Source organism: Nanorana parkeri, unplaced genomic scaffold (genome assembly GCF_000935625.1).
Source record: "Nanorana parkeri isolate BGI_ZX_2015 unplaced genomic scaffold, ASM93562v1 scaffold187, whole genome shotgun sequence".
In the NCBI taxonomy this organism is placed as follows: Eukaryota; Metazoa; Chordata; class Amphibia; order Anura; family Dicroglossidae; genus Nanorana; species Nanorana parkeri.
The window spans coordinates 1,461,010-1,515,792 of record NW_017306455.1 but is presented as its reverse complement, the minus strand read 5'-3'; the positions used below and the strand labels follow the sequence as shown (position 1 = coordinate 1,515,792).

The 54,783-nt window shown below is 44.8% G+C and overlaps 2 protein-coding genes across 2 annotated transcripts; one reads left to right on the top strand and one right to left on the bottom strand.

Annotated features, from left to right (window-relative positions):
* Window positions 1-16,505: 16,505 nt before the first annotated feature.
* GJC1 (gap junction protein gamma 1) lies at window positions 16,506-36,774 on the bottom strand. The gene is made up of 3 exons (XM_018555183.1): window positions 36,760-36,774; window positions 19,141-19,214; window positions 16,506-18,044 (listed from the first exon to the last, which is right to left on the bottom strand). Exon 3 carries the CDS (start codon window positions 18,028-18,030, stop codon window positions 16,858-16,860), a length of 1,173 nt encoding a protein of 390 aa, XP_018410685.1. The 5' UTR covers window positions 18,031-18,044; window positions 19,141-19,214; window positions 36,760-36,774; the 3' UTR covers window positions 16,506-16,857.
* Window positions 36,775-48,057: 11,283 nt separating this feature from the next.
* HIGD1B (HIG1 hypoxia inducible domain family member 1B) lies at window positions 48,058-53,334 on the top strand. The gene is made up of 3 exons (XM_018555193.1): window positions 48,058-48,193; window positions 50,406-50,540; window positions 53,203-53,334. The coding sequence occupies exons 1-3, from the start codon at window positions 48,073-48,075 to the stop codon at window positions 53,295-53,297; spliced, it is 351 nt and encodes a 116-aa protein (XP_018410695.1). The 5' UTR covers window positions 48,058-48,072; the 3' UTR covers window positions 53,298-53,334.
* The last annotated feature ends 1,449 nt before the right edge of the window (window positions 53,335-54,783 follow it).

Sequence of the window (54,783 nt, the reverse complement as noted above, 5' to 3'; positions counted from 1 at the left end):
GAAGGTCTGGGACATAGTTCTCATTGTTCCATATACAGACTTCAAGCCATCACATCCGTGTCCATTGGGTATTTGGATTCTGGATGGAGAGAACAGGCTACCAAGACTACCTTACAAAGTTACACTGAATGTCTTCTCTTCTGTTAGGAGTTCAGGCGAGTTTGATTAGGGAACAGGCTTTAAACTTAATTCCTACAGATTGGTTATGCAGACAGGGTTGGGGGTCTTAAGAAATTGATTTTTTATATTATGAAAACTAATAAAATGAATGTTCTCATGGTGACGGGTCTTGGAGAGTACATTGTTTCTTGATTCTGCATTTAATACTGCATAACATTTGGAGACGATTATTTTAAACACTTCTGCAATCTAGGGTTATGAAGGTCTTTTATAACCAGAGGTCATTGAAACCTAGATGTCCCATAAATCTCAGACTTATTTCCATATCAAAATCATTTTTACATATTTTTAAAGTATATTAACCCCTTCATGACTGAGGCCTTTTTTTCATTTTTTGTACCCATGTTTATTTGGTGTGCTGATTTAACTAAAACAAAATGTTAAAAAAATTATTTAATACTGTAACTGTATATGCCAATTAGAGCAGTTGGCACACCGCCAACTCCAGCTTTCATGTGATCACCATGTCATATCTTATATAGTGTGCACATGATCAGGAACTGTACTGATGGGCTCCCAATTGTTAGTGGGGACCCAAACTGTCAGTGACAGTTCTACACGACAGAAAGCAGCAGCTGCTAGCTGTCAAAGGCAGAACACAGATTACCATAGCTTCAGCATGGGCCACGGTGCAGAGGAAATAAATCTGCACACTGCAGGTGGGAAAGTGTGAGAAAAAGGGAGGTTGGGGGGTTCTGCAAGACTCTCCTGTTTGTGCAGTTGTGGGAGAAAATAAAAAGGACAAAATGTATGGATTGCCACTGTGAAGCTGCTTACGGTACAGGCCAGTTCTATGCAGGCACCAAAAGGGGTGACTGAGGGGTGCTCCCAATGCCTACTGAGCACTCCCCTCGGATGCTGGGCCAAAAGAGTATATTGAGCAAAAAGTTGATACACCTGACCCATTACTGATGCATTCACTGTGCATTCAAAGGAAACCTCAGCATTTGACAAGTATTAATGCTGTGACATCCGTTTTGTACCAGCGGCTCCCCTGAGAGCCAACCCCAGGGGATGAACTAACCAGCGGAACTCGAGCAGTAGATCTGAAAGACAAGTGGTAGGAAGGAAGAAACTGAGCAAATGCCAAATCTCATATCCATAACAGGGCTACATACACTACACATTTAGGGTGCTTCCAGTCCGCATACAGCAGGGGTAGGCAACCTCGGCACCCCAGATATGGTGAAACTGAGTCCCATGAGGCATTGCAAGACACCGACAGCCACAGGCATGGCTCCCAGAGGCAAAGGCATGAAGGAATTTAAAGTTTCTCCACAGCTGTACTGCCAAGGTTGCCTACCTCTGGCACAGAAGAATCAATCACAAACAACCAAAAGCTACTGAATGGACATTAGGGAGGACTCTGCCTCACCGGAGGGAACTGCCTGAAGGTTACATTCCTTGGCTAGCCTCACATGTCTGGTCCAGTGGGAGCATGGCTGAGGAAACACCAACCTGGATATATAGAGACAAGCTCAAGCAGCATAATGAGGAATCTTGACTGAAGTCACAGAAGAAAAATCCATAAGGAAATGAAGGCTAGCATGAAATAGACTTTTTTCAGACCAACCTCCTAGAACACAAGCAAAATACTGAGCCATGCTAGGTAGGGGAGGACATTATACAGGGGGCTGGATTACAATTTTCTCTAAGTCAGTGTCCAAACCTCCTGCAGGCGGCAGTATAACCCGATTGTATCTGAATTCCTGTGTCCCTCAATGGATGAGGAAAAAAAGCGACTGCTGTGAAGTCTTGCCAGAGTTCCCATGATGAAAAGTGAGCAGGTTAGAGTCAGCCCACTAGCAATAGCCTAAAACTAATATAACACTATTGGGTGAAGCTGGCTAACCGATAGAAAGTATGTACCAAAAAATATGTTGGTGCTTTAGCAAAGGCTGAATACACAACCGTGCTCATGAGAGTTGTAGTTCTACAAACACTGCCTATAGTGCAAATCAGCGTTTTCCCGACTGGACTTCCGGTACCACTAGAAGAGATGTGTTCTGCCACATAGCTAGACAATGTATTACCTTTTGCCATCTACCAAATTAACCAGCGATTATTTCTTGTGCGTCTCTGCAAAGAGCAAAGGAAAGCAACTGTAGTTCCTTAGGGCCAAAGATGGAAATAACAGTTCTGTGGAGCGTGCATCATGTAAAGTCTGTCATCTTACCACAAGGGGGCACCAGTGTCATATCTATAAGCAGAGATGTCTAACTTCAGAATGTCACATTCCTATAGCACAAGTGAGCAATCATGCTAGCCGCCCAGACTGAAAGAGTTTGAGGGGCCAGTGCTTGTAGCGGGTTTACAAATTAAAGAGACCCTGTCACCAACTGAAAAAACTGCAGGTATAAGCACAGAAAGCAAAAATCATGTCATTGAAATGCTTTCTTGCAGTGGGACAGCGACTTGCTAAATAAGAAAACTTGGTCATGCAGCAGTTCAGCTATAAAAGCATCATGTTTCCACCAATTGTGTTAGGGTACAGCTGGTCATAAACCAATCGAATCTCATTAGAAAATCGTTTTTTCAGAATGTTCCTTCAATTTTCTAACAGTCAATGGGGTCAAATGGGTTCTCTCCTCCTTCCTTCCTTCTCCAAGTTATTAGATGGTTGGCTGCTGGAGTCTCTGCTCGAGAAATATGAAATTTGCTTTAAAACAAATCCTCCGTGACCTCTGCAGCCACCGAGGAGAAATTCAGCCTCAAAATTCACAACAGAGACACAGAAGTTGTTCAAGTTGGACTCTGCATTCTTCCCTCTATTCTCTTCCTGTGCACCTGCTCTGTGTTTATTATACCACAGATGAGAAGGCCGACAGGCTGCCAAATCACTGCTGGGAGAGGGGAGCGGCTGCTTAAATGAAATTAGTGCTGCTGTAAATCAGCAGCAAAGCTGTCCTGATGGGGAACTAGTCCCACAGCATCTGCATCAGGCTCTGCCTACTTAGCCACGTCATTAGATGCTAAAAGGCAACCGATGGCTCATCCCTGGCACCATTCAGCTGCCAGCTGGGAGACTGTCCAGCAAATAGCTGAATGCAAACAAAGGGGTGGTGGATGCTGGCTGACATTACTCCAGCCCCTCTGTTTACATTCAGATGCCAGCTTGGGAATCCCCCAGCTGGCAGCTGAATGGGGCCAGGGATGCGTCATTTTTTTTGCTAGGGAGCTGGCGGCCCAGTGTCCTAGCAACCAATGACCGCGAACCTGTCACATTCATGACAGCTTCCCACTATGGCATCTCTCTGTATGCCAGATCAGAGTTGGACTTAATTACCAATAGTTTTCTTATAGGTAGCAGTATTAAGAACTACCTGGATCTGTCACAAGTGTCAGTAAAGCTACCAAAAATGGTGACTTTTTTCCTTATTTGGTCCATACCACCAGGATAGTGGCGCCAAGCCGTTAATGAATCCTACATTAGGTTTTGTGTCAAAATCTCAAGCTTATGTACGTAAAGCCCTCATCCTGCTAATGCAGTAGAAATGAGGTTGGTGGCTGAGTCGGTATACGTTTTGGGTAGAATGAGTCTAAATTTGCGGATCGGCACAATAACATAATCAGTTGATTTCTACCCTGCTATGAAGATTTTTATACAAGGTCTTCCCTTATCCAAGTCATACTGTGAGCTTTAGGAAAAGACATACAGTGGGGCAAAAAAGTATTTAGTCAGCCACCATTTGTGCAAGTTCTCCCACTTAAAAAGATGAGGCCTGTAATTAATTGGCATCATAGGTGAGAGACAAAATGAGAAAACAAATCTGCTAAGATATGTCTAGAGGTCATTGGACAATTCACGTACAAAAAACCCTCTAGCACCTGCCGTACTTTCCATACATGCCGGGGAATCCACCTCCCAAGCTGGGGAGATCCAAAGTCATTTGCCGCTGGAATTTTTTTTACTGTGTGATTACATGCCAGGCTATGGTAACAAGGGCTCAGTGGAGCGAGAGGATGAATAGGAACCGACAGTGAAGAGGGGGAACAGGATGACTGCAGGGGGGAGGAACATCAGTGGCTCAGACTAAACGCTGGTGGCTATTGCAGACGTTAGCCTCTGCTCATGCCATAGTGGGTGGTCATTGTAGGCAGCCAAACCAGTCACAGCGTGCAGACAGCGATGATAGAGTAAGTGGGGCATGAACAATGTCTGATCAGCTATCTCCTGGAAAAAAAATTTTCTCAACTCCAGCCTGTGTGCTTTATTAACCTTTTCAATATGCACACGCAACTAAATGCCATCGTAAGAAGTAAAAATGTTTTGCTTCCGGCCGAGTTCAACTAATGAAGATGGGGCGCAAAACATGCCAACATCGAGGCACTAATTCCAATTCCTCACCGCAATACAGAGCAGATTCGAGAAAGAAAACCAACAAGTATAGGGTATACTGCTCAGAAGTACAGACTATATTAACACATTCATAAAAAGTCAGCATTGCCCCATTCTCCTCCTCACGCTGCCACTTGAAGATCTACCCAGAAAAATACCTCAACTTAATGTTCTGGAAATGAACACACACTGTACCTGCATGAATGTGTGAGTTTTTTCATCTGCTTGGTGTTCAACTTCAAGACCATCGCGGGAAGCGAGAGTTTCCAACACAGCCAACATCATTGTTCAGTGATCCAGCAGAAGCACAATGCCACCAGTATTTTTGCTGCCTCTATGCAGGGCCAAATGGGCAACTGCCCTGGGCCCCATCATTTACAGGGGCCCACAGCAGCTGTCCCTTTCGCCTGGAGCGGCAGGCAGGAGAGCAGCGGCACCACTGGTGGCAGGGGCGGCCTGGACCGGGGGGACTCAGCAGCGAACTTACCCGAGGCTGTGAGGGCCCGGTGAGATTCGGTCCTGCCATGCCTCCTCATTGGAGGAGGCATGGCACTTTAAATGTTGTAAAAGATTCAGCTGCCGTAAGGTTCCGTGCTTGTTTGGGACCTCGGGGCACCTGTTTATAGCACCAGCCCACACATCACACAGCTGGTCACATCTCACTGCTCTTCTGCCACCCCCACCGCATCTGCCCCTGCTGCGATACGCCGCATCTGCCCCTGCAGAATCGACTATTCTGCATTGCTGTATAATGTATCGCTGAGCTTTGTAGCCCTCTATAGTTGGGGGTATTTTGCATTTCTGTATAATGTATTGCTTGGATTTGTAGTCCCTCTGCAGCTTGGAGTCAGTGGCAAAACTACCAGGATCACAGAGGTTGCAGCTGGGACCGGGCCCTGGCACTTCACCACGGTCCTGAAATCAGTCTGTATTGTTTTAGAAAAACATGACACACAAAAGAAAATTGGTATCGGGGAGTACTTAAGGAAATGTATCAGTACTCGTACTCAGCCAGAAAGAATGAGTATTGCTGCATCACTCACACAGTATGGGCAAATGTTCCTTTTGTCTATTGCAGGAATGGGCAACGTCAGTACTCCAGCTGTGGTGCAACTACAAGTCCCATGAGAAATTGCAAGACTCTGACAGCCGCAGGCATGACTCCCAAAGGCAGAGGCATGATTTGTAATTTCACCACAGCTGGAATACCCCTGGGGAGTAGTGAATAAGGTGAAACAGTTACTTTATTCCTCTTTACCCATCAGCTTCTGCTGCTGCTAGCTCTCCGACATTCTCAGGATGCCCTCTAAGTTCTCTAGTACAATACAGGACTGCTGGTCCTTCATTGTATGTGATGGAGGTCTCTCTTCAGGAGAGCCCCCAACCTAGTAGTCGGTTGATCATGAGGAATAAGTCCGCCAGGTGGACACGAGTGCTTTGCCCCTCTCAGGAGCCTTGTGTCCCAAGGGGGTCAGGGAAGGGCCCTATCTCTTCAGGAGATTAATTAGTGTACTTAAGTGCACTTTTTTTGTGTGTTCGCATTTACTTTTTTTGTTAAGCTTAAAAAAAACAAAAACGAAGGAGAAGAGAATTTTGAAAAGCTGGTCGTACAGCACAGAGGAAGGCTGCGGGGCTGGAGAACAATGTAAGCAGATTACCTTATCCATCATCCCCTAGACAATACAAGCATTTTACCCATGTAATGGGGAGGCGGGGGTGAGGCTGGTGCACTGCATGGGTACATTTACAGATTTAACCCCTTCATGACTGAGGCCTTTTTTTAATTTTTTGTACCCATGTTATATTTCAAGATGACTTTTGAAATTACATTTACACGCGAAAGCTCATATGATATTTTAGGGATTGTGTTCACATAGACTTTAACCTTTCAGCCAGCAGCCTATTTTCCACGGTGTCCTTTGTTTCCATCATGAACATGTGCATTTACATAAAGCCCAGGATGAACTCCCCAATATTGCTCCAAGCTGCCGTTGGTCTCTGCTTCACAGATTAATCTTCAGTGTCTGCGCTGCCTTTCAGCCGGTTACCAAATAAGGAGAACGGAGAACATTCTTCTTCTGCAGAGGTCTCGGCTTTGGTGGAAGCCTAAGAGAAAATGCCAGGCAGCCGTTAGAAGACAAAAAAAAAATAAAAAAACATTCTGGAAATCTAAGCAAAAAACATTCTGGAAATCTAAGCAAAAAACATTCTGGAAATCTAAGCAAAAAACATTCTGGAAATCTAAGCAATCACACCGGACTCTCCGTATGTGTAAACCTCTCTCCTAATACTATTTATTGTCACTTGCTTTAAGGATGGAAGTAATAAATCACTGACCAGTCACAACACAGATGGTTCTTACGTTTTCTTCCACAAGTCCTCTGTTTATAGACGGCAAAGCAGTCTACAAAAAAAAAAATGACGTCATGGGAACAGAGAAAAGCTGCGACAGTTCAACAATTGTTACTGCTTAAATTAAAGTGGTCATCGGACAATCTAACACCTTGGGGGTGGTATTTATTTTATTTTTCAAGCAATCTGATGCACATTTTTTATAAAGCTCCAGGTAGGTGACTTAGAGAGATCATTACTATCCTTTGCAGTATGGATTGATCAAAAACACACCCTCAGCCTGCTGGTAGTATATTGAAGGAGCAGCAGCACACTGATGAGGTCATCTTTCTGCTCTTTACTTCTGTCAGCACATGAACACTGCAGCAGAGCCTGATTGGATCCTTGTTTCTCTACCTCCCTCTCCCAGTTTCTGTAATACAGAAGAAAACTGGAGGCAACAAAATCCGTGAATTATTTCTATTCAAAAATGTATTTAATTTTTGATGATATACCTGCATTTGTGTTTATATAGATGACTGACCACTTAAGATCTAACACAGCATCCTTGGAGGGGTCACATGCTCCCCCATTCCTGGAAGCACTGGGTATGTGCTAAGAAGGAGCGGAAGTGAAACACACAGGAGACTATAACTGAGTTGAGTGGACGGACTTTTTAAGAGGCTCCCTCGTTTGTTCTAACAATCTAAAAGGAACAGAGAAGGAGATTTATCAAAACTGGAGAAAACAAAATCTGGAACAGCTGTGCATGGCAACCAATCAGCTTCTCTCTTCCATTTTCAAATCGTAACTGAACAGACTGAAGAGAGAAGCTGAATGGTTGCCCTGCACATCTGCTCCAGATTTTGTCTGCTCCAGTTGTGATAAATCTCCTTCCAGTGTGTCTTTCAAGAAGAAAAATAAAACTCCCCTATGAAGTCATTCAGGGACTCGCTCTCATATACCCCAATATCCCTCATAGCCATCAAAACCAGCATTTTGCCTTCCCATGTGTTCAGAAGACCTAATTCTGGTAAACAATGGCAATCATAGAGGTGCATTCTGTCTAATCAGGAGACCAGGCTTCAGCTGCAGGTGATATTAAAAGGAAAAAGGTGAGACTGCATTTCTAATCCCAGCTAAATATAATGTCAGCGAAGAGGTTCCCAATATGAAGAAATGAGCATACACAGGCGTACTGTCCCTTCTGATTACTTGGATTTGATTAGTAGGCTGTAATACATTTAGGAGGAACCATTCTTCTTCATCATGATGTCCCAATATTACAATGGCATGCTGGAATACTGCTGTATGCACATTTGGATTTCTTACCTTTTTGTCCACGTTGGCTTAACCGGCACTGAGAAAAGAGAAGCACTGTGCAAGGGTGAGAACATAAATAGGTTTAATAGTACATTGCAAACATGAAAACCTTACATCTAAACTTACCTGAAAAGCCTGCTAAATGGAAGTTTCATTCTCCTTTACCCAGCTGCCTCTGCCAACGAAATCCCTACAGTTGCAGTATCCTCTTGGTTTTCAAATGGCTTTGAATATATGAGGTCAGGCCAAGTGTGTTCCCTGGTTCAAGCTTCTCTCTCTCTGGGTCAGCAGGAACCTTTCCCCCACATTTTGGAACATGAGATGGATGTTGCACAGTAGGAATTGTGTAATAAGAGGAGTCATTCCAACACAGCAGCCTGTGGGATCTGTACCTTCTAAAATGAATCCTTACATTGAAAAGACTTTGTTATAAAGGACTTGCACATCACAGTGCTTCACTTGTATTAGCGGTTCTCTAAAAAGCAAACAAATAGCAGTATAGATGCATGTGTGCTGCATCTGATGGATGCATGTGTGCTGCATCTGATGGATGCATTAGGGGTAATTAAGTGTATGTAAAGCTAAATGAAGTCAAACTAAACTAAAAAAATGTTTGGGCCAGAGATGAACAGAAATACACGCAGGTACTTCTGCTGACATACAACAAAACACATTTCAAACATTGCAAGCAAAGGAGGAAAATGCATTTCAAAGCATCTAAACTTGGCATTCCAATGCATCCCAAAGCTCATCAATAGGGTTGAGGTCATGGCTCCGTGCAGGCCACCCAAGTTCCTCAAATCAATGCTGGGAAAGGGGGAGCAGTGCAGTGTGGCCTGAGCTGGTGAAATGAAAGTGAGAGTGTTTTCTGCTGTAAATTTTGTGGACTCCTCAAACCCAGGCCTTTATAGATCCCACTTTGTAGACAGAGACACAGTCATGCTAGAACAGGGAAGGGCCTTTTCATAAGGACCAGTGATCCAGACAGTGCAAAATGTCTTTGTATGCTGTAGTATTAGCAGAACCCTTTACTGGAAACGTACTTTTAGCCATATGCGCAGACCTCATCTAAGCTCTCTGGCTGTTATGCTGATCCAATATTTTCAATAACTTAAGTCACTTACCTGGAACTAGCATGCAGATAATATCCATTATAACCATAAAATTCATTAATCCATGTTACCACCTGCTTTTAAACTTGCCACTCATAACTAAATGGTAAAATTAATAGTTGTTAGTTTTTAGTCTTCTATATGTAATACATTTCCTACCAAAAATATATCTCTAGATCTCCAACATGCCAAAAACTCGGTCTACTGAAACAGTAAGAAAAAAGCATAATGGAACTGTGGCCATTTGCAGAGCTGTCTTGGCACCTTAGAGGCAACCAGTGATATCCAGTCTTCCCAGCTTTGCCAAAAGGAAGTGGCACTTAATGATGGACGAAGGGTGCAGAAACCCCCCACTGGGTTACAAAAATGTATGTTAGTTGTGTATCACTCGGCTGTAGATCCTCTGAATTGGTGCTGACACTGTCCTTTCTTCTGGACGGGGGCTACTTTTGTTCTCCATGGTCCCCGTGTGTGATGGACTGCAATCTCACATCTGGTTTACTAATTTGTATAGAGATTGTAGTCCATCACGGGAGTGAGCTTGGGGTGGTGGCTGCTTTACAAGACACACAGGGACCATGGGGAACAAAAGTAGCCCCCCTCCAGAAGGAAGGACAGTGTCAGCACCAATTCAGAGATGATTTGAGGATCTACAGCTGAGTGATACACAAATACAATAAGCTATATTTTTCCTAATAGTTAAAAGGTACTTGAATGTATTTTTAAGATTTAGCTGTTGTGTTTAGTGTCACTCTAAAGGTCTCAGGGAATATGGAAAGAAAACGTTCAATGCCCACTGCAGAGGGTCAAACAAATACAAAACAAAAATGGGTTGAGTTCTCTTTAAAGTGGAGACATTGCTCTTGTGTTTAGCCATAAGAGGCCCTCCAATTATCCTATGCTATTCTTAGACTTCCAGCATTTTAGGATGATAAATGTTAAAGCTTTCACCAGTCAGAACTAGAAAGAGCACGGTTCTTTCCATTCTTTTTCAGATTTAACAAAATGCACTTTAATTGATCTTTGTTTCAAGCCATTTCACAGTAATTAGATTCATATGCAACATAATCTATATAAACAAAACACACAGAGCTTTACCATATAAATGAAATAAAAGCCAGTACAGGGAGGAAATAGTTGTTTAGTAAACTGACATTCCAGTGCGTCATACCACACTGTAAACCAGAAATTATTTCCCTGGGGACCATTTCATTTTTCACGGGTTTGCTTGGCCAGAACCTTTGGGACAATTTAAAAAAAAAAGAAGAAACCCCAGGTGATCTGTTCCAATCTGCAGAGGCCCATGCACAGATCCTCTCCTGATCGGACCGTGTGAAAGGGGCCTAACTCAAGGAGGGTACATAAATAGCAAACCCATAATAAGGTTTCAATTAAAAAAACAAATTTGACTATGCTCGGACATTACCACATTTAACTATTTCCTGTTTCTACCCAAAGCTCAGCCACGGATGCGCTTAAAAATTCCATTGGTCTTTCATTATTAGCTATACCATATGGCCAAAATGGGCACCCATCCAGATTATGGAATTCAAGCATTTGCAGTGAAGGCCATCAGTAATATTACAGCAAATACAAAAAATTTGATACAACTGTGCACTTCCAGCCTTGTGACAACAGTTTGGGGAAGGTCCTTTTCTGTTTCGGCATCATTGTGTACCCATGCACAAAGCTAGCTCCACATAGACATGGTTTGTTATGTTTGGGGTGGTCTTCAGAGAGCCCTGACATTTTGGATACCTTTAGGGTGACATAAAAAACCAATAGGGAGCCAGCTCTTCTTATCCAACATCAGTACCTGACCTCACAAATGTTCTTTTGCCTAAATGGGCACAAATTTCTAGACACACTCCAAAACCTTTTAGAAAGCTGGCCCAGAAGAGTAAGAGGGAGGCTGTTCTAGCCACAAAAGGGCCCAACTCCATATTAATGGACATGGATTTATGTCCAACAAGCCCATATAGGCGTGACGGTCAGATCCCAATAAGCATTTGATCATATAGTGTACCTATGCAGGCTTCTAGGCTGAATCACATCTACTGTAATATGGAGTCTCTAAAACTGGTTGTCCAGAAAAGTGAATGGTGGGATATATTCCAGCAGATATTTGCATACATCAGTTATTTTGACCCTTTGTATTTTTCCATGTTGCGTTGCATTTAACAAGGTTCGAAGGCTAAAGTTTACCTTTCTGACCAGGTTTCATGTTAAAGAAATTTTTAGGTCAGAGCTTTAGTCAGTATGCATTTATTATTTTTTCAAATGAAACATCTTTTTAAGAAATACCTACATGCAGATTCAAGGAAGGCCACCCTTTCACTCTATATTGTTTTCAAAGTCACACCCTTCCCTGAACATTCATACACACATACACAAGCAACAAATGGAATTGAAATAATTAAAATCCTTGAAAACAGACTCCGATCTTTGAACAATTCAAGTTTGTGTCATTGGAATTTTTATTACTTATAAAAGCAAAAAAATCAGATCCAGTGTTTGACCTGACCCAATAATACTTAATGGCAATGAACAGCAGGACAAGAAGAATACATAGCAATACAATAAACATGGAAGATGCGTATCTGTAGAGCTTTAGAGAAAAAAAAAAAAAGAAGTGGTAAGGTTGGGTTAGACGTTCCACCACCATACTTTACACATGCAAACAACCATAGTCATTTTTCTAATTTTTTAGTGCTCAGAGAAGAAAAAATAAGAAAGCAATGCATATCAAATGGGAGCTTGGTGTAGTTTTGTATGGGGCTGAATGTTGTATGTATATTGTTTTGGGACAAATTCAACATTTATCTCAGTATAAACATTTAGTTGAGGTGATGGTAGAACACTGGGGCAGGGGCTCAGACCTGCTTGCCAAGTACCTTGTAGCCACCACTCTTACAAGAAGTCCTAAAAGTTATTTTCAGAGCCACTGGTAGTGAGAGCTCTGCACTTCCAAGGTCTACATAGTTGATGAAGCCATCACAAGAGGCTTCCCTTCCCTAATGGATACAGGTTTTTTTATGTATATTCGGGTTAATACAGCTGAAAGCTTTGGAACAGATCTCCCCACTGGAATCCCCAGGAGACCTAAAACATCAAAGGCTTATCCAAGCCAATAAACTGCACATAAGTAACGGAAATATCCCTTTTAGGGAACTGACTCTAAATGAAATGTTGCTACTCATACCTGGTTGGATCAACGTCATCAGCCATTTTTATAACGTGAAGAACCTGGAAACATGTACAAGCAAATGTGCTAAAATAAGGAGTGAAATGCAGGAAATGTTTTCCAGAACTATATGAAAGAACATCCCTTTAGATTTACACCTCGTCTCCTCCAGCCAATGGCACGATAGCCTAGCAAGCATTCACATGTTAGAAGATGCTTCCCTTACCATAACTCAATATGGAGAAATTCCTCAGTTCAATCAACTAACGTCCTGCTTAATGAAACAATGTCCCATTGGCCATTCAGGCCATATAGCCCAACCCCCCAAAACATGTATACTGACCTAGCAAGCTCCACCACCACCTTTCTGCTGCAGCATCCCCGCCTAAGCTCTGTTGGTAACTGGCGTCGGAGCTTAGATGGAGGGAAGACATCTTGTACCCCTCCCATAAAAAAAACAGACCCACACGTAACAGTGTTTGGAAACGGTGGCCAGGAGAGGTCACATGCTTCCCCATACCTGGAAGCTCTATTCCATTAGTGAGGAGTGGGTTTTTTTATACAGCACCATGTTTAAAACATTGACATATATTGATTAAAAAGCCCACTACAGCCATAAGTCATACTTATACCCACGGTGCAGGAGAAAAAGGAATGTAACAATTAGAAAATTGGAATGTTCAACAAGTATAAAAAAGTGCAGTAGAGAATATTTAGCTTCAGAGTAGATAATTACACAAGCAGAGCGCAATGCCTGACATGTAGGATAACCATTATACATACAGTATGTTAAAGCGTAATAAAAACACAAATGGATATCCATCCATAGAGGCCTTTATCTAGACAGGTTTCTGAAGTATAAAGGGTGTACAAATTCAGCATATGGAAGGAAAGGGTGCAGCCCACAGATTCCCAGAAAGAATACTGGGATAGCAACGGTAACAGATGAAACAAATGTCTGCAAGCAGACCTTAGTCACTGATCCAGGAACTGTAGACAAAGCTCCTGACTGACATTTGTTCCCCGCTTGGTGGCTTACAAATACCGAAGCCAGAGAATCAGATATACAGTACAGAATGTAGCATTTTCAGAAGATTAGCAATGGCAGCCTACATAATTATCTCATGACAGGCTCCCTTCAAAGCAAAAACTCTCTTTACCTTCTTCCCATACCTCAGTCATGCATTCTGTGGTCATCTGGAATTGTAACAGTTGATGAATGTGTCGCGGAAAGGGAAGTAGGAGGTCTGGTTTCCATCTACCGTATATGCCTTTCTTTCCCCTCTCACGCAGACATATTAGTTTGAGAACAAGACAATGGGAAGGTCCACTGCAGTTTGTCATTAACAAATTTTACCATAACATTAACTTAGAAGAAGACGTAAATATACATATACAGTACTTGAAAAAAGCACCTGTGCAAGGCACGTGTACTCAAAGGGTCACAGCTTAGTCCTGAGACAGTGTCCACCATTGGTGGGTTTAAGGCGACTACTGCAAGCTTAGAAACTCCAAAAATGATGTCATAGGTGTGTTCAGATTATGCCACCTACTAGTCTGGCAACTGGATGGCCTTGATAAATGCTGCTCTCCAAAATCCCTGCAAAAAGGTTTATAACATTTGCCAGCTGGCGAGCAACATTCTGATAAAATATGGTGGTCAGTCACAGTAAGCATTAGGAAATAAAAGTCAATAAGGGAGATATGAGGGCGGTTAGCTGGCTTCTATTCTTGCTTCTTAGAAACAGAGATCCAGAAAAAGAAAGGAAGTCAGTATCTGTGATCTAGATCTGGGAGTATGGAAGAAAGAGGGTCAACATGACAGTGATCTAAGTAACTTATTTCATGAATGGCAACCTCCGTGTATCGCTTATGACAAGTTTGCTTTTCTTTTAAATGTACATTTTAAAGTCCACCCCCAGACTGATGTTTTGGATTTGAATAGATGTCAGTGGGTTCAACCAGATGCCAACCTCTTACTGTCCTCAGGAACCTCAGCAATTAGAAGCCGATATAGTTCTTAGCTCTGCCACAACCACATTAAAGACAATATATGGGGTCCAGCTCACCCTACTGCATTCTACTGAAGGTATAGTTAAGCCCTCATAAAAAATAAGTTTTTATGCACAAGTTTTAATGTTCTAGTACCTTTTGCTAATCTGTAAAGTGGGCATGGCGGGCATAGCTAAGGGACCTCCTCTAAGTCACACCATCAGTGATCGGGCTGCACTGGCTGTTTTTTACAGCACAGTCTAAACGCAATTTGCCTTGTCATGGATGGTGACAATTCATACCACTGCGTTCCAGTGGTGTGCACCTAAAAAAGTGCGGCATGCAGTACGTTTTTTTAACCTATCACCTAACCATAGTGGGATGAGGTACAACCGCATCACACTGCGGTGAGCCCATAGAGCTTAATGAAATATTATTGTAGCATTTCAATAAAGTTCTAACCAAAAAAAAAGGAGAAAAACAGTCAGCACTGTACGGGCACACGCACACCAGCAGCCATGAGGTTCAGCGTGGCAGCTAGTGTGAAAAAGTCCTGAGGCTGTATGTGTCGACACGTCCAGTTGCGCACAGCCGGTGCATTCACAAAAGGTTGAGCACTTCCGTGGAATAAAGAACATCGAAAGGCAGCGTTGTCACCCTATTTCCAGAAGTGCCTGTGGCCAGAATTTTATAAATGTTTTGAGAGGAGAAGGTAGGTTAAAGATGAAAATAAGTGGCCATACTTTATCTAGCATGGGAAAAGGGAGATATATTTTTTGTGGTGAAGGTATAGATAAAGCTCAAAAAGGAGAAATATGAGGCGAGTGAAAATCACTCATCCTCATAGTTTGAGCCGACATGTGACAATTAAACAGTCACACATCAGTTCAATAGATCGGGAAGTGAGCGAACACATACTGTCACTCGCTCACTTCTCGATCGTCTCCCTGCAGAGAACCGTGACCGTCACTCACGACTCCCTGCAGGGATTCCCCCCCCCCCTCCCCGATCCTCCAGTACTGACTCTCGGAACGGACGGGGAGTGGGTGCCTAAATAGGCAGAGCCAGCTGTCACTCACGCAGCTGGGTGGATCTCGACAGTGATGTCGGGATCTGTCCCAGCGGTGACGGTCTCATTATACCGAGAGCTGAGCTTTGGGTGTCGGGAGGATGCTAGTTTGTGTCCTCCCGTGACCCTTAGGAGAACTATGGGGAAAAACGCTTACCCCATAGTTCTCCTTTAATGTAAAATAAATACATACGTTATAAATGAATAAATACATTGCTGGGAGCACTGGTTTGCATGTTAGCAGTTGATTCAACCCACGAACATTCAGCCAAAACCAAAATGCTAGTTGTGTGTGGACTGGCCCATTAGTGAACCAGATATATATTTGACAACCACAACGTGGCTTAAAATGTAACTCCAGCCAAAACTTTTCTTATAGTTTTGGATACTGTGGCCAAACATTATAATCCTAGTGAGTTTTTATTGCTATCTGTGGTCCTTTTTGACTCCGAGACAGGAAGTGAAAGGAAATGTCTCCAACAGGGACTCGACAACAATTAAAGCAACTTTTAGTAAAGTGGGGTAATGTCAGAAGCTCCATCAGACAGGTACTGTTGGTGGTAACCATTGCAGAATTGCCTTTACTTCCTCTCTGTGGAAATATTGTCACCAGGATGAGAAGTGAATGAAGACCTTACAGTGCTTGTGAAGGTTCTCATTTATCCAGGTCATAGTGTAGCTTGTAATAGTTAGCCACATTGATCTGGACTTGTTCTGTAAGGTTGAAGATGCTTTACTACTCATTCAATAGACATTAGAACCGAGGAAGCTGCTTGGATGAGTGGTGAAATGTGTTTAACATTACAAACGAGGTCCAGTCAAAAATTGGCCAGTTACGTCACTGATTTTATCGTACGGTGAGTGCTCAGATAGATAGCGACTGAGCAAATACTCAGCAACAGCCAAGGGCAACAATGGCTAACAAGTGACTGGTTTAGTGGATTCTGCTCTACAAATACAAAGAATCCAGACTGCAAGCAACTCTACACATTTCCTGAATGAAAAAACTCATAAAAATTAACTGTATAAAAAGTTTAGCATTTAACAAAACAGGATTGTCATAATAATTGCAATGTTTGAACATTAGATATAAAAGAACAGCCTGACATACTGCAGGTCACAGTAATAAAGTCTCATGATACAAGAGAAATAAAGGACCAGGCAGCAGAATCCATAGGATGTTTCTTTTTTTCTTCTTGTATCCAGGCTGTGCAGTCTGTGCTTCTACAACGTTAAGAGAACCAAAATATTTACACGAATGGAAGCCATCACTCTGCCTTATGTTCCTCCCGGAGACAAGGAGTCACAACTTTCTGCTACAGCAGGTTTAAATCCACACAGAGGTCTTTCCGTCTCCGGACCGGCTGCTGACGCTGCTCTTGTTAGACCCTTTTTTGGATCGCTTCTCTTTGGTGGAAGGTGGGTTGCTCTGAGTTGAGTAAGCGTGAATGGCAGTTTGCAAGCGTTCTTGTGCCATGCGCACTTCCTGATGAAGGTGTTCTAGGTCAGCGGGGAGAGTGTCCTCACTTGTCCTGTATTGTTGCTCCTGAGCTATGTTGGCCCTGTTCTGCTTGTAAGCCATTTTGGCATTGGTCAGTTCTGTATAATGGATTTGGTCTGGTTTCACAGCAATGTTGTATCCAGGTGGAGCTGAAGGAGTGTTCCATGAGAAAGGATAGGTAGAGGAAGAAGAATCGTCCACTTGCTTCCCCCTGTTGTTAAGTGCGTCCCGTATAGTCCCAAAGCCAAGGTGAAGCATCTCCCATATGTTCAGGAGAAGGCACAAGCAGCTGACGCCATACATTATTAACAGGAAGATGGTCTTTTCAGTAGGTCGGGATATAAAGCAGTCCACTGTGTGTGGACAAGGGTCTTTCTCACACTCGTATCTCCTGATAACTTCAAAGCCATAAAGGAAATACTGACCAGCCAAAAACCCTACCTCAAAAACCGTCCTGACAATCAGCTGCAGGACATAAATCCTCAACAATCCATCAGCCCGAATCCGCCTTCGACCATCATGCTTAATCTTGACATGGCCGTGGTTCCCTCTGTCACTACCCTGCTCAGTCCCTGGGTACATCATGGGGTCTTCTTCATGTTCTTCTTCTACCTCCTCTACAGCCCGATTCTGCTTCCAGCGCTTGGGCATGGCTCTGAACCTTGCCTTCTTATCGTACTCAAAGCGTTCCTCCATTTTGGCGATTTTGTGAATTGCATAACCCAAATACAAAAGTGGTGGGGTGGCCACCAAGATAATCTGAAATACCCAAAAACGTACATGGGAAAGGGGGGCGAAGGCATCGTAGCACACATTCTCGCAGCCTGGCTGATCTGTGTTGCACTCGAACTTTGACTGTTCATCGTAATAAATGGATTCCCCTCCGACGACAGTCAGAACAATTCGGAAGACTATGAGAACCGTCAGCCAGATTTTTCCAACAAATGTGGAGTGATTGTGGATTTCTTCTAACAGTCGTGTCAAGAAGCTCCAGCTCATGTTGCCAGTTCCTCCTTGAACGTAGAACAGAGAAATCCAGTGAATTGGCAGATATAAAAATAATAATGCTTTTCATCTAAAGCATTTCAGACAGAGGCCAATTAAAGACTAAATAAATATGGATTTCAAATAATTTAGCAATAATTTGCCCTGTTGCTAAGAAAGCTACATCCTAATTTCAGCAATATGGTCAGCTTCTATTTTGAGACATGCTGACTTACGTTGGAGAGAAAATTAGCCCTTCCAGTACCGTCTTTTGTGGCCAGCAAGATGTAAGGACGAGCGAGTGAGGGGACAACTATCTCCAGTAGATTTTGGTCATCTTGCTCTTTTCTACACAGCTACAGTGCTGCATAGAGGACACCTTTAAGGGCAACTTAATAAGAACCTGTCGGGATAGGAATATAAAAGCTGCCACTACTCAAATGATTTTAAGGTGCCAAGTGTGGGCCAATATCCTCATCCTTTTTTGGTACTTAGCAAGATGCTACCAATATGCAGGTCATGGGTTCCAATATGCAGGTCATGGGTTCCAACTTCAGCTTACTATGTAGTAAAGCAAGGATGGGGATAGCTCTGCAGATAAGGAAGCTGTATATGAGACCAAGCCAGGACAAGTTATTTCTTGTACAGACGGAGATGGTTATGGCGCACTATTCTTGCTGTAAATTATACAGTCAATTTTTGGTCACGCTACTAAGAATCAACTGATATTGATCACAGAAACCCTCACTTGACCTCTGAAAACTGTATAAATTGTATTACAGGAAATCTCTACCGGGAGAAATATATAGGCTACCATTAGGAACCTCCTCCTAAAAAGGGAGCCTCATGTTATGTTGCCACTTTGGCTCTTGTTATGCGGTCACTTCGGCTTCAACACTTTGAATCGCTGACCTTGAATAATTTTGCAGAGCAGGCGATCTGCTTCTCTCATTTTGTTTTTGAATAACATTTTTGTGTAAAATGACTGAAAGCCAGGCAATCCGTATCTTCAGAAGGACTTCAGTAATGGAAGTCTATGTGTTTCTCTATGTGTATAATGTTTCTCTCATTATAGGTTTCATTTAAAGGTGTAGAGACACAGAAAAACAACAACAAATACTATACCTGCAGTGCCGTGTTTTTGCTAGCTGGTGTTGCCGTGGACATGGGGGACTCATCTGCAACTTCCTGAAATCCCACTGGAAGAGGAGAAGAAAAAAAAGGTTATTACTTGATCACACTATTATCCATACAAACCAAACACAGATAAATACTGTAATCAAGCTACAACAACTTGAATACATGCTTCTTAGGAATAATTGATCCTGCTTAGGGAGGTTCTTCTTTAAAGTGGCCCCAAACCTAGAAAGTGAAGATTTGCTGTGTTGTAGGGAACATCTAGAAATATTAGTTTTGGCTAAACAGTACCCTCAAACATTTACATTTTGTCTTTAATTCCTGCCGAAAAATCCCAGAATACTTTCCATGCCTAGAGCCTCATAGTTGTATACGTGCAGTGGAAGATCATCCAATACAATGCGCGCCTGTGACTGCCAGTCTCACCAGATTTGTAGTGAGATTTAGTGACATTGCTGCTATGCGCTTCAATGTTCTCCTTGCTGGAGGGGAATCTGTATCTGTGGACCTGCAGTGCAAGAATATACTTGCTTCTGTTTTATCCATTCTATGGAGCTGTGCTTCTTCCACCTCTCTTAACTGGTTCCCCACCACTCAGACAACTATTTATCAGAGGGCCCTGACAAGGAGCAGCAAAGCCCTGCCTCTACAATGAGACACAATACAGAATAAGGCATGGTAAGCCAGTAATGGAGAAAACAACAGTTGAAGACAGCCTATAGGAAAATACTGGTGACTAGTCCTTTCCATTTAAAGAGCAACTGAATTGTGAAAACTGTGCCCCAAAAAAAAAGGCAAGCAGAGGGCAAACCTAAATGTAAACTGTAGTGATTGAACTTTATTTTACATACAGTCTACAACAAACCTGTCATAACAAGCACAATTGCAAGCTCCAAATCTCAGTGGCTTATAACTAGGTCAATAGGCAGCCAATACAATGGCATCAGCATGATGTGCAGCAACAAAAGCAGATTATTATACAGTCAATATACATTAAATAGCAACCAAACAGTAACAGTCCGGACGTCCACACTGAAATATTTTACCAGGTACAATGAGCATAAATCCTTGTAGGTTTTTTTTTTGGGGGGGGGGGGGGGGGGGGGGGGAGAGCGCGCACCTCGTTTTTTTTTGTGGTGGGGGGGGGGGGGGGGGGGCAGGGCTAGAACGATCACCTTGCTGTGAAATGGTGGCAGACCTAAAATTGTGATATATCTATACCACATACGATATATATATATGTATGGCATTCTATTAACTGAATATCCACACCTTGCTGGGGGACAGGTAAGTTGATAATGGTAAGTGAGGATCTGAAATATGGACTGACATGTTAAAGCCTATTGCTTCTTGCACATAAAAGAAAAATATGTATTACCTTATCCTCACTGATATCCCTTTTCCCCACTTTAGCATTCCTTCTGCAGCCGTGGCTGTGAAATCTTGAATCAAATATCTGGTTCCCCACACTTATGCTGATAAGATGACCATGCTGCCTTTGCATACACTGTATGAGCAGCTGCTCCCATAGGGACCAACAAATGGAATTATGCATGCCCTAAGAGTGCAAGGTAGGATACTAGGACCTATATCCCAGGTTGGTCTGGTCACACCACAACTAAGAGACGTGCACCTTCCTGAGATATGCGTGTCCGGTACCACTCACTTTTTAATAATAACATTCCAATCATATTTCCTCAAAGCCACAAAGCTCAGCAAAATGAGAAGCAAGGCACCTGGTATTACTTATGAATGATACATTAAATAGGAGGTGCCCGTCTATGTTCTCACACAGAGAAGTCTGAAGGAAGATCTGCTTTAGTGAAGCTCAGGCGTTAAATCTGGGTACTGTTCATAAGTCTTTTACCTAGCAGTGGAATGGAAGGCCTAAAAGTCTAAAAATTAGTTTTGCACTGGGGCCCATGGGTGACTGTCTGACACTGTATTTACTATGTTGCTGCAAAAGGTGGATGGTGAAACGGGGATGCCAGGACTTGTGTGAACTGTACACTTATTATTTAAAGAGGCACTGTCACTTTGCCATACAGGACATGGTTGGAATGTCTCTGATAAAGACCCCTATCGTCCCCCCTTTCCCAACCCCCCTAATATTGACCTTGCCCCATGCTATCTTACCAATCCCACCTCTGTTACAGGTGGGGACAATACCTGAAAAGTGCTTGGGTGTAGCAATCGCTAGGCCTAAACACTTTCAAATAGCAAAGGAGTGAAAGTGTTTAGCTCCCCCTAGCATCTGATCCCAGCAGACACAAGAGCAGGACAAATTAACATTGAATTCAGGAGCCAGTCTGTCCAATCAAGGAGCCAGCAGGAATTTTTATTGACAAAAACTAGAGAAAACCCCAAAGGTTAGGCACCAGTTTAAGGAGCATTGGCTACCTGTCTTCTGAGATTTGCCCAGTCCAGTCAAGATTTTAGATGGCGGAAGAAGCGATGGAGTGCTGGCAAGGTGAGTATCTGTGGCTGAGGAGGCCCCCTTTGCATAGACAAGGACATGGACAAGGTTACAATGTCTCTTAAAAGCACCCTATACCATAGAACAGTGGTTCCCAACCTGTGTAACCTCAGGACCCACATTTGTCCTTAAGTTGCGACCCAGGCTGCACTGCAATGGAGCGCACGGCATTATGGTACAGTACGTTCGTCCAACTGAACTGTGGGCGGGAGGTGCCTTTCAAATGAATGGCAACGTAATGCACCTACCACACCAGAGTGATTGCGTGGTACAGTGTGTTAATTGCCAGTATTCTTACCTTATGAGAACTGGAGTGGATCCTCAGCCTGGGGTCCAGTGTGGGCTGCTGTGCTGTGACGGAGCTTCATCCATATGTGCACTGCTTGTACAACCCCCCTTGCGCACCCTGTAGAGGTCCCGGGAGTCAGAATGTGACATCACTCTGCACTCCGGTCCAGGCATCTCTACAGGACATGCGAGGAAGCTGTAGGCAATGCACGTATAGATGGAGCTCCCTCGCGGCCATAGCTCCAGCCCACCACGCCTAAAGCCGACACTTGGCGCCGAGCAGCATATGAAGGGCTGCTTGGTGCGAGAACTGACAGTTCTGAGCTAGAGGGAGGCTGAGAAGCCTCTCACCTAGAAGTGGAAGGCACGCGGCGACCCCATGAACACGGGGTCACGGCTCACCAGTTAAGAACCAAGGCGATAGACAACTACTATGCAAGTGCCACACCATCCTATGGAGAATTTGGGGTCTCCAAGGACACTCTGGCACCACGAATACTGATGGCACAGTATCTACAATTGCCAAACTATTACACAATAACAATGCTTTACTTTTTCTTTTCTTTTTAAACAGACTTTGAGTTAAGACAACATTACCAAAGTAGGAAGGGTGATGGGAAACTAGTAACTTATTAACTGGAGTAAGAGGATGAGCTCTCTTTAAGATCTGAAAAGACTCAAAGTCAAGATTATTCTTGGCTCTATGATTTTATCAGCTCAGATAAAGAGCCCGAAACTCACAAGTTACATTTAATGAAACCATCACACAATCCTTTTAAAATGGAAGAATACGTAAAATTGTTTATATCCCAAACAGGGTTGAAAGACAAATCATATCACAAAGAGAAAAAACGAACAACAACAACAACCTTAGAAGGAAACGCGGCACAGAATTAGCATTACGTTAATTTAGCACATACTTGACAAGCTTCCAAGACTCCAAACTTTTCCCCTTAGGCTACAACAACAGAATATACAAACAACCGAAAATCTATGCCAGTCTAGCAAAAACGGGAACATCGGAGTGCGATATATTAAGATATCAAGGTCCTGCAAGCGACTGACATGGAAACCTCGAGTGCCTTCAGCATGATAAAATGTGGCACACTATTGACGTTGGGTCACGTTTAGGAGAGCGCTTGATACGAATATTAACTCAATATTTGCACAAAAGGAATATGAAATTATTTGCAGTGACACCTGTCAAAAACAAATACTGAGCAGACACCAGAATCCTTTTCTTTAATTAGGCCGTAGAAAACAGTGATGTCAACAACTGTCGCTGCTTAACATCTTTCTGAGCTGACGTGTTGTGAAGGGCGTGCTGACTCTGCAAAAAGAAAAGGCAGCATGCAGATTCTACAACCGGATCATCCGCGCACATATACAAGATCATCAGGTAGGCATCAAAAAATGTCTAGGATCAGTTCTGGTCAACACTGATGTGTAGAATTATACCAAATGAAGAACACCCTGTACTCAGCCCTTTAAAGAATCGCTGATAAAAGTCAGAATAATTATTTTTATTTTGAGGATTTTTTTAAGTCCAGATCTCCGAACCTCAAAGTGGGATTTCCATCCAAAATTTGGAATTTTAAAATAGTATCCACCTGATCAGCACCTAGATTTTGGGCAGTGTTATGATCTGGGGTTGCTTCTGTTGGTCAGGTCTAGGTTTAGCAACATCATGTCCCCAAAAAAATAAGGTTGGCTGTCTACCTGAATGACCAGGTTTTTTCATCAATGGATTTTTCTTCCCTGATGGCACATTGGGTATATTCAGAACACAGCGGCACAGCTGCTGAGCGCATTAGATTTCTTCAGCGTCACTCCGTCCACCGGCCTTTTTAAACCCGGCAAATCTCCCACCAATGTCACTCACTTTTCTTTTCGAGCTTGAGAAAGAGGATCTCATCGAAACGCTTTGCTCCCTCACCACCGTCCTGTGCACATCCTTCTCCAGCCCTCTGCCACCTTTACTCTACCACCTCCTAATATTCCATGGCTAAGATCAGAGGTAGCCGCTCCCCCGGCACACACAGCCCCAGGTTCACATCTGGTCTTCACTCAATTCTTCCACCCCTGGGTTCACTACACACACCCGATGACTCCCACTCCAGCTGTCACGGCCAAATCCTAGGACCTGTCCTGCTTTGCCCTCAAGTCCTCATCTGGAGACCATCATATATTGAACACTTCTTCACAACAGTCCTTGCATCGCCAGAATCCCATCAGGGCCCCCCTCGCCCGGATCTTTGACACCCAAAGTAAGTCCCCATTTTTAATCTTTTAACTTACGTAGAATTTATTTTTTATCCTCCATTTTCATCATTTTTACCAACTGTACTTCACAGACACGAGGTGGCCCCACACCATTCACACTTCCTGGATTTGTGCTCCTATTGCTCCATTTTTATGTCCACGGGTTTCTCCCCCTGTTTCCGGAGCAGCAATCCATATTGACTGCACCCACACACACCCCACATCCTTAAGAGAGCGCTGTGCTTTTTTCCTTTTTCGTTGTTTTTACCCTCCAGAAGGAAGGACAGTATCAGCACCAATTCAGAGGATCTACAGCCGAGTGATACACAAATAAGTTACATTTTTGTAATAGTTAAGGTACTTGAATGCTTTTTTAAGATTTAACTTCCGAGTTTAGCGTCACTTTAATAATACACAAAGCAGCACATACTTCATAATGCATTCTTCTAATCTTGGCATCCAGGTGATTGGCATTCATAAAGAACTGGCACTAGGTACTGCAATTTTTTATTTAAAGTTTATAAAGTCTTAAAGGCAGGTGTGGACAAAGTGATATGGAATTCAAGAGTCAGACTGTCCAATCTAGGAGCCAGCTTCATTAACTATAGAAAACTTCAAAAGTTAGGTTCCATCTGCAATTTTTAAGAAGAATCGGCTACCTGGCTCCTGGGATTTGTCCAACCCTGCTTCAACAGATATTTTAAAGCTGTTTCTTTTTAATATAAATCAACCTTTTGTAATAAAATGAATGCATGCCAATTGATTCCCAGAGCACCGTGGGTTAGCAAAAGAGTCATCCCATCAGGTGCTACCTTATTTTGTGCTCTGGTTTATCTGACTGAAGCCTCAGATGAAGCTGCCCTATAAGAGATGAGTTAGTCACTTTGAGTAAAATACAGCTTGAGCCATTGACCACTGTGAACAGGTTTTCCACAATGTGTGATAACAAGACACAAGCAAACAGGTAAAAAGGAGCCTGAAGTCCCGACCATAGCAAATCAAGAAAATGCATACTAAACCACCATACAATACTTTTACAACACAGAATCCTAATTCTAGATGTCACCAACCTGCTATTAAAATCTTGTGTTGTGGATTGTCTGGTAAGCTTTTACTATGTTGTATTTATTACATTGGATTCAAGTGAATTTTGTCAGGAGGTCCATGACGATAATCAGAAGTGTTTAAATCAGAATCACACTTATATATTACTACAGAAAGAGAAAAAAATAATAGGACTGCCTGTGTATACATTGGCATGTCTGGGAACTGCCATCTTTTTTTTTTCTCCCTAACAAACTATGTCTAGACCTCGGCTATTGTATACTTTCCCATAAACAAAATACCAAAATGCTTAAAAGTTAGGCTTCCCCAGTCCGGAGAACCCTTGGCCCCCTTCCTAACAGATGGTAGGTTGCATTGCAAATGGTAGCCTATTTATAGAAGCAGAGAGGCATATTAAAGAACACTTGTCATGGGAGTACTGTGCAGAGTGTCATTGCTGACCTGCAGATTTTTCTCATACCATGCGTCCTGTAAACCATCACCAGGCACAAACACTCAGTTAAAACGTGAGGCCTAATTAAAGCTCTTTTATTTGTTCCGCTTAAAGGGGAAAAAAAGAAAATTGAAATATATGTTACAGAGCGTAGACAGGTCGTAATGCTGACATGCGACTAGTTATGTTGTAAGCTTTTTTTGGAATCGTCATCCCATGTACGGTCCCTGGGGTGAAGGGTTCACATATACACCACGATTATGCTTCAACTATAATTTTGGCAGATCAGGGACAGGAAATGCCTCTTTTATCAGTTCATCTGACTAAGATTTTCCATTCATATTCATTAACGTAACACTGAGCTGTAAATCATCAACTGTGACTGAATACAGTGCAACTTCATGAATGTTTCCACGTACACAGATACAGTGGTACCTCGGTTCACAAACGTAATTAGTTCCACGATTCTGGTCGTGAACCGAATCAAACTGTGATCAGACCGCTATCTCGACTTGAGGAAGCCATGACCATGTGTCAGAGCAGGGAAGATGGCTACGGTTGTATTCGTCACCCGATGCGGAGTTCGCGAACGGAAGCAAAACATTGCTGAACTTCCCGTTTGCGAACAAAAGCGTTCATGAACCGAGGTACCGCTGTACTTGTAAACGCCGTGACTGTCACTATCACTGGGTGAAAGCTGTAACCTGTATATTCTTAGTGTATTAATCTCTTCAGGGAGATCATTCAGAAGAGGCTACAACAAAACCCCTCCTGAGAGAAATCTGTGGGCTGCTTGTGTGTATTTCCTTTTGAACATATACTAGTTGGTTGACTGTCATGCTTATCCTGAGGTATCAATACCTAGGAGGAAGTGACCAATGTGCTACAAGTGAGGTGATATCACTGCATTTGTATTCAATTGAAATCTACGAGTTCCTCTGTGACGGAAACAGATGGGACTTGTAGTCTCTCCATACACCGATACCTGTTAAAATATGGCACGGTTGTGCCGGCAGATCCCACACAGTTGGACCAAGTTCAAATAAATACAGAATTACTCGGGGAGAAGAACCCAGTGCCCGGGAGTGGGTAGGTGTTGGTGGTGGGGGGGTGCGATATGACCATATTTCACATTACATCCTATATATGGGATGGTGGGGGGAGGCACAGTCATCTGACACTCCCGGAAGTGTCGAATACTGAAGAGAGGCTGCTGCGGTGGAAAGGTGGCTCTTGCAGGCCTCTTTTGTCTAGAATAGTTTTGAATTTGACAGGGTCACATTAAAAGCATCTCCATCCTTCTGATCATGTTTTATGTAACATAAAACATGATCAGAAGGATGGAGTATGCTTTTTGACTGTGCACGCCCCCACCGTCCACTGCGATTCCTTCTTGTGATCCCTACGTCTCTGCTGAGTCCTGTAATGAAGCAAGGGTTCAGAGGATGGAACCATCCTCTGAACCCCTTGCCAGGAGGTCTTTGTAAAAGCTGCTGGAACAGAGGAAAGATATGAGTTATGGGCTCCTGGAGAGGAGCCTGGAATATTTTTGCTTTTTTTATGTTTAATTCAACTTTTTAATATTTCTCCTGTGCTACGTGTACTCTAGATAGGAGGAAGCTCATATAGTTTTTTGTTTTTTTAAAGTATCCAAGTACTTTTTAAACTTTACATAATAATCAGATTAGCAATCATAGCCAAGTACCCTACTGATACTGATGTGTGAATTTTACCAATAGGTCCACATTAGAAGTTCAGATGAGACACAGAGACTCCAGAGAAAACAAACACAGTCCTTCCCTGAGCTCTTTACCAAAAGTCAAAATTTGTATTACATATTGAAAACGGAATTAAAGTCATCAGACAGACATGCTGGCTGTGTCCTAACAGCCAGGAAAACAATAGGATGTTGTGAAAGGAAAGCTTTCTAATGATGAACAGTCATTAGAAAGATATTGGACAAAATGAACAGTATAAGAGGCATGCATTTCATTACAAATACAACACCAGGCTCAATGGCTGCGTACAAATGTCCCCTTGGAAATCTCTTACTGGAAAGGCAATATACCCAGATATTCATAGCAGCTACGGTCATTTCCTTCTTGTATACACAGACGTCCACACTGGACTACATAGAATTAGTCATTTGATGATATTTTTTTAGTTTTGGATACAATCTAAAAGCATCTGAACCTATGTCTGCATTTCTATTGCTGTCTCTGTGCCGGATGGAGAGATTAGCCCTATTTGTCCTGGTGACCATTATTCCTGGGAAGAAAGTGAAGGTAAACCCATAAATTTACGGTTGCCACTAGTACTGGAGGAGAGGGGTTTTTAAGGGGTACCTCAAGCAAAAATGCATAAAAAAAATATGAGGGGTTCACATTCTGCTTCCCCCCCATTTCACATCAGAGTTTCCCTTTACATAAAAAGCCCACCTTCTTTTTAGGATCCCCTCTTCACATCAGGAGCCCCCAATTCCTTCGCATTAGAAGCACGCTTCTCATTGGAGGCATGATGTGAAAATTTTGGAGGCACCCCTTTGGAAGCCAGAAAGCACCCCAGGGTGCCACTGCTGAACTAGAGCTGGACACAAAGAACAATGTCCTAATTAAGGTGAAAGGAAGAGACCACCTTAGAAAAAAGGTCCCTATGTAGGCATCAAAAAGGGTTCCTTGCAGGATAAATCTGCCAGTTCAGACACTTGCCTAGCCAAGGCGATGGCAACAAAGAAAGCTACCTTACGAGTGAGAGCCGAGAGATGCATATCTCTAATAAGATCAAACAGGAGCTTCTGAAGCACAGAAAGGAACACAGGGGTGAGAAGATTCTACCGGGAAAGCCATATGAGAGACCCCTTACACATAAGTCTAGACCAGAGATAAATTACAGAGAAAAATGTTGTAAGGAAAAAATAGTTAAGTCTTAGAGCAGATCTGGGAAAAGACGGCCATCTTCCTCGGACACTACAAAATACTGAGGCATGCTGATAGTAGGAGGAATTATCCTTGACTGGCCTAAAGTTTTTTTTTGTTTTCCAGTGTCCAATCCTCCTGTACACAGCAGTACAACCAGTAGGTTTAAGACTTCCCGAAAAAGGAATGTGTACAATGAGTCACCAATGACAACTCCAACATTTATATCTTGACACTCCCTAAAATTTCACGTAGAATACTGTCCAGTAAACAAACAAATAGCCAAATAGTGGCTGCTCAACGTCATACGAATGGTTACATCACTGGTCATGTGACCGGCACGGGAGGTCTGCGGAACTTCAAGCATTTCAAGAGAAAGGTATATAAGTGTTTTACTTATACCTCTTTCAGCCAATTACTCAAGTGAATGTTTAAAGTCAAACACTTATGAAACCAACATGTCCAGTTTAAATGGTTAATATACCCCAAAAATGACATTTTTAGCTATCGGTGGCTGTTGATGACATAAAGACTATTGGCTGATTGTATCACCGGGAGACTCCAGCAGTGAGATGACCTATTGACATTTTCAGGAACTGTCCCTGACCCAATGGATGAATGCCACAACTCCAGTAGCAGTTCTCACACCACAAATATCCAACAAGAAAGAGAACCCAGATCCACGTGTAACACACGCTACCCCCAAAACTCTGGCTAAGCAGTATAACCTGATCAGGAATAGACAAATGTTAAAGATATTGGGGGCCCTGATGGATGCCAAAACCCATACTGTCTGAAGTACACAGGAAGATGCTGTACGACACCTGTCTGCCCGCACCAGTGCAGTCCTTGAAGGATCCCATCTTCCATCCATACCAATTGGTACAAGAACAGATATCTTAACTTTGCAAGACTACTACAGCTCACACAAAAGGTAAATTAATAGCAGAGAACAATCTTCCTCTGTATATAAATCTGTACACATAAGAGCATGTGTACAACCAAAGCTGAGCAGAGACTGGCTGAAAAGAATCTGGTGAAACGTGTGGTGAAAAGCTTTAGGGCCCATTCACACCAATTGCGTTGAGTTCCAGAGCGGCAGCTCCTGGAACGCACAGCAATTACTCACAAAACATCCCCCTTCGTTCTGGGGCGGGAGTGGGCATGGCGGTGCATTGAAGTGAAAGGTACCGCAGCCATGCCCCCCCACAGTGCGATCGGCCGCGTGGCAAAACATTGCCTGCGTTCCAATTGACTGCAAACGCAAAAAATAGAGCATGCAGCATTCTTGGCTTTGCAGTTGACCGGAATGCAGGCAAGGTTTTGGTGTAAATGGGTCCTTAGCTATCGCAAACATTTAGGGGTTCATTTATAAAAGTTCCGCCCTATCACACCCCACTAGCACCCCTACGTGGTGCTGACGAGTATAGAACATTTCAATACCCGTCAGGGCCATCTAGGGGTGCTAGTGCCGTGCAACTATTATAAGTGAACACCTCTGGGGGGAATTGATCAAAACTGGAGCAGACAAAATCTGGACAGGTTTGCATGGCAACCAACGAGCTTCTGTCTCTCATTTTCAAATCCCAACTGATTGGTTGCCATGGGCAACTGCTCCAGTTTTGATCAATTCCCCTATTACGTGTTTCCACTAATGCAGAGAAAAGCAACATTTGTGTGGATGTAAAAAAAAAAGCAGAGCCCTCAGAGGGTTCCCATCCACTTTAACAATATGAGAACATTTAAACTCAACTGTAGCCAAAATATTTCATGTATCAATCTTTACTAATGGACTGAAAATGGCCTATGTGCTTGCCATGTGCAAGTGACATGTGTTGCTGTGGAAATCTATAGTCTAGGAAAGTGGCATGTATAGATTTTGTGCTATGCATTGTCCTAATTTGACAAATGCATTAGTATCCCTTGTCCCTACAATAAAGGCTCCATCATATGCGTCGCTGTTACTTTGGTATACGGACGGCAAAGACAGGTCAGCACAGGTTTCAATGGTGAAGATTTACAAACGCTGGAGGAAAAAAGTGAATGGATTGATAGTCTGTAAACAAAAACCATAAGGCCTCATTCACATGGGGCTCCACAGTGGGCGTACACGTCCATGCGGCGTGCACGCCTGTACACGGCAGATCCCAAGAGGGACATGTGCTGCATGTGATTGCGCACAGCAGCCTGTTCTTCCCTATGGGAGGACACAGCCGTACGCTGTCATATGCACATCCGTGCGGGTCCGGGTGTCCGCACTTGGACGCATCCGTAGCCACCAATAGTGAAGCTTTTCTTATATGTCCTCTGTTAATGTGACATGTGCCAAGCTGGTCATACACTGTCACCATGCAGTGCAAGGTTGTCTAGAAAGGGCATCCCCAAACCCCCTTATACCCACCTTACCACTACCAGGTCATGTGACAGCAATTGACTCACAGAGGAGCAGGTCATATGTTCCTCCACACACAGAAGGTACTCTAGCCAGCTGCAGAAGAGCAAGAGGAGGAACAAATAAGGCAAGTATAAGGCTCCGTGCACACTTTGGCCAAAGCGCATGTTCACGCAACGCATTAAAAAAAATGTGCAAAGTGCTCGTGGTGCCATTACTTAACACTGTCCCAAACGCAGCTGGTAAAACACATGTTTGCCCCACACAGCCTCCAGTGACCTGACTTGTAACATGTGTGATGAGCCTTAAGGTGCCCATACACCTTGCGATTATCATTCGGAAATCAAACGTGATGGAGTTTTCGTACGATAATCAGCCAGTTGATGGGAAGTGAACCTTCACAATTACTGTACTCCGGGCCGAATTTTCTCCATCGGTCAGGCTGGAAAACTTTTTGCGAATCGTACTAAAAATCGATGGATTAGTGGCGTTTTCGTACAAATCAAATCACCGTCCGGCTTCCTGGATTTTTTTCCATTGATTGACAGCAGGCAGTGGGCGGGTGCAATAGCCATATTTCTTGAAGATGCTTAGCTGGTTATCCGACTAGCTTTCTCAGTTCACAATTGACGTCTGAATTCAGAAAACTAGTCAGATAACCAGCGAAATGTCTTCAAGGAAAATACAGCAAGTCCAGTTACTTGAATTTACTTTTTTACAGATATAACATGACCTGGATGAGTGAGAATCTGCACAGACATATGGTCCTAGGGACTGGCAGATAGGTCAGAGCATAGTCACATGACAGCTAACATCACCGCTCCCCTTGACACCAGCCAACACCAAATATTATGGTGGCAGCAGTGCAAAAGGAAAGAGCGGTGGGGGAGCACTGGGTATATAAAGTGATGGGGGCGGGCTCTATACACTCACCGTCACCTTACCCGGAATGAGAAAAGACAACGCTGGACTTGTTGCGTCTCTCTGGACACATAATAAATAGTCAGGGTGCGCAGCACCGCTAAAAACTGACTATTATACACCTCCTGAATGTATAACCCTGGAGATAAACACCCCAACCCCCCACCTACCCCGGGGTAAAGAAATCTACAACTACAGCCCTACACTGAACTCCATTCCAAACAAAACAACAACTGGTCACTGGTACAGTCTGAGATCATGTCAGAAGTGACATAATCTAAGCACACAATATTTACTACTGGCATGTTTATGTTTTGACACATCACCGCCCAAATCTTTATTCCTTTCATCCGCTTCTCACAAACATGTGACTCCCCATGTCCTGGGACACGCGATCCCGAGACTTCCTGTGCCATGGAAACATCTCTGGCTGTACTGTGTGCTCGTTGGAGGTGATCAATGGAAATAACGACAACGTATCGCTGGAAAGAACGACAACGTATCGCTGGAAAGAACGACAACGTATCGCTGGAAAGAACGACAACGTATCGCTGGAAAGAACGACAACGTATCGCTGGAAAGAACGACAACGTATCGCTGGAAAGAACGACAACGTATCGCTGGAAAGAACGACAACGTATCGCTGGAAAGAACGACAACGTATCGCTGGAAAGAACGACAACGTATCGCTGGAAAGAACGACAACGTATCGCTGGAAAGAACGACAACGTATCGCTGGAAAGAACGACAACGTATCGCTGGAAAGAACGACAACGTATCGCTGGAAAGAACGACAACGTATCGCTGGAAAGAACGACAACGTATCGCTGGAAAGAACGACAACGTATCGCTGGAAAGAACGACAAGGTATCGCTGGAAAGAACGACAAGGTATCGCTGGAAAGAACGACAAGGTATCGCTGGAAAGAACGACAAGGTATCGCTGGAAAGAACGACAAGGTATCGCTGGAAAGAACGACAAGGTATCGCTGGAAAGAACGACAAGGTATCGCTGGAAAGAACGACAAGGTATCGCTGGAAAGAACGACAAGGTATCGCTGGAAAGAACGACAAGGTATCGCTGGAAAGAACGACAAGGTATCGCTGGAAAGAACGACAAGGTATCGCTGGAAAGAACGACAAGGTATCGCTGGAAAGAACGACAAGGTATCGCTGGAAAGAACGACAAGGTATCGCTGGAAAGAACGACAAGGTATCGCTGGAAAGAACGACAAGGTATCGCTGGAAAGAACGACAAGGTATCGCTGGAAAGAACGACAACGTATCGCTGGAAAGAACGACAACGTATCAATGGAAAGAACGACAACGCATCAATGGAAAGAACGACAACGTATCAATGGAAAGAACGACAACGTATCAATGGAAAGAACGACAATGTATCAATGGAAAGAACGACAACGTATCAATGGAAAGAACGACAATGGGGGAATTTATCAAAACTGGAGCAGACAAAATCTGGAGCAGCTGTGCACTGCAACCAATCAGCTTCATTCTTTAGTGTGCTCGAGTAAGATTTGGAAATTAAAGGGAGAAGCTCATTGGTTGCAGTGTAAATCTGCTCCAGATTCTGTCTGCTAAATACAACATATCGCTGGGAATGAAAACAACGTAACGCTGGGAATACAATGTATCCCTGGAAATAATGTGTCACTGGGAACGAATACAACGTAACGCTGGGAACGAGTACAACGTAACGCTGGGAGCGAGTACAACGTAACGCTGGGAGCGAGTACAACGAAACGCTGGGAGCGAGTACAACGAAACGCTGGGAACGAGTACAACGTAACGCTGGGAGCGAGTACAACGTAACGCTGGGAGCGAGTACAACGAAACGCTGGGAGCGAGTACAACGAAACGCTGGGAACGAGTACAACGAAACGCTGGGAACGACTACAACGTAACGCTGGGAGCGAGTACAACGTAACGCTGGGAATGAAAACAACGTAACGCCTGGAATGAGTACAACGTGCGCTGGGAATTAATACAACGTAACGCTGGGAATTAATACAACGTAACGCTGGGAATTAATACGTCGTAACGCGGGGAATAATTACAACGTAACGCGGGGAATGATTACAACGTAACGCGGGGAATGATTACAACGTAACGCGGGGAATGATTACAACGTAACGCGGGGAATTAATACAACGTAATGCGGGGAATTAATACAACGTAATGCGGGGAATTAATACAACGTAATGCGGGGAATTAATACAATGTAGTGCTGGAAATGAATGTGTCGCTGGGAAGGAATACAACGTAACGCTGGGAACGAATACAATGTAGCGCAATGTATTACATGTCTGTACGCCAACCTCAGATCACTTATACCGCATCAGTGTACAGTCTATACAGCGTCAGCGTACACGAGTCCGGTCTATACAGCGTCGGCGTACACGAGGCCGGTCTATACAGCGTCGGCGTACGCGAGTCCGGTCTATACAGCGCCGGCGTACACGAGTCCGGGCTATACAGCGTCGGCGTACGCGAGTCCGGTCTATACAGCGCCGGCGTACACGAGTCCGGGCTATACAGCGTCGGCGTACGCGAGTCCGGTCTATACAGCGCCGGCGTACACGAGTCCGGGCTATACAGCGTCGGCGTACGCGAGTCCGGTCTATACAGCGCCGGCGTACACGAGTCCGGGCTATACAGCGTCGGCGTACGCGAGTCCGGTCTATACAGCGCCGGCGTACACGAGTCCGGGCTATACAGCGTCGGCGTACGCGAGTCCGGTCTATACAGCGCCGGCGTACACGAGTCCGGGCTATACAGCGTCGGCGTACGCGAGTCCGGTCTATACAGCGCCGGCGTACACGAGTCCGGGCTATACAGCGTCGGCGTACGCGAGTCCGGTCTATACAGCGCCGGCGTACACGAGTCCGGGCTATACAGCGTCGGCGTACGCGAGTCCGGTCTATACAGCGCCGGCGTACACGAGTCCGGGCTATACAGCGTCGGCGTACGCGAGTCCGGTCTATACAGCGCCGGCGTACACGAGTCCGGGCTATACAGCGTCGGCGTACGCGAGTCCGGTCTATACAGCGCCGGCGTACACGAGTCCGGGCTATACAGCGTCGGCGTACGCGAGTCCGGTCTATACAGCGCCGGCGTACACGAGTCCGGGCTATACAGCGTCGGCGTACGCGAGTCCGGTCTATACAGCGCCGGCGTACACGAGTCCGGGCTATACAGCGTCGGCGTACGCGAGTCCGGTCTATACAGCGCCGGCGTACACGAGTCCGGGCTATACAGCGTCGGCGTACGCGAGTCCGGTCTATACAGCGCCGGCGTACACGAGTCCGGGCTATACAGCGTCGGCGTACGCGAGTCCGGTCTATACAGCGCCGGCGTACACGAGTCCGGGCTATACAGCGTCGGCGTACGCGAGTCCGGTCTATACAGCGCCGGCGTACACGAGTCCGGGCTATACAGCGTCGGCGTACGCGAGTCCGGTCTATACAGCGCCGGCGTACACGAGTCCGGGCTATACAGCGTCGGCGTACGCGAGTCCGGTCTATACAGCGCCGGCGTACACGAGTCCGGGCTATACAGCGTCGGCGTACGCGAGTCCGGTCTATACAGCGCCGGCGTACACGAGTCCGGGCTATACAGCGTCGGCGTACGCGAGTCCGGTCTATACAGCGCCGGCGTACACGAGTCCGGGCTATACAGCGTCGGCGTACGCGAGTCCGGTCTATACAGCGCCGGCGTACACGAGTCCGGGCTATACAGCGTCGGCGTACGCGAGTCCGGTCTATACAGCGCCGGCGTACACGAGTCCGGGCTATACAGCGTCGGCGTACGCGAGTCCGGTCTATACAGCGCCGGCGTACACGAGTCCGGGCTATACAGCGTCGGCGTACGCGAGTCCGGTCTATACAGCGCCGGCGTACACGAGTCCGGGCTATACAGCGTCGGCGTACGCGAGTCCGGTCTATACAGCGCCGGCGTACACGAGTCCGGGCTATACAGCGTCGGCGTACGCGAGTCCGGTCTATACAGCGCCGGCGTACACGAGTCCGGGCTATACAGCGTCGGCGTACGCGAGTCCGGTCTATACAGCGCCGGCGTACACGAGTCCGGGCTATACAGCGTCGGCGTACGCGAGTCCGGTCTATACAGCGCCGGCGTACACGAGTCCGGGCTATACAGCGTCGGCGTACGCGAGTCCGGTCTATACAGCGCCGGCGTACACGAGTCCGGGCTATACAGCGTCGGCGTACGCGAGTCCGGTCTATACAGCGCCGGCGTACACGAGTCCGGGCTATACAGCGTCGGCGTACGCGAGTCCGGTCTATACAGCGCCGGCGTACACGAGTCCGGTCTATACAGCGTCAGCGTATGAGTCCAGTCTATACAGTGTCAGCGTATATGAGTCCAATCTATACAGTGTCAGCGTATGAGTCCAGTCTATACAGTGTCAGCGTATGAGTCCAGTCTATACAGTGTCAGCGTATGAGTCCAGTCTATACAGTGTCAGCGTATGAGTCCAGTCTATACAGTGTCAGCGTATATGAGTCCAATCTATACAGTGTCAGCGTATGAGTCCAGTCTATACAGTGTCAGCGTATGAGTCCAGTCTATACAGTGTCAGCGTATGAGTCCAGTCTATACAGTGTCAGCGTATGAGTCCAGTCTATACAGTGTCAGCGTATGAGTCCAGTCTATACAGTGTCAGTGTGTCTATACAGTGTCAGTCAGTGTATCACAGACAGTCCATATTTGCCCTCCATGCAGTGTCAGGCGGTCTCTACAGTCAGTCGGTGTCTAGTCTCTCAGGTCAGCGTGTACATTCAGTACAATGTCGGTGTGTCCAGTGTCGGTGGACTCACTCAGGTCGGTGTCCCGGGCGTCCCATGTGGTGTCCGGTGTCCCTTCCTCCGCCCGGCCGCTCTCCTCTCATCATTCTCCGGCTTTTCCATAGCAGCGGAATCAGCGGAGCGCGAGCCGACCCCCCACATGCTACATACCCGCCCAGAAACGCCTAGCCCCGCCCATCCCCTGCCTCTCATTCCCAGCCTCTCATTCCCACCAACTTCTCACTCCCCATGAGAGTGCGGAGTTCGTATTGCTGCCTAACTCTGCACCAATCGGCTGGTCGCATGAAAAGTGGGCGTGTTTCCTGCGCAGCACGCGGAGCTGTGCACACGTGACTGTGGAATCAGCCTGAGCTTCATTAGACTCAGGCTAGGTGTAATCTCCGTCTTCATCATGTGGGTGTGTTAAATAGGGTTGCCACCTTTTCTTCCTGCGAAACTCGAACACTCTAGCGGCGCACATACATTTTTTGGGGAATATGAGTCGTGGCTTTTTCATATGTAAATAGCGTCACCCGTTTATGTGTAAATATCACAGTCAAGACTATTTTAAGTTGGGGGCCCAATAGCCCCTATCTTAATTTTGGTTGCCCTTGTTTGCCTGACAACATGTGTCCGATTTTCAGCTGCCATGAAACCTGGACACAACATTAAAAACCCTGACTGTCCGGGTGAATCCTGGACAGGTGGCAACCCTAGTGTTAAAGCAAACCTGTCATGAAAGAACTTTTATATGTCTACCATTGCTGACCTTCTTGTGGAAATTCTAGTGACCTCATTGCTATTCATGTACCCACAACTTTGCTACTGCTTGGCAGAGCTGTCCTCCAGAGAAGTGAATGGGCAGAGGCCGGGCAAGCTGTCCTCCAGAGAAGTGAATGGGCAGAGGCCGGGCAGGCTGTCCACCAGAGAAGTGAATGGGCAGAGGCCGGGCTATGTTCTCCACCATAGAAGTAACTGGCCAAACTGTCCATCATACAAGTGAATGGCCAGTGGCCGGGCTATGTTCTCCATCATAGAAGTAACTTTATAGCCTGGCCAAACTGTCCATCATACAAGTGAATGCGAAGTGGCTAGGGCCAAGCTATCCAGCACAGAAGTGAATGTGTGGTGACCAGCTGTCAGAGGACTTACCAACCACTGACTCTCAGGCATTTTTCCTCCCATTGACATTCAGCTATGCCAGTTTTTATCACACCTTTCTAAGTTTTTCTCAATCTTCAGTGCAATGTAGCTAACCCCAGCGTATTATCGACCTGTTCTACACTCCACATGTCTTCTACTCATTAAGATGTGCCTCCTTCTAAAATCCTAAGGTTGGGAGTTATGGCGATGCTGACCTTGTTTCAGACCAGTTACCACCCCAGCACATCTGATGCAAATCAGTCAGAAGTCCTTATCTGGCATCTGGGTCTAGGTCAGAGATTTGAAGCACTGATATGGGGCAGCTCAATGGCTTTGTACTTATAATTTGCAGCACTGGAGTCCCGGCCAGGACATTACTTGCATTAAGTTTGCATGTTCTCCCTATACTTGCATGGGTTTCCTCCGGGTACTCCGGTTTCCTCCCACACTCCAAAGACACGCTGGTAGGCTAATTGGCTCCTGTCTAAATTGACCCTTGTATGTGTGTTTGCATGTGAGATAGGGAGACTTCAGATTGTAAGCTCCTCAGGGCAGGGACTGATGTGAATGTATAGTATTGTAAAGTGCTGTGTATATTGATGGTGCTATATAAACACTTTTAATAATAATGTGCTTGGCATGACAGCTAAGATTTTTTTATAATATATGAAAATACATAGGGCGGGGATTTATATGTGGGCCTTTCATAAAGATGATGTACTTTAAGAGACACTGTCACCTTACCTATGTAGGGCAAAATGACAGTATGTGTGTAAAGAGCCCATCCGGCCCCAGTTACCCCCACCTTACCAATGCTCTCTCGCAGCCCCTGTCTTCACTGCAGCAGCGCGTTGTGTTGCCGGCATAGGCAGGGGAGGTAAGGAAACGCTGAGAGTGGGGTAGGCATTTACTAAGACACTGTCACTTTGCCCTACATAGTCAAGGTGACAGTGTCTCTTTAAAAGGAGGAACAGATGTGTAAGAAAGGGAGGCAGAAGGTTATGGGTCCAAATCATGGACAGTTGGGAGCTTTGGGTGTTAATAATAGAACACTGTTTAGTCGTAAAGATGTTAGGAAATAGTATTCGGCAACTAATAGCTTTATAGACAGGAAATGCTGCTTCCCTACGGGGGGGGGGGAACTATTGCTGAGTTTCACACAGAGAGGAATTAACCCTTGAACTTAAGCCATGTGTTTATTCAGAAGTTGTTGCAAAAGTGCAAAAATGATATCCAGGAACTCTTATTTACCAGCGGAGACTATTTAAATGGACAGTACAAAAAAAATTGGCCTCCGAGGCCGGTGTTTCCACTCCCAGCCATAGCCCAGCGCAGGCCTCCCTCTGCTTCAGTCATTGGTTGCTAGGACTGCTGGCTTCCTAGCAACCAATGTTGTCAGGACGGGCCAGCTGCAGCATTTTTTCCGATCGCACTGCAGCATAATGGAGGGCATTCCTGTACCTCACGTTCTGGAGCGGACAATCACACTGCAGACGGTGGGGCAGGCCTGAGGTACCATTGGCATGAATGGCACCGCCACGCCCCCTCCTGCCCCAGAATGCGGGTCTGGCTTGATCTTTGCGATCCAATTCATTCTGGGATCGGACCGCACCGGAACGCACTGGATATGGTATGACTGGGCCCTTAGAGAGGAGCCTTTGGGGGACCAGTCATACAGATGGAGGAAGAGCAAGCTAATAAGGTTAAGTATTACACATTATTCCTCCACCCCTAGGCTTAGCAAGCAATGAACCCTTGCAGTGTACGGCTATGTTTTGTCAGCAAGCAAATGCGTTGTATGTTTTTTTTGATCATTTGATATTAGGTTAAAGTGTAACTAAAGCCAAAACCGTTTTTCGTTTTGGATAGAGTAAGGGAGGGATAATGTTTGTTGTTTCCCATAGGGGAGATTTCCCTCCACCTACTGTCCCATAGCCACAATGTGAGGAAATCCGTGTTGTCTCCAGGGTCACAAGTGTCCCTATTGGAAGATTTCCCTGCTCTTCCTGTTCTGGTGACAACTGAAAATCTAGGATTTCAGTGGTAATGGTCACCAGAATAAAGCTGAATCTCTGTATTGGGGACCCAGACAGCAATTAAAATCTGACAGGTGTGCTAATCCCTCTCTGCTTTATCCAAGGGTGCCCACACACCTTACGCTAATCGTACGATAATCGCGGGAAATCCCGCGATCGTATGATTATCGTAAGGTGTGTGGAAGCCGTGCGACCTCTACTACTGTAAGGTCGCACGACTTTTAACTTACGAACATGTTCGAAAACCCGCCGAGCATCGTACGATGTTCGCCGGGTGTGTAGCATGTTCGTAAGATAAAAGCCGGACGGGCTGGTGTGCGCAAGCGTACACTGCTCATTCGGCATTGCGGTCATCGGAAGCCCGCCCCTCAGGGGGTGCGGCTTGCGATCACCGCAAGTACGATCTGCCTGTCCAAATAGGGAGATCGTACGTTTTTTAAATTACCTTACAACCATCGCAAGACAAAAGGTGTGTCCCATACTTTCTGCGTAGTCACCAGGAAGTGAGAAGAAATATTTGTATTTTCCCACTAGGCATTATAATATAATCAGCCTGGGTCTATCACACGGGGAGGAAGTACAGTGGAACACTAAAACTTCTGTCATTGTCATATGCTTTGTGTATGTTTTTTGTTCCATTTTCCATCTAGGCAGGGAGTCCATCAATCAGGGATGTGGCTGTCTTATCTCATCCGTCCCTGTCCCCCTCAACGCCCCCAATACACGCACACAATGCCCCCCACACTCTCTGAGAGCAGAGCAGGCTTATGGATGTCCGTGGACGAGTCAGTTCTTGTGTGTAAACACAGGACCATGAGAAAGAAACATGCGGTCACATCCGATGGGAACTGCGTTTCCTCACAGCTGGAGGAAGACTGCACATTGTGTATCGCTCTTCTTTCCCCACTGCTCCAGCTATCACTAACCTAATAATCAAATGACAACATGGCGGGGAATGGGTTAAATCTAGGAGATTTTCATGTTCAAAAAGAACAATAATGAAATGTGCAGTATTTATAGGAAGACATTAACGCCAAACTCATTAACTGTATTTTAGCATACATGGAGCCAATGCTGAGACAAGGAGTTCATCCAGTGCCCAGGGTGAAGATGCCATAATGCGCCCACCTTCCGCTGGATGTGTGCACCCGATCATCTTCTGCAGCTGGGAGTCCACTCCTAGACACCACTGCTAGCGGACCTGCTCAACCTCAGTCCTGCCAGTTGGGTTACAAGAACCTGGCCTGCTGCCTAACATACAACAGTAAGGTGTGTGTATTGCACAGCACAGTGTGCAGAGTATGGCGGTCAAGAGAATGTAATGTACAAAGTATGTTGCATAATCCTGACTTCTGCACTACACTGCGCTGTGTCGTATGTTGCACACTCCTAACTGCTGAACTTCCAGGCTACAAGGTCAAGAGGGCTAAACACCAAGCACAGGGTAATGGAATTTTGGTCAGGTTCCATATCCACTCGGTCAGTGGTGCAGCATGTAGGTTGATGGGTTTGCAACCAAGATAGGGCAATGTCAGGGCTCTGTAGCAGCATAAACCCCCAAAAAGGGGAAAAGTCTATCTATGAGCATTCTCAGGCTAATCAGTGGCATCTAAAGCAGCTGTATGGAGGTTCACTGTGACCCAAGCCCCATACTCTTGAATAAAAGAAAACAGATCCACACTGTCTTGGAAGGAGGAATTGGATACAGGCTTTGTGAACCAGTAAATTATCTCCTCTGGCTACTATGGCTGGTAACTCTAGCTGAGGAGGTGCAGATTTAACTTGCCTTTGGTGTACGGGGCCCTGAAACTGCTCTGGCATGCAGGACCTTCTTGTAGAGCAGATTGCCCCCTACTACATTCACGCCCACTCCACCTGCCTCTGCTTTTAAGCCTGCCATCTTAGGTTCATATTCAGGTATGTCGCCAACTTTTTACTATGGGGATAAGATGACAAGACCCACACCCTTCATCACTCTAGGGCTAGGCCCTGTTGGCATGGACATCAGGGTTATTCACAAAATGGTCAAAATAGCTGATTTGGAAAAATTCGCCAATTCAGTTCACTTTCCAATTCAGCTATGTTGTCCTAGATTGTTCAGTTCACTTACACATTAGTGAATAAACCTTTCCGGGAGAGAAACATTTCACTGCGATCTGGGTTTTTTTTCTGACATCGGGGCCGCTGTCAGTCAGAGAAAAAAAAAAACAGCATAGGAATGCATAGCTATATTGCTATTGGCTATTTCACTTTGCAATAGCCAATAGCAGACTAGCTATTGTACCCGCCCACTGCTGCTGTCAATCAGCAGAGGGGGACCTGACGTTCCCCATCAGGTCCTCTTCTAGTGATTGACAGCAGCAGGGGGCGGGTGCAATTGCCAGCTTTTTATTTGATATTGCAAATTCAAATAGCCAATAGGAATCTAGCTATGTATTCCTATGCTGTTTTTAAAAAAATTATTATTCTGACGGCAGCAGCTGTCAGAATACTAAAAAAAACTTATATTTTAGCCCCAAGACCAAAACAGGGAATTTCTAAATAACACTGTGAGTTTGTGGTACAGATACTAAAATATGTCAATCATGTGACCAGAATGAGTTTTCTTTTGCTAATTATGCATTCCATTGTACACTCCCACTTTGTCTAGGAATGAAAGCTTTCTCTTTAGACCTTTTCATTGTTTTGTGTTACTATTAGTTTAGAAGTGGCTTCTATGCCTCTGTCTTTTTCCCTTAGACTGAAATGTATTGGAAAATGTCCTATAGTTTGCAGATTCTGGGAACTTGCATGTCAGGGTTAAGCGTTCAAATTCAATCTTAGCCACTCTTATTTTAGAAAAAAAAGGGGAAAACAATGGTGATGATGATAAGGGCAACTCCAGGCTATTTTTCCTTAAATGTCCCTCTGGAGCACCCTATGCGATACTAACTTTCAGTCTGGAGCTGACCCCCTTAGTACCTCTTCTTTGCCAAAAGATGTCCTCAGTTTTCCATATTAAAAGAAAACTATGGCCTCCCTTTAGTAGATCATCCACTGATCACCGATTCAGAGTTGACAAACATTGCTAATTCAATAATTTGGTTTTCTTGAGAAGCATAAGAATTAGGAAAACATGGCGGATTAGTGATGGGTGGTGATAAATATTGGTTGAGGCTCAAAAATGTAAAACAAATGATATATGATATTACATGGGTTACTGTTTTAAATGAGGTTCTTTTAAAGCAATAATACATTTTGTATTTTAACATAACATGTTGTGATTGGGTCCGTCTGCATGTAGTTTGCAAAACTTTGACTCTACTGCAGGGGATGAGGTACCCCAGAAGTCAACTGAGCAAGTTGTTACCCTAATATGCCTTAAAACTAGGGATGCACCGATACCGGTGTTCGGCCGGCTCTATGCTGAGTGGCTGGGAAGCCGACTTCCCAGCCAATCAGCCAGGAGCCGTCTGTTCGGCTCATTCCTGTTCCGTGCATGGCAAGTGAAGCCCCGTCCGTGTACATGCCAATCCTCCAGCAGAAATAAAGGCAACTTTGGATCAAAGTTTCCCCAAGTCCGATGCACTGCTCCAGCGGCTGTCGGCCAGTCCGGGCTACAGGGCGCCCACCACCCCGGCTGTGCCCGACCAATGGAAGCCCCTGTGCGCTGTACGATATGTTCTGCCGCCTTGATGCTGATTAGTTGGGAAGCCGGCTTCCCAGCCAAGCAGCATGGAGCTGGCTTTCCCAGCCAAGCAGCCTCCCGGCTTCCTGATTTCCCAGGAAGTTGGCTCCATGTTCCCCTACGGCACTGCCGGTCAGAGGAAATTTTCCTCTGACCGGAAGTTCCGGTATTGGGGAAGGTATCGGAGCATTTGGACGAGTACGAGTACTCGCCCAAATACTCGCTATTGGCACCGATACCAATACTAGTATCAGTGACGGTGCATTCCTACTTCAAAGTAACGGTTTTGGAAGACATTAAATTGGTGGGTAAAGTTCCTCTTTAGGTGACACCCAGTGTCACTCTATCCTGTGGACTGAGGAAAGACTGTGAGTGTAGGGTGTCATGGTGAGCACTGTACCATGCATTTTAAATGTATTGATGCCGAGAGCAACACTGATGTCATCATGTCAGCACCCCTCTCTAATCCAGGATCAGGAGAAGACTGAAAAAGAAGACAACCCTGTGTGTTGCGTGATCCTCAAGAAGACATCAGAAAAAGGTAAGAAAAAAAGCATAATATACTGCCGTCAGAGGGGAGAAGAAGGTCTCCGGAGTTGGTAATCGTGGAAAGGTTATATTTTTTACTGAATGGTATAGGCTGAAATTCCACTTTAGGAATGTTCGGAAACAACTGCAAAGCAAAGGGTTAACTAAGACAAGCAGTGCTGCTTAAATTATCATAGATGTCGAGAAAATACATGACGAGATGACTCGATAACGTATGTACGCAATACGCAGCCATGTCCAATTCATTGTAGCTGGTTATACAAATAGCATACACCTTTCTCATGCCCCATAGTAACCTGTACTCCATCTTTGTGAGAGAGTAGCTGCAGGAGTCACAAAAGCCAGTCTGCCCTCAGTGGCGGCACATGGATTGCCTAGGAATTATGTATTTCCTTTTCTTTTGAATGCGTGCATAGTATTAGGCTGCTGAATGAAGTCTGAAGGAAAAATTGCCCATGTTGCCTATGGCAGCCAATCACATTCTTTTCATGCAGTAAAAACATAGGAGTCTGACTGTTTGATATAAACTACATATCAACAAGACTCTATTTGATATAAATTTCTCACTTAGCCTTACTTAGGGTTAAAACAAAAATACTTTGCTGGTACACACCGCAGAGGACTAGGGTGAGCTAGGACTAATAAAATATGTTGGACTGGTGGCCCTGAAGGGAGATACTTTTCCATTCAGACCTCAATCAGTTCAGAACCTGCCGTCAGCAACAGCTGCTGGGTATTTTATAGCTTCCTTATTAGGTACCTGAATGGAGACCAAGCTGAGAAGGAGGCTACACGTGCACCTTTCGTCCCCAAACCTGTAGAGGTGGTGACAGAGGATGTAAGGACGTGGAAGAGGCACAGGTGCTGGTACTGATGGCTGGATGAGTTCCATAGAGACGCTTGAGGGAGTTGGATCGGCAGACAAATCTGCAGGACACCAGAGTCCGTAGGAACTGGAGGCCCAGAGTAGTGGTGGTACGAAGCACCGAGTCATACACAGAAAGCAGAATCTCAAAGTGCCGAATCGTAGATCAGAAGGAAGGTCAGGAATTATGAGCCAGGGTCATACAAAAGAGAGTAGAAAGTCGAGATAACAAATTGGAAGGAGGAGGCGAAGTCAATGGTCACAAACCAAGTTGAAACACAAAAGAGCAGGATCAAAGGAACAGAATGCAGGGCACGCAGGGACTAGCTGATGACCACTCAGCAACTCGCTCATGGCTTTCGTCTGTTTAAATAAGCAGAGCATGCCCGCTAACGAGCGTTCCCCAGTGCATGGTGTGTGCGGCCATAAGTCATTTGCGATTGTATGCTCCAGTGCCCGCACGTTTATGTGCCAATGCGTGTTTGCCCGTAACCTTTAGCACGGGGTTGTCTCTTAGCCAGAACTGGTTTACGTGTAACTCTCTTACATGCCTCTAAAGCCAAACCCTTTTATTTAGTTTTGGATAGAGCGGGGAAACGTTAGCGACTCTATCAGGTTTTTATCTATATACTGTATGTGTCTCGGGAGGACCACAGGAAGTGGTGGTAAATCTCCACAATGGGGACATAGATGATAAAAAAAATATTAAAAAATCACAATTGTAGTAGCATGGACAAAGGGTAGAATTTCTGACAATGTATTTATAACTACCTTGCTTTTCAATAGGTCTATGGGGAGTCGGATGTAAATGGACATGTGTCTGTTCACATTAGATTACTCCCAATTCGGCACGATCAGGTCAGGCCAAATGGAACAGTGTCCCGTTAGTTTTTTTGGACCTTGCTGGAGTTGAAGGTAACTGGGTGTAAATGACACCTGTCCGTTTAGATGCAGCTGCCAATAACTAGACAGGTCCGCCTGAAAAACTGACAGATGGACCCAATGTGAAAGGGGCCTAAAGGTGCCCATACACCTTACGATTATCGGACGAAACTTTTCGTCCGATGATCGAACCGTCGTACGATTTTCGTACGACGGCCCCATCCTGCCCCGATTTTCGAAAGGTTCAATCAGCGGTAGTTAAAAAGAAACACCTGGACAACTTCCGGTAATTGACTGCAATTATTCTCGTTTGCGCATGCGCAGTGTTAATCGTACGACTTTTGACGGACAGAAACGCCACCAACCATGCGAACATCGTACGATCGACCAAAGTTTTCAAACATGCTTGACCGTCAAAAGTCGTACGATTGTACAGTACTATGGGTCGGGCACTCTATTCACACGTTACGATTGTCGTACGAAAAGTCGATCGCATACGATTATCCTACGATAATCGTAAGGTGTATGGGCACCTTTAGGGTTTAGATAAAGTTGTGTTTAACTGGACAGTTTCACAGCTGGTAGATCTTGTGTTAAGTGTACAAATGAAGATACGCAGCTCATCTTTAACCTCCTGCTGTCAGGTCTAGAGGGTGCCATTATCTTGGGATAAGAGGTGTTTGCCAAATTGCATTCCCCCTTTCTTTTCATGTGTGTGATAGAAGGTCAGCCAGCGACCCAGGCTAGCCTTCCCATGCTCTCCATGGAAGGCAGCCCAGTTCCCCTCGTACATAAAGCTCTTCTGTGAGAGAAGCATCTATTTTTCCCAGGGTGACCTACAAAGAGGACAGACCTGTGTGTTCCTCCGATGCATAACTCATATAGGTGAGTATCACTTGTCATCTGTCTCCTGTCTGCCTATGCCTGGTTATTATCCATGTGTGTATGTAACCTGTCCATTAATGTACATGTTATTCCTATTACTGACATTTATCTTGTCTTGTATACACCAGTTTGGAACCCGTGTATACATATCATCATCACCAGCCTTCTGAGACACTGTCCAGGGACATCATTAAACTATCTAACAGATGAGCTGATTTCACTTACTATCACTAACTAAATGGTTTCTCCTAATCATTCTCCTAGTTCAGTATAAGAGAAGCTGATCAATTGATAAATGAAGTGGCCGGAGCAGATTTATGGGAGCAAAGAAAGGATGTGACCTAGAGCAACCAATCAGACGCCTGCCTTTGCTTTCTATCCATAGTTACATAGTATTTGAGGTTGAATAAAGACATTAGTCCATCAAGTCCAACCTATTAGGATCTCATTCTAGGAGTACCCGTACCCCTGTCTATTACGATCCCTTAAGAAATCGTCCAAACGTTTCTTGAACAATTCCACATTATTTGCTGAAATCACCGCCTGCGGCAGTGAGTTCCAGACCCTAACCGCTCTAACTGTAAAGAACCCCCTTCGCCCCTTGTGCTGGAATTTTTTTTCCACCAATTTTAGGTGGTGGCCTCTAGTTTTTGTAATGGAGTTAATTTTAAACAGTTTATCGCTAATGTTGCTGCCACCATTGAACATTTTGTACATGGAGATCATATCCCCCCTCAATCTCCTCACCTCCAATGTGAACATGTTTAAATTTAGTAGCCTTGTCTCGTAGCTCTGGTCCTCCATACCCCTATCCAAAAATATTAAACGGCCTCTGAGAACTTGTTGGTTGTTACCGGTAACACAGACACTTTAAATAGTTTCCATTGACTGTTTAAATACTTGGACAGTCTCGTGTACCAATTTCTGGACATTGATGGAGACATAAGGCTCAATTCACTAGCCTAAGGCACTTTATTTTCGGCCATGTGACTGTAACTTTTTGACTCTAGTGGACTCACCTGAAATAAAATAGCTGTCACATTTTTGAAAATAAGGTCACTTATCCTGGGGTAAATTGTGGCTTTGTGAATTGAGTCTATAGAGAGGTTTTTGCTTTTATGATTGGGACTGATGGATACAGTATATCTATTTTTTCCAAATGCTGTAAAAAGAGGGTCGTTTGGATGCCATGGTCAATGTGTTTCTTCAATGCGGGCAGTTGCAATGTATTCTGGGTATTTCTCTGTTTCTGTACCACGTTCATACCAATTTCTCCTCTTCTGCAGATAAGTTTATAATTTGGAGATGGACACCGTGTGATGTGCTGGTACGAAGGTGTCAACATGTCTGCAGAGAGGGATGAGTGGGTACCGGAGGAACAGGAGACTGTCACCAGCAAACTGCAGCGTAAAATAAAGCAGTCCCCCCTTGTCCCAGTGGGTAAGTGACAAGAACGTTATAAAAATAATTACATTCGCTAACCATCATTTGGGTGGAATTTGCAGCTCCATTGGTAGCCTCTCTTAAAGCATTTCAAGATATCTAGTAGTTCTTGGCACCGAGAATCATTAAGAAAACAAACACCCACGTACCTGAGGAGGGGATGTCCCAATAAGTTCTCCAAAGTCTGGGGAGGATGGCTAGGAGCCGCGGATACGGCGGGCTGAGAGAGGCTAGTGCTCTTTTATATGGAACCCCCTGAGAGGGTGAAACAGGGACTGGCGGTGAAATGAAATACATCTTGCATGTCTAACCTTTATATATCCAATCTTGTAGCTACTGCTATCCTGTACGAGGTACTGACACCCCGTGCGGGGCGGCTGGCGTTAGGGGGACACACACCTACTAGGGGACGGGAACCTTAACTATGGGACTGTTCCTATAATGGGGTTCGGTTTGTGCTGTAGGTTATTATGTTTGTAGTGTACTAAACTGTATGCCTTCACGGACGTGAAATGCTTATGCCATGTTTTGTACTAAAACTATCATTAAAAAAGAATTTATTTAAAAAAAGAATTTATTTAAAAAAAAGAATTTATTTAAAAAAAAGAATGTAATGTAATAAAACAAACAGCCCCTAACAGACACTAACATCCAACCTGATCCTAACAATAAATCACCCTATTATTTTACAGTGAACCTGAAATGTCTATCAGAATGTATACAACAACTTTACCAGGGTAGGGCAGGCCACTTGCTGCGTCCCCAAATACCTGCACTTATTATTTTTTTGAGCTTTGATTGGACTGTGCACCCTGGGCTGAGGATGTGTACAACATCTTGCCTTCTCTCCAAACATGCTTAAAGCCGAAGCTTGGGAACCACAAAGAATTTTCATCTGCTACTATCTATGCAGTTTATCTATTGTTTCCTTTGCTTCATTTGGCACACAAATATTGTCTTATAGTTTACTTTGTTAGTGCAGTTTGTGCTGTGGCTTCATATTGAAATGGAAAGATCATTTTTAATAACAAGAAATGTAAATTTTTTTATATGCTATATTTTTTTTAACGAAAGTGGCGTTTTCCTTTAACTTTTGCTATAGACCTATGTTTAGCCCAAGCACCTTTACATTCACTTTCTGTTGATTGACTCAATAATTCATGGTCCTGAGAATGTAAACTCTGCCCATACCGTAGCTGGTTATTGTGGACTTAAGAATTATTCTGCAATGACCAAAAAGGATTCAAAACTTGTTGTATGGTACCGCATGTTTACTCACGTTTTGCCTGTTAGCAATATTGCCATAGGACAATCATTAGCACCGGAGTACACTGGGTGCATTCATAGCAATCTGGCATGGGCTCATGACCTATAAATACATCAGTTTTGTCCAGACTAGTTCCCAGATCATATTGCTGACTGGGTAATTGTGTGGATAGACAAAGGAAACCTTCTGGCACTATTTAAGGGCTGGTGTAGGCATGAGCATAAGAGGCTGTCTGAACCTTGTGTGTACAGCCCGTGAGGAGTCTACCGTCTAAGAACCCACCCCAGGTCAACAGTTAGAGGTATCAAAGAAGCAGTAGGCCGGTGGGATCTAGAGGGGCCACTTCAGCTCTTTGAAAAGTATTTCAGGGTTCTTACTGACCGTGCCTTCAAACTTCCTTGCTTTCTGCTCCCTTGCCGCTGCAGGTATTGCGCACTTCCAAGCGTGCGAATACCGGTTACCCCTGCTGCATGCTGTACTTTCTGTAATATGCCACTATAGGACCCATCCAAAGTGTTGAATGAATGTAGTGGTCAGGGAGACAAAAATCTTTAAAGCATTGGCCACCAGGTAAGTATAGATATTCACCCTTTAAAGCAGGGGTCTCAAACCTCCGGCCCCCCAGCTGTGGTGAAGCTACAAATCCCATGATGCATCTCTCTTCGGGAGTCATGTCTGTGGCTGAGTATCTCGCAATGCCTCATGGGATTTGTAGTTCCACCACAGCTGGAGGGCCGGAGGTTTGAGACCCCTGCTTTAAAGACAAAGATGGCCTTCTGGCACTATTTAAGGGCTGGTGTAGGCATTAGCATAAGAGGCCGTCTGAACCTTGTGTGCACAGCCCGTCTCCAGAACCCACCCCGGGTTTTTAATGAATTAAGATTCATATGTACTTAATAAAACCGTGTCAGTAACCTGTTCATTGATTCCTATATTCTACAGGTCTGGCTGGCTTTTTTGTCATTATTGCTTATGGACTTTACCGTCTGAAACAAAGGGGCAACATTAAGATGTCTGTCCACCTGATTCATACACGAGTCGCTGCCCAGGCCTGCGTTGTAGGAGCTACGGCTCTGGGTAAGCATGTCCAGAACAAAGTCTTAACACGAAATATGAGGATACTGTTTTACTAAATTGAGGAAGATGACAATGCTTTCCAAGGGGCCCGAAAAAGCCCCCCTAAATGTATTACCATTCACTATACGTGCACCCCACCACACTGAAGCATATTTGCTTTGTGCATTGCATTCCTTTGCATCAGGTTTGTTGACATCCTCATTCATTGTGAATAAGCTGCCTAATGCAACATACCTCAGCACACAAAAAATGCTGCGGCGCGTTACGTTATGGCATGGATGGACTCATGAACGGACTCTGAGGGTAAACAAAAAGGCCTAAAACTGCTGTATTCAAGTTGGGAAAATAACTGTAAATGTAGGGGATTTCTGAATGCACTTAGCCACAGGGGAAAGCAGGAGATAGGGCAAGCAAGGGCAAAGCACAGGTTTGTGTTAAGGGAGGGTTGGGGTCATATGGATGGTTACTGTGAGGGGGACAATTAAACTGACAACAATCTCCTAGTGCTTAGAGCTAAAGTGCCGCCCACAGGGGATACAGGGGTGGTTTGCATGGCTTTGCCAACTCCAAAAATAAAGAACAAACCTCGTTTTATTGAATATTGGACGTAAAGTCAGTCAGATTACTAGGACAATGTCCTCTCTCCCTCCAGCTGGGGAACAGAATTCTAATAAGCTGAACTCAGTCAATAGGGAGGTCTCAATTTTGGGAATTAGACTGTGATGTAAGCACTCTGTGACCCGACTTGTCTAATCTAAGCTGGCATGAAAGCTCCGCGCTGTATTTTGCATCATGATATCTACAAAGTGTGGCAATTCAGACACACCAATATGTACAATCTAGTTATGGAAGTATACTGTGTGGTTTCTCGACTATAGGAACATTTCCTTGTGTATGTCTGCCAGCCCTCAGGACACAGCGGTTCCTCAGAGAGTTTCCTAGAAATGCATAAAGCGTGAGTTTGTATTTGAGGGAATGTCAGGGCTGGGAGCAAGGACATGGACCACGGGAAGGAAGAGACCAGGAAGAAAATGCAGCATAAATGTTATGAGAAGGGATGCTGCTGTTTACAAGTATATTATAGTCTCCCCCATACACAGACTGAACCCAAAGAGAGTCAGTCAGAAAAAAATCAGATTTTCCCATGAACTCATATATTCTGCTAGATATACAGCATACCTTCATATACAATGACCTTAGGCTTTCATCACTCTTATTCTTTACATGATTCCCTATGAACGTTTCTATGATTCCCTATGAACATTTCTATTTAACTCTTCATGACTGGCAGTTACAGTCAGGCCGGGTGATTTCAGGGGACCAAATCTGCATTGCTTCTGAAATGGGCTAGATTGGGTGACAGTCTTCCCAAATCATTAGGTACTTCAATGCTACTCTGTGTATTGATTTACTAAATGAAGTGCCTCATATCACAGCAATGTCACCATTTGTTTTAGAGGGTAGTCAATGCAGCAGCATTTTACAAAGTATTTGCTAAGATTTGGCCAGCTTCAAGCAGCTTTCCTAAAGATGTTAAAGCATCCTTAAGCTCCAGTTTGAGGAGGTTCACCCCTTCGCGTCTGCACACTATAGTAATATGGTGTCGTGTTGAGGATGCTGCGTATTGGGCAGCTCCCGGGAAGGACAGGTGCTGCGTGCTATTAGTACGCAGCCCCTGTCCTTCTCTATGGGAGTACGCGGTCGTACGCCCTACGCTCACCCGCCCTGCATGTCCGTGCGGGTGAGCATACTTGTACGCTGACAGGATGGATCCTGTCTGCGTCCGAGCCAGGAAACACGCACCCCTACGGACCTGCACTTGAGGTGAGCGTAGGGCAGCGTACGGCCGCGTACTCCCATAGTGAAGGACAGGGGCTGCGTACTAGTAACACACAGCATCTGTCCTTCCCGGGAGCTGCCCGATACATGTGTGCACACGGCACGGAGCTGTACGTGCCGGCCGATTCCTGGGTGAATGAGGGCTTAGGGTGAATCTCATCAAAAAATAAAATTCCTATTGCTGGAGATGCCTAAAATGTTACTCATAACTTAGTGCAGACTTGTGGGAAAAATCAGTAAGCCAATAGATCTGTGAAAGTTCTCATTCATCCAGGTCACATGGTATATCTGTAAAATAGAAGTCAAGGCAACTGGACTTGCTGTATTTTTCTTGGAACATTTCACTGGTCATCCGACCAGCTTTCTCAATTCAGAATGACTTGTACAAAAATTATCTGGGAATAAATATGGTGAATGTTGCTCCAATCTGTTAGTCACAACCCGCTGTTGATTGCATTTGCATAATTGGAGCTAGGTGTTATTAACCTGCCCGGAGAGAGGTGTTAAAACAGCTTTGTATGTGACAGACAATAGATGTCTCACCCGAATGTCAGCCGATTCCTGACCAGAGGGTTTGGCTCTTCTATGATGTGCCATACGCTGGTGTAGCTGCTATTTTGTTTCACCGACATACAATCTCAGCTAAACAGCCCGGTTTTTGTTCAACTTTATATTGGTGTGGAGTACTGGTATACCTACCGTTACAAGTAATCTAATTCATATTACCCGATGAAGTTTTGGTCATTGCCCAATGGACAGCCAGTGCTTACAGGTAAAGGCGTCCCTTAGTACTGTACTCAACGTTTGTTCTTCTTCTCCCTAGGGACAACCTACACAATGTACAAGGAGTACAGACAGCGGCAGAAGGCGGAGAGGGAGGCCATGCAACGAATTGAAGGAAACCCTACAAAGGAATAGACTATGCAACCAGCTACAACACCGAGAGCCAACACTATTCTTCAGGTCTCATTTTCAAATCTTACCTGAGCAAACTGAAGAGAGAAGCTGATTGGTTGCTATGGGCAACTGCTCCAGATTTTGTCTGCTCCGGTTTTGATCAATTTCCCCAATGTATTCAACATACTTACCATACAGATAATGTGCTCCTACTCCTCCACTGTACAAGCTCTAGCACTTTGCAAGCTATCACATGTACTACAGACCAGTGTTCCCTGGCTGGCGGTAAAAATGAAGAACCTTTACATCCTTTGCTACACATTTCCTGCCATTCTGCAGATGGGAATATCTTGCTTAGATGCAGAAAAGTGGATTTGAACCAACGAACTAGGATGGAAAGACTGAGAGGTGTAAATTTACATGGCAATATTGCCAGATATGGCTGAAAAATACAACTGCCACAGCATAGACAGGTGATATATGTAGCCTGAGAATACACAACTCTTTCCTTAAAAATGCTGCAAGTACAAAATAAACTTGTTGATTTGCCAGAAATTCAGTGATCTAACTTCCTGTAGTGAGCTGACAACACTGCCTCTGCTGCACTGAAATCCTAATCAGTGTTGTCATCAGCACCACAGTTCTCTGCTGTGCTACAGATGATCTCCATTGTAGGTGGTGGTGGGGAGAGGTGTTCTGGTCCTCAGCAGAAGACACAGAAATCACTGTAGTTCGCTTCTTTCTGACCTTTAAACTAGCTCTGCATTCCCACTTGTATGGGAATTTAAAATCTGATGCAAGCAAAAGCCTGTCCACAGAGGCTCCAAGTCTGTGAAACTGGAAGCTTCAGTTAAAGAAGAACTCTGGGCAGAAATAATCTTCACAGTGAGGCTACCCTACCCCCCCCCCCCCCCCCCCACACATTGCAATTTCTAGTTTTCGTCTACGAAAGCCTTTTGAAGATATACTCGCCTGAATCTCAGAGCCGGCTGGCTGTTAGATCGGTCCCTGCAGAGTTGCCCCAGCGTTGTAAGTCCCTGCGAGTCATCACATCCAATACGCTGTATGCTGAGAGGCATTTCATTGCTGGAGAGGACGAGAGAGGGCTGCAGGGACCAGTCTAACAACCAGCTGGCTCCAAGGTTCAGGTGAGTACATCTGTTATATTCATACCTAGACGAAAACAAGCACTGAACCCTTTCAGTGCGGGGGTAGCCCCACTGTACGGGTTAAGATGATTTCTGCACGTTCTTCTTTAATGCAGTACTGCAAACCCTTCCTCCACAACATCATTTCCCCTACACTACTAGCTTCCAGACTGAATGATGGCCAGCATCATTCAAGCCACCTCCTCTGAGCTCAGGCTGTCATGGACACACTGAAGATCTATCACTGGACATCATTATGTGAGTGTTGTTCAGGGACTGCTAACTGCAAAACGAGAAGAGGAGTGACTTATGATGTCACCCGATCAGCCAGAACATCCTTGGCAAAAAGGTACGTATAA

Bases quoted from the DNA above. Each gene is read 5' to 3' on its own strand.
- GJC1 (XM_018555183.1), bottom strand. From the start codon at position 18,030: ATGAGCTGGAGCTTCTTGACACGACTGTTAGAAGAAATCCACAATCAC.
- HIGD1B (XM_018555193.1), top strand. From the start codon at position 48,073: ATGTGCTGGTACGAAGGTGTCAACATGTCTGCAGAGAGGGATGAGTGG. The intron at 48,194-50,405 runs GTAAGTGACAAG...TATATTCTACAG, and splicing joins GTCCCCCCTTGTCCCAGTGG to GTCTGGCTGGCTTTTTTGTC. The intron at 50,541-53,202 runs GTAAGCATGTCC...TCTTCTCCCTAG, and splicing joins TGTAGGAGCTACGGCTCTGG to GGACAACCTACACAATGTAC.